Source organism: Ursus arctos, unplaced genomic scaffold (assembly GCF_023065955.2).
Source record: "Ursus arctos isolate Adak ecotype North America unplaced genomic scaffold, UrsArc2.0 scaffold_2, whole genome shotgun sequence".
Classification (NCBI taxonomy): Eukaryota; Metazoa; Chordata; class Mammalia; order Carnivora; family Ursidae; genus Ursus; species Ursus arctos.
This window is the reverse complement of record NW_026622874.1, coordinates 61,444,494-61,512,854: the sequence shown is the minus strand read 5'-3', so window position 1 is coordinate 61,512,854 and position 68,361 is coordinate 61,444,494. Positions and strand designations below refer to the sequence as shown.

General features: G+C 55.7%; 3 protein-coding genes and 2 long non-coding RNA genes across 6 annotated transcripts in view; 4 read left to right on the top strand and 1 right to left on the bottom strand.

Moving 5' to 3' along the window:
- Window positions 1-23,209, top strand: part of FCRL6 (Fc receptor like 6) — a 25,277-nt gene extending 2,068 nt beyond the window's left edge. The window contains exons 3-11 of the mRNA XM_057315102.1: window positions 11,118-11,157; window positions 16,222-16,242; window positions 16,915-17,181; window positions 17,685-17,969; window positions 18,114-18,395; window positions 18,760-18,885; window positions 21,975-22,040; window positions 22,698-22,769; window positions 23,106-23,209. Coding sequence (XP_057171085.1) covers window positions 11,118-11,157; window positions 16,222-16,242; window positions 16,915-17,181; window positions 17,685-17,969; window positions 18,114-18,395; window positions 18,760-18,885; window positions 21,975-22,040; window positions 22,698-22,769; window positions 23,106-23,209 — 1,263 coding nt within the window. The remainder of the gene's footprint in view (window positions 1-11,117; window positions 11,158-16,221; window positions 16,243-16,914; window positions 17,182-17,684; window positions 17,970-18,113; window positions 18,396-18,759; window positions 18,886-21,974; window positions 22,041-22,697; window positions 22,770-23,105) is intronic.
- A 1,487-nt stretch (window positions 23,210-24,696) lies between these two features.
- Window positions 24,697-26,047, top strand: LOC130544299 (uncharacterized). The gene is made up of 2 exons (XR_008960475.1): window positions 24,697-24,730; window positions 24,806-26,047. It is a non-coding gene; the product is annotated as an uncharacterized LOC130544299 (long non-coding RNA).
- A 5,936-nt stretch (window positions 26,048-31,983) lies between these two features.
- On the top strand, window positions 31,984-42,450 carry SLAMF8 (SLAM family member 8). The gene is made up of 5 exons (XM_048225282.2): window positions 31,984-32,061; window positions 34,712-35,038; window positions 38,129-38,434; window positions 38,515-38,619; window positions 39,469-42,450. Exons 1-5 carry the CDS (start codon window positions 32,022-32,024, stop codon window positions 39,531-39,533), a joined length of 843 nt encoding a protein of 280 aa, XP_048081239.1. The 5' UTR covers window positions 31,984-32,021; the 3' UTR covers window positions 39,534-42,450.
- A 12,804-nt stretch (window positions 42,451-55,254) lies between these two features.
- On the bottom strand, window positions 55,255-62,297 carry VSIG8 (V-set and immunoglobulin domain containing 8). The gene is made up of 7 exons (XM_026487294.4): window positions 62,113-62,297; window positions 58,579-58,754; window positions 57,951-58,152; window positions 57,641-57,862; window positions 56,904-57,029; window positions 56,439-56,637; window positions 55,255-55,563 (listed from the first exon to the last, which is right to left on the bottom strand). The coding sequence occupies exons 1-7, from the start codon at window positions 62,159-62,161 to the stop codon at window positions 55,290-55,292; spliced, it is 1,248 nt and encodes a 415-aa protein (XP_026343079.3). The 5' UTR covers window positions 62,162-62,297; the 3' UTR covers window positions 55,255-55,289.
- On the top strand, window positions 57,223-67,129 carry LOC130544321 (uncharacterized). 2 transcript variants are annotated; one of them, XR_008960522.1, is made up of 4 exons: window positions 57,223-58,262; window positions 60,433-60,615; window positions 65,449-65,562; window positions 66,244-67,129. It is a non-coding gene; the product is annotated as an uncharacterized LOC130544321 (long non-coding RNA). The 2 variants fall into 2 exon arrangements; XR_008960521.1 differs by lacking the exon at window positions 66,244-67,129 and having other exon boundaries at window positions 65,449-65,998.
- Window positions 67,130-68,361: the final 1,232 nt, after the last annotated feature.

Below are 68,361 nucleotides of genomic sequence, written 5' to 3'. Positions count from 1 at the left end.
AAATCTAAAGCAAATGTGACATTTGGGAATTAAATAGAGCTGGGGGGTGGGTACAGGTGTTTGTGTTACCCACTTTGATTTCCAGAATGTTTCATACCATTACACACACACGGGCAGAGCCCAGAGGCGGTCGAAAGAGCCGTGGGGGCCCAGAGGAGGGAGGAGCTGTGGTTGCTAGCAGAACCAGCACAGAGGGAGAAGGCGGTGGCCTCCCATAAGGCCGGAGAGGGAGACAGGGCCCAGCCTGCCCTGCATGATACAAAGGGACATGTTTTATTCTCTGGTGATGGAGAGACAGTGGGAGTTTAAAGCAGAGGAGTATTTGCATTGGGTCTGTTTAAATTCTGAGTAGGTCACTTCTTTCTTCCGTGTGGGAAATGCATAGGAGACAAGACCAGGGGCTGGGAAAAGAAGAGAGGAGGCTCTCCCAGCAGCATAGCCAAAAGCTGTGGGGGCTCCCCGGAGGTGGTGATGGCAAAGACGGGGAGAGCGAGGGGGATCTGAGGCACACTTTGGATTTGGAGAGGAGCCAATAGAACTGGGGGAGAGATCCTGGTGAGGGTGACTCTGGGGTTTCTGATGGAGTCACTGTTGGCAGAAGCAGAGGGCAGTGCGGGTGCTGGAATGAGCCTTCTGGGTATGCGTTCTTCCCCAGTGAAGAGGAGACAGTGCAGGGTTTGATTTGGGGTGTTCGAGAGTGACCCAAGGGGAAGAAGAGAGCCTACCTGTAGATTCCAGTCTGAAGTCCACAGGAGAGGTCGGTCAGGTCAGGAGATAGGAATTTGGGGCCACCACACGTGGTTTAAAGCCCCAGGACTAGGGCACAGTGGGCAGTGGACAGAAGGGAAGGGGAGGGTGGGGAGGACGCCCAGGACTGAACTCGGAGGACCCGTCCCCCACCATGTGGTGTCCAGAAGAGGAGGATCCGGCCAACTGACCGAGAAGGAGCTGCCTGGGAGGCGGGAGAAAGTCAGGAGGGGGCAGGATGGACGCCAGGGAAGAAAAGGGACGCTGTTGGGGAGGGAGGCGGGGTTTGGCCATTGAAAATGCTGCCCTGCAGCCTGCTCATCAGAGGGCGGGTTGGAGCGGACACCGCGGAGTCATTGTGATGCTGACCGAGCGGTTCAGGGGTGTGGCGGTCACAGCCAGACCTTCCACGACAAGAGGGGTTGTGATCGCAGCAGAGGAGATGTGGATGCAGGTGACCCTGCAGAAACCAGGCAGCAGAGGGAGGAGAAAGGTGGGGTGGGAACTGGAAGGAGCGAGCGAGGCCAAGCGAGAGGTCTGTCTTGTTGGGGATGACGTCTGTGCCTCCATGTGCAGACGAGGACAGGACCCAGAGGGGGATTGGTGGGGGGACAAGAGGGGAAGGAAGGCAGGGAAGAGCGCTTTGGGAGGAGGGAGCAGAGCAAAACCTAAGCCCCAGGACAGATGCAGCTGAGCCAGGGTTCCTGTCTGACTGCAAATGCCACGCTCTTGCCCAAATGTCTCATTGCCTCTTCTTAGTTTGTTCCTGCTCCCAGGCATCCAGCTCCTGGGCCCAGCATGTGAAATCCTTTACAGCCACCTCCTCTAAACACACGTCTCACAGGCTTTCCGCTTCCATCTGGGCTCCATGTCTACCCAGGGAACTGGAGGAGAAAATGAGCAAACTGCAGAAAATGAAATCTGACCTATTTTATGCATTCTGTATAAATGCATGAAATAGATTATGTTTGACAGTGGTAAACAGAGAACCCAAAAAAATCCAATTTATCACTTTAATTATATATGCTTTTCTTCCTCGATCTCCAGGGAAGAATGCGCCTCCATCCACTTCCAGCCCCTTCTGCAGAGCTGTTTCCGACTTTCTGAGCCTACTTTTGGTGACCCCGGGCTTCTGGCCAAGGCTGCCCTATCTGGAGCTGAGCAATGTGTAGCGTGCTGCCCAGGATGATGCACGCGGGGAGGAATACGATGGGCGTGCAGACGTGAAAAGCAAGGACATGGTGATGGGGGTTGGCTCGTGATTCTAAGGAGCAGCACAGAGGAAGTAGCAGGCCCGCCAGGAAGGAAGAAAGGTACTGAGTTATGTGGATGCTAGGCTGACTCAGAGTCAACCGAGCACCTTTAGGTCAGGAAATATCACCTACAATCCGCCGATCTAGGAAGAGGAGAACGAGAGGGTGGGAGGGACTGAAGGAGGCCACATGAGACCCCAGTTTAGCACCCCTCCCACCGCTCCCATGCAGGAGCAGGGCCAACACTTTCCGTCAGTCTCCAGCCCACACCCACGCTCTGTGCCAGGCACCAAAGTTACAGCAAAGAACAAGACAAACGTGGCCCGTGCCCTCAGCAAGCCGGCAGTCCCGGGGGGATGCACACGGGAGGAGATTGGTGCCGAGGGATGGATGGACAGATGGCCGTGCTACCTGCGGCCATGGGAAGCGTGTGCACCTGACCCAGCCTGGGTGGGGCACAGTGGTCAGGTATGTTTTATAAACTGAAATCTGGGGCACGACCAGGCTTTCGCCAGACTGGCAGTGGGGGCGGGCAGTGGGGCAATGACACACCACAGAAATACAAAGCCTGTGTGTGTGCACACACACATACACGATAGCTGTCATTCAAAAGGGTCATATTCAGGGCAACATTTTTGCTGAGCTCATTTGCGCTTTGGGGCAAATGAGAGGCATGAGACCAGGTTTCAGACTTGCACAGCAGGGTGGCGAGTCGGCTGTGGACCAACACGGGCAACATCAGAAAGGGACCAGGATGGGAGGCAGAGGCTGGGTCCAGTCTTGACACACTGAGTTTAAGGAGCCTCCGAGACCCCATGCATATGATCCCCTTACCCAGTGTTCTGTTTACATAGAACTTTCTCTATGTGCCCCAAAGCCAAACGGATTGGGAAGCACGCTGGGTATTCCTGAATCCTTGGATTCTAGGTGAGACTCCCCAGCATAAAGGCGCTTGGTTGACTCTGAGTTAGTCTAGCATCCAAATAACCCAGCACCTTATTCCTTCCTTCATGGCAGGGGGAGGTGATCAGTTTCTTGGGGGGCCACTTCATCCGTGCTGTTCCTTTGCATCACAAGCCCACCCCCCTCCCTGTCCTTACTTTTCCCGTCATGCACACACATTACGTTCTACCCCCCAGGTAAACTGTTTCACACCCCAAACACGGGGTTGCAGCCTGCCTTGGAAAGACACACCTGGGGCTGTTGCCTTAGAGGCCATCATTCACATCTCATCACAGATGAGAACAGTTAGCGAGAGTGCAGAGCACAAAGAGAAAGGGGCCTGGGGCCAGGGTCCGTAGAACTCATTCAGAGCTGCCAGAGCAGGGAGGCTGAGAGAGCGGGAAAGAGTGGCCAGAGAGTGGGGACGAAAACCAGGAGAGGCGGAGAGGTGTCCCCGTGCCCTGGTGCCCAGTGTTTGAGGAAGGATGGGGTAGTCCGCGGTAACAACGGAGTAACAAACAGGAGAACAAACACCTGTGCGCCGGAGATGCTGAGACAGGAAAATCAGTATGGCCCTGGAAGGACGCGGCTCCTACGAAGACCGAGAGGTGGGGCTCCCATTCAGGTTGGTGGGGGGAGGGGGCGCGGGTGTAGACACTGCTGTGTGTGCAACGCTGTAATCCTCTCCATGACACTAGAAGTCAGAGGTCGTCATTCCCTGGTTACAGGCTGCACACCTGAGTTCAGTGAGATTAGGCCACGGCCCCGGGGCCTCCGCTTAGTAAAGCAGCAGATTAGAACCCAGAATTTTCCGACTCCACAGCTCCTAACAGTTATGCTTTGTGTATCTTGAAGCTCATAGAGTGCGAGGCCTGGAGACACAAGCAGGAATTAGACGTGGCCCTCGCCTTTGAGGAGGTCACAGACTGGAAATCGAGGAAGACAGTAAAACAATCGCCATGCAGTGTGGCAAAATAGAGTAATGGAGGCATTTTTAAAATACTTGAAGAAGCACAAAGATTGTACTGAGTATGAGCCTGTCTCCCCTGGAGGCAGTGGTGGGCATTGAGCAAGGGCTAATCAGCTCCCCAGTGGGGCGGCTGTCCGTATGGCCACAAGGGGTCGCTGCAGACCTAACACACACACACACTCTCTCTCTCTCTCTCCCCCCCTACCTCCCTCTCTCCCTCTCTCCCCCTCTCTCCCCCCTCTCTCCCCCCTCTCCCCCCCTGGCCCTTCTGGCTCCTTCCAACTGCTTCTAGAAGAAAAGTGGAGAAGGCGGAGAGAGAGTGTAGTGATCAGAGGCCTCCCAGGGAGCCCTCCCTCCCACTGCAGGCCAGCCCGGACCTCCATCCTCAGTGTGCCTCCACCTTCACGACTCCCCTCTTTTCAGCGTCCATCCTAAGGGTGAGGCTAATAGAAGCCGAGGTGGGGGGCAGGCTGCAGGGGCTCCAGGCTTCCTGGCGGGCTCCCTCTCTGCAGCTGACCCCATCAAACACTTCCTATCTTGCCGGGCACGGCCGACATCCAGTGAGACAGCCACTGGCCACATGTAAGTGCTTACATTTAAATTACGGAAAATTAGGAACAACTAAATTCCAGTTCCTCACTCTCACTGGCCGTTTCGAGCGCTGGGTGGCTACGTGGGACTAGCAGCTGCCGACCGGACAGCCCAGAAAACATCTCCACTGCCCGGCAAGCTCTGGTAGCACCACTCACACTTCTATCTCACTGGACCTTCACAGCAACCGGATGATGGACAGGGAATCGTTTATCCGCCTTAGACCCTGAAGTCTCCGCAGGTTCTGGTCCGGAGCCAGGACTGAAGCCCAGACAGGCAGCTCTGGGGTCCACCAGGCTGTCCCCACGCCCAGAGCTGCCCCTCGTCCCAGCTGCTGTGCTCTCCCCTCTACCTCGTGCGAGTGGGACTGATTCCCAGTCCCCCACAGCTGTCCCTCACAGCTGCCCCTGACAGCTGGGGACTCCTGGGATTTATGTACCCCCCCTTTTTTTTAAATTGAAGTGTAGTTGTCATGCGGTATTATATTCATTTCAGCTGTACAACATAGGGAGTCCTCAGTTATATACGTTATGAAGGATAGATCACCAGGATAAATTAGCTACTGTCCGTGGTCACCGTACCAAGTAGTTACATATTATTAACTACATTCCCAATGCTGTACATTGTAACCCCCGTCGTATTTACTTCATAACTTCAAGTTCATACCTTTTAATGTCCTCCCTCTAGTTTGCCCATCCCCCCACCCTCCTCCCCTGGCAGCCACCCGATTGTTCTCTGTATTTATGAGTTTTTTCTGTTTTAAGTCGTTGTTGTTCGTTTGTTTTGGTTTTTAGATTTCAAATGTAAGTGAAATCATACTGTATCTGTCTTTCTCTCTCTGACTTATTTCACTTAGCAGGATACCCTCTGGGTCCATCCATGTTGTCAAAAATGGCAAGATTTCATTCTTTTTATGGCTGAGTAATAGTCCATTGTGTATATATCACATCTTCTTTATCCATTTATCTATCAATGGACACTTAGGCTGCTTCCATAGTTTGGCTTTTGTAAATAATGCTGCAATGGACATAGGGGTACATATATTTTCTCAAATTGATGTGTTCGTATTCTTCAGATAAATACCCAGAAGTGGACTTGCTCGATTGTATGGTATTTCTCTTTTCAATTTTTTGAGGAACCTCCATACTGTTTTCCATATCCACCCTTTTGCCTTCCCACCAACAGTGCATGAAGGTTTCCTTTTCTCCACATTCTTGCCAACATGCGTCTTTTTTTTTCATCTTTTTTTTTTTAAGATTTTATTTATTTATTTGCGAGAGGGACTAAGAGTAAGTGGAGCAGAGCAGGCAAGAGGGAGAAGCAGACTCCCTGCTGAGCAAGGAGCTAGATGTGGGGCTTGATCCCAGGACCCTGGGATCATGACCTGAGCTGAAGGCAGACGCTTAACCAACTGAGCCCCCCAGGCGCCCTGCCAACATGTGTCTTTTTGATAAGGCCCTTCCAACCAGGTGTGAGCTGATGTCTCACTGTGGTTCTGATTTGCATTTGCCTGATGCTGAGTGATGTTGAGATCTTTTCCTGTGTCTGTTGGCCATCTGCATGTCTTCTTTGAAGAAACATGTTCAGATCCTCAGCCCAATTTTTAGATTGTTCGTACCTTTTATATATTGAGTTGTATGTGGTTTTTTTTTTTAAGATTTTATTTATATATTTGAGAGAAAGAGAGGGCACAAGTAGGAAGAGTAGTAGACAGAAGGAGAGGGAGAAGAGGAGAAGCAGGCTCCCCGCTGAGCAGGGAGCCTGATGCGGGGCTCAATCCCAGGACCCTGGGATCGTGACCTGAGCTGAAGGCAGATGCTGCACCAACTGGGCCCCCGAGGCACCCTGAGTTGTATGAGTTATTTACATATGTTGCATATTAACCATTTATCAGTCATCTCATTTGCAAGTGTCATCTCCCAGTAGGTTGCCTTTTCATTTTGTTGAGGGTTTCCTATTTTGTGCAGAAGCTTTTTAGCTGATGTGGTTCCATTTGTTTGTTTTTGGGTTTTTTCCCTGGCCTGAGGAGACACATTCAAAAATATATCAATAGGGGCTTCTGGGTGGCTCAGATCAATTAAGTATCTGACTCTGGATTTTGGCTCAGGTCACGAGCTCAGGGTCCTGGGATTGAGCCCTGCCCTGGGCTCCCAGCTCAGCGAGGGGCCTGCATCTCTCCTTGTTCCTCACCCTCTGCCCCTCTCCTCTCTCTCTCTCTCTCTCTGTTTTGATTACTATAGCTTTGTAGTATCATTTGAAGTCAGTGAGCATAATATCTTCCACTTTGTTCTGCCTCAAGATTGCTTTGGCTACTGGGGGACTTTTGTGATTCTATACAATTTTTAGGATAATTTTTTCTAGTTCTGTGAAAAATGCCATTGGTATTTTGCTAGAGATTGCATTGAATCTGTAGATTGCTTTGGGGAGTATAGACGTTTTAACAATATTAATCCCTCTAATCCACGAGCACGATACACCTTTCCATTTATTTCTGTCTTTTTCAATTTCTTTCATCAATGTCTTATAATCTGCAGTGCAAAGGTCTCCTTGGTTAATTGTATTCCTATGTATTTTATTCTTATTGAAGCAATCGTAAATGGGATTATTTTCTTAATTTCTCTTTCTGATAGTTCATTATTAGTCTTTGGAATGCAACAGATGTGTGTATATTAGTTTTGTATTCTGCAACCTTACGGAGTTCACTTTTAGTTCTAACAGTTTTTTGGTGGCGTCGTTAGGGTTTTCTACATATAGTATCATGTCTGCAAATAGTGACAGTTTCACTTCTTTTCTAATTTGGATGCCTTTCATTTCTTCATCTTGGTCTGATAGCTGTTACTAGGACTTCCAATAATATGTTGAGTAAAAACGGTGAACATGGGGGTGTCTGGGTGGCACAGTCAGTTCGGCATCTGACTCTTGGTTTTGGCTCAGGTCACGATCTCAGGGTCATGAGACCCAGCCCTATATCAAGCTCCACACTCAGTGCAGAGTCTACTGAAGACTTTCTCTCCCTCTCTCTGTCTCCCCCTTCCCCACTCTTTCAAATAAATAAATCAATCTTAGGAAAAAATGGTGAGAATGGGCATCCTTGTCTTGTTTCCGATCTTAGAAGAAAGGCTTTCAGCTTTTTACTATTGAGTATGATGTTAGCTGTGGGTTAGTTAGAAGAGGCTTTTATTATTTTGAGGTGTTTTCCCTCTATGCCTCCCTTGTTGAGATTTTTTTTATCATAAAAGGATGTTGAATTTTATCAAATGCTTTTTCTGCATCTATTGAGATGGTAATGATTTTTATCTTTCATTTCGTTACTGTGGCGTATCGTGTTGGTTGATTTGTGTGTCTTGAACCGCCCTTACAGCCCTGGAATAAGTCCCACTTGATCATGGTGTGTGATCCTTTTAATATGTTGTCGAATTTGATTGGCTAATATTTTGTTGAGAATTTTTGTATCAGTATTCATCAGAGATGTTGGCCTATAGTGTGTGTGTGTGTGTGTGTGTGTGTGTGTGGTGCCTTTCTCTGATTTTGCTTTCAAGGTAGTGCTGGCCTCATAAAATGAGTTTGGAAGTCTTCCTTCCTCTTCAACTTTTTAGAATAGTTTGAGAAAAATAGGTATTAATTCTCCTGTTAATGTTCAGTAGAATTCATCCGTGAAGCCATCTTGTCCTGAACTTTTATTTGTTGGAAGTTTTTTGATTACTGATTCAATCTCCTTGCTAGTAATCAGTCTGTTCACATTTTCTATTTCTTCTTGATTCAGTCTTGGAAGAATTATAGTTTTCCAGGAATTTATGCATTTCTTCTAGATTGTCCCATTTGTTGGCATGTAATTGTTTGTAGTAGTTTCTTACAATCCTTTGTACTTCTGTGGCGTCAGGTGTAACTTCTCTTTAATTTCTGGTTTTATTTATTTGGCCCCTCTCTCTTTCTTGATGAATCTGGGCAAATATTTAACTACTTCGTTTTCTTTTCAAAGAATCAGCTCTTAGTTTCATTGATCTTTTCTATTTTTCTGTCTCTAATTCATTTATTTCCACTCTGATCTTTATTATTTCCATCCTTCTACTAACTTTGAGCTTTGTTTATTCTTTTTCTAGGTCCTTTGAGTTAAGTTTAGATTGTTTATTTGAGATTTTCCTTATTTCTTGAAGTAGGCCTATATGGCTATGAACTTCCCTCTTAGGACTGCTTTTGCTGCATCCCATATGTTTTGGGATGCTGTGCTTTCATTTTCATTTGTCTCAAGGTAGATTTTTGATTTCCTCTTTGATTTCTTCATTGACCCATTGATTGTTTAGTAACATGTTATTTAGCCTCCACGTTTATGTTTTTTCCAGTTTTCTTCTTGGAATTGATTTCTAGTATCAAAAAAGATTATTGATATGATTTCGATCTTCTTAAATTTGTTGAGACTTATTTTGTGGCCTACCATGTGATCCATCCTGGGAAATGTTTCATGTCCACTTGAAAAGAATGTGTATTCTGCTATTTGGGGATGGAATGCTCTCTATGTATCTATTAAGTCTACAAACCCCATCTAGATGAGTATTCTCCCCCTACCATTATCCTCCCCACCTCCTTCTAGCCCTGAATTTTCCTTAGAGTTTTAGTATTATGGGTTTGATTCCTATCCCAACCCATCTCCATCTCGGTTCAAGATCAGCCTGGGTGCTGGAAGATTCCTAACCTATCAGCAGCCCCTAAGGTCACCTTCCTCCCCAAGGGAATGGTATGCAGCCAGCTCAGCTCAGAGAGCCAATTCCACTAACGCCTTTAAAAATGCAGCAACATCTCACTGTTCAGGGGTAGAGTGAGAAGTCAAGAAGAGTTCACACGCCCAAGCAGCCAAAACCTGGTGAAAGCAGCTAGGGTAGAAGCTTCAACTGTTCTGCACGCAAAGCACAATAAGTGCTTGCAAGCTAGACCATTTGCGGTTGACCCGTCTCTACCTTAGCTGCAGCCTTGCAGAGCTGCTGCCCCACACTCTGGACCTGCAGCTGAGCAAACGCACACACTACTCAAGTCAAGAGATCTGTTGGAAAGAAAACAATAGGGGAAAATGTACAAATGTTAACATCTTAATGTGAGTAGATAAGATATCCACCATGTTCACCTCTCTCCCAATCAACAGAGTCACATCAGACGTGCCTGCCAGTGTCAGATTGTTTTCCCACTTCCAGTGAATCAGGGAATCTAGGGCACAAAAAGTTAGAAAGTTCACACTCTCCATTCCTGTCTTTGGCAATAAGCACACTGACTTCTTCCCAGGCTGTATGGAACTTCTCACCTAAAGACTTTCAGGAAAAACCTTACTGTCAGAAAGTGCTTCCTGGTATTTTACCCTCCATGCTTCAGTTTAAACTCCCATGTTCTGTCCTCAAAGGAGGTGAGGGTGTGTGGCCTCCTTTTCTGTTGAGGGCTTATTAAGTCGTTTCCAGATTCTATCTGTTAAAAGTGATGCTGCTATGAACATTCTTGTATATGTCTTTTGGTGCCAATATAAATGTATTTCTGTTCGGCATGTACCCAGGAGTGAAAATGCTAGGTCAGCAGGTATTTTTATGATTCATTTAGATGTTGTCATGCAGTTTTCCAAAGTGGTTGTACCAATTTACACTCTCACTGGAGGTGTACAAGCGTTCTAGCTGCTTCACATCCTCACCAACACTTGCCTGTCTCTCTTGACAGTTTTAGCCTTTCTCATGGGGGATGTAGTGGTGTTTCATTTAGTTTAAATTTGCACTTCCATAGTGATTTATGAAGTCAAGCTTCTTGTTCATTTGGCACTTGGAGATCTGCTTTTGTAAATTACCTATTCAATTATTTTACCCATTTTTCCAATGGGTTGTCTGTCTTTTTCTTATTGACTTCTAGAAAGTCTTATATTCTGGATATGGGTCCTTTCTCAGCCATGTGTATGGAAAATATCTTGTCACCCTGTGGCTTGCCTGTTTACTCTCTTACTGGTACGTTTAAAGGAATAGTTTTCAAAATAATAACCTGACAGTCTTAAAACCTCAGATTCAGAAACTCCAGCCCATTCTACTCCCACCTCACCAATCCCTGAGTTCCTCCTGAACTGATGGTCCTATGTACCATTTTCAGGATTGCACTTTTCCACCTCATTGCCTTGTACAGACACATTTCTCCTTGGATGGGGGGAAACCTGGAGAAATAGAGGTCACTCAGGGTGGGGGATGGATCATCTTAGGGTTTGCAGAACTGTGCTGCCTTCCAAGCTAAATGATGTTGAAATCACAAATTCTGGCAGCTTCTGCATCTTTCCATAGCCTTGTCCCATCTTAGTCTATTAGCATGAGCTTTTCAAAGCCACGGAGAGTGTTCAAAAGTGCTTACCAGTAAATGTCCTGACTCCTTGCATCACGGTGAAGAAAGTTCACTTATATTATACCCCTTCAATCAAAGAGGAAATACTAATTTGAACTTTTAAAGTTCCTTCCCCACTTCCTCTATTTAGTGCATGAAGCAGTAACACCACCTACATCATAGGGGTCACTCACCCACCCCTAGGCCTGCGGCTTAGATGCTCTCCCCTCCACCCTGACTTTGCATCTGGTTTCAGCTGGATCTATGTCCCTCCTCTGTGCCAGGGAGGCCTCATGCTGCTCTGCAGGATTGTGCTGTTCTTCGGTAAGTCACCGAGCGTGAGCTTTTCTTCTTGGGCACAAAGACTGTAAGTCAGTTATGGGACTTCTAATTTTACCTTTCTGGGTTCAAGTGAGTTTTATGGCTGGAGTTTGAAATGAGTGTGTGCACATCGGTGTGCTTGACAGAGATGTGGGGGGGGGGGCTCCCTGATGTTTCCCATCTCATTTTCCTTGGTCCTTGGAAGGGCAGGCCTTCAATGCATCAGAGCTAAATTAGGGAGGCAGAAAATCACATTCTGAGGCCCAAAGACATGTTTACCCCATCAAATAAGATTAAATTACGCATCAGGCTGTCTCAAAAGGAAAACGAAGTTATAGAAGGAAAGAAGGCTTTGGGTGGGGAGTGGGCTGGAGCGATTAGGGAAATGGGAAAAGGCAGTTCTGCACATCTTGCTCAGCAATAGGAAATGGGCTTTTACAAAATGATATGCTGTTAAGAAGCCTCAGTGTTTTCTTAGAAGCAGTCAACGATGACCAGGCTTCTCATCTGGTCAAGAGGCTTTGCTCTGACCCTTTACAAACTGGCCATCCCCCTTCTGCTTACATCCTCTCTCCCTTGGGGATGAGGAGGAGGGTCTGTTTTGGGTCTGACTGGTCCTTGGGGATGGTTTGAAGGATCAAATCCATTCTCCCAGATCTGTATCTCTCTCCTTGACGCACCTCCCCAGGGGCCAGTCACCCATGCCAGTGACGGAAAGTCTGCTCCTCCGACAGTAGAGTATTATGGGGTGGGGAGAGGGTCACTAGGCCCCCCAGACTCGACTCAGTCTCAGCCACTATTACCTGCTACACTTAGAAGGAAGAAGTCTGGGCATATATTCTATTTCGCTTTATAATTTCTGTGTTGATTTATTTTTTGTTTTAAACTTGGTCCCAGTAGTTTGCTTATTTGTTTGTTTTCATTGAACCAGGAAAGCAAAACCACTCCTAAATCTGATCTCTTCCTGGACAGAGTTTGTGGGCATTTGACCCTGTGAGGAAAACCCTTGTCCCACTTGGTGTTCTTCCTTCCCCCACATCGTCGTTGCCCTGTGCGTTTATGAATGACCATTTGGACAAGTGAAAAAGTCTAATGGTCATACCGGGAGCAGGGGCAGGAAGGCCTAGTGCCTGGATATACTCCGAGGAAAGGCTTTCAAGGGCAAATCACTACCTTATGAAAGGACCAGACCTTGATGGACTTGAATGGGCAGAGTCCAAGCACTTTCCAACTTGGGTCCCATGATCTGGATGGGAGAGAGCAAATGAAGAAGAGAGAGAGTTAAAAACTGGCTGACTAGGGGACAGGGTGGTAGAGGTCCCAGGCATGATGCAGTCACACTCGATGCTTGGGGACCCCAGAAAACCAGCCTAAGCTGCTGGGACCCCAGGGCTGGTTATGGAGGAACAGAGTTACTGTAAGCTCAGACCTGCTATTTCCTCTTACATGTGGGCAGAGACAAAGAAGGAAGCCCTGAAGGCCTGCTTTGTAGCACGTAATGTATCTCATCTAACCTTTAGAATCATGGGAGGGTATTTTTTTAATCCTATTAAATAATTGAGGATACTGAGGTTCAAAAAGTTATGAAACTTGCAAAGAATTACCCTGCTAACAAGAGCAAAACAGAGATGCAAACCCAAGTCCACTTGGAGCTTTCTCCATCCCACCATGATACCTCCAGCAGGGCTGTGGTTGGGTTCTAATCAAGTAAGACTGGAAAATAAAATTCATTTCAAGTGTCTGGTGGGGCATGTTCACACAACAAATGGTGTCTATTACTACTATTGACCATCAGGGATTCGAGAGGCCCGGGGCCCTGACGCTGAACGTGCTGGTACACGGCCGGTGTATTTGAAGTTTAGGAGATGAACCTTAATTTTCTTCTGAGCCGAGCATTAGCCAAGTTCAGTGCCAGGACTGGAACCCACCCTCTGTAGACACACACAACGCCCATGACGAGTGTCTCGGGGCTCCCACAGCACCGCCACTCCCAGCACGCGGGAGCCGCAGCTTGGCAAAGCAGCACGTCCGATGAGCTAGAGCTGTCGTGAGCTGGTCCCTTCTGCTTTGCTGAGACCTGCTTCCCTGGTCTCTCTCATTCCCATGAATTAGTCCCACTTCTGCCTGAAGTCTCTCCCCCTCTTGTAAGCTTTGCCCATCGAATACTTGAAGACTACTGTGTCCCTACTCGGCTGTGTCTTTCTCAGATAAGTATCTCCCGACCCCTCGAGTGGGGAACGGTTTCTCGGCCCTGGTCTGCTTGGTCTCGATACACGTGGTCACTGGGCCAGGAGCTGGTCCTTCGCCTCCCCCCCACCATGGCCTGACCAGCGCCAAGGTCAGCCGGGCTGTGGCCTCCCTTGTCTGGGACTCTGGTGTGCGCCTTATGCGATGGCTGTGTCACCACCTCATCTACCCCTACCAAACTGGGGTCCGTGGTCCCCTTTGTAGGAAGTGCTGTAACCCAGCCGCCGCCCCTTGTGCACCCCGCGGCCAGCTGTCTTCATCACAGACACCGGGTCTGCAGGCACAGCTCCCAGGTCTCACGGCGCAGGACAGCAGCTCATCGGGGCCTGGGGACACGAGCTCCTCTGAAGGGTCTCTCTGCTCTCTGGATGCCTCCTCTCTTGTACGCTTCTGTGCCCTCAGCCCTGTTTACTCATCACTTTGAAGCTGCAGAGGTGTTTTTCCGGTAAAGAGGGGAAAGGAAGAGGGGCATCACTACATTGCAAGGTTTTAGTCACTCTGAGGTCAGGCCTTCTTTCTTTTTTCAGTGAATTCGGTAACCACGTTTCCAGGGAGTGGGTCACTATATGCAACCACTCTGTAAGGAAGCAATGACTGTCACACTTCCTATCACAGAGACGGAATCAGGAATTGAAGGCTATTGGGATTCTAACGGTGCGTCCAAGTTCACACAGAAAGAAATGGATTCATGAGTCGAGTTCAGGTCATGTGATTCCAAATCCTGCCCGCTTCCCACTACAGCAAGCTCAGAGGAAAAGAGGTGTTTAGATGGGACCAGGGGGAGACGGAGGGATGGCAAGAAACACATAATTCTGCACACACTGAGAGCCTGTGGATGAGCTAGCCGTGAGCTGAGCAGAGAAATGAAGCTGAAAGGCTCCGTCTGGGTCCCAGGCCGTGTGGACAACGAGGGTGACAACATGTGAATCAACACGCCAAACAGCCACATCTCAAGCCTCCGGTGAGAAGGTCTTCACCCACCCCTCCCAAGGCCATTGCCACATTTCTCGGTGTCTCCACAGCACCTAGGACCGGTCAGTGTGAAGGACACAGTGCGAAGGGCCTGAGGACAGCTCGCCTGACTGTGCTTGGCGCTATGCCACTCGTTGCTTCACCCCTTGTCCCAAAGTCTAGAACACTCTCCGCCACTTCGTGTCCAGCTGTGCCCCTCCATCCCTTGGGCTACTCATGCCTGTGTAACCTCAGTCATGAGTTCAGGTCCCACACTGGGCATGGAGCCTACTTAAAATTTTTATTTTTAATTAAATAAAAATAAAAATTCTGCTCTGAGCCAGTCAATGGAGCATGTGGACTGTTGATCTCAGGGTCATGACATCAAACCCCATGTTAGGGGTAGAGTTTACTTAAAAAAAAAAAAAAGCAATGAAGCAAAAGCATGCTTAGGTCAATTACATAAAAATATTTTGGGACACCTGGCCGGCTCAGTCAGTAGAGCATGTGACTCTTGATCTCGGGATTGTGAGTTCAAGCCCCACATTGGGTATAGAGATTACTTAAAAATAAAATCTTTAAAAATACTAATAAAATAATAGATAGATAGATAGATAGATAGATAGATAGATAGATAGACAGACAGAAGCATTAGGGACACCTGTAAAGGTCCTGCAAACACAGTGTGTGACGCATTGGCCCGTTTGTCATTCTCTCCCCGATCCCAGCTGCCAGACCAGGTCCCTCAGCCTTCAGTGGTTCCTCACCTCCTTCATCTGTCACTTCCATGCCGGACTCTCCAGAGCTCTGTAGACAGATCGGGCCACCGGACTGCATGGTCTGTCTTCACGCTCTGAGCTCTGTCTGCAGGTGCAGATGGGCGCTCGGACCCACCAGTGCAAGGGTCCACTCTCCGTCTCCTCCTTCCCGTGCCCTACCCCATGTGGCTGGGCACAAAGGAAAGCCTGTGAGTGTTTATTCAACAGAGGCTTGTTGAACACAGACTATTCCTTTTTTTTTTTTTTTTTAGATTTGATTTATTTATTTGACAGAGAGAGAGAGACAGCCAGCGAGAGAGGGAACACAGGCAGGGGGAGTGGGAGAGGAAGAAGCAGGCTCACAGCGGAGGAGCCTGATGTGGGGCTCGATCCCAGGACTCTGGGATCACGCCCTGAGCTGAAGGCAGGTGCTTAACAACTGAGCCACCCAAGCGCCCCAAAACACAGACTATTCCTGGCACAGATCCTAGGTGTGGTGACGTGACCATGGCCAAGACCCACAGAGTCCCTGCTCTCGTGGAGCTTATATTCTAGACAGAGGGAGACAGGTGATAACAAGTAGGCAATTTAAAGAATAAGATAACTTCAAATAGAGACAAGTGCTCTGATGATAATACAGTGGAGTGTTGTAATAGTGATTGAGGAGAATTATTTCAACTGGGGGTCCCAGGAAGACCTAAGGGTGTGACATTTGAACTGAGATAGGGCAAAGGATTCTAAGCAGTAGGTCCAACATAAAAGCTAAGTGGCTGGGGGGCTAGGGAGCTGATGGGCTGGGGGGACTGAGTGCCTGGGGGGCTGGGTGTTTGGGTGGCTGGATGGTTGAGTGGCTGAGTAACTTGGTGGCTGGGTGGCTGACTGGCTTGGGGGGCTAGGGGGCTGGCAGACTGGGGGGTTGAGTGGCTGAGTGGCTAGGGGTCTGGGGGACTGGGAGGCTGGCAGGCTGCGGGGCTGGCTGAGTAGGTGCCGAGGGGGTTGGGTGGGTGGTTTTTTGAATGGGTATGAACACCCATTCTTGAGGTGACAGGCCTCTTTGTGAAAAAGTTCTTTCTGCTACTTACCCTAATTCTATCACTCTGTTCTCTTACAGTTCCCTGTGTGGGGCAAACTGGTGAGTCTTACCTATGTGAATTCCAACTCCAGATATGTCTCTGGGCCAAAGCTTAACTGATGGGCCGTTGGATCCCCTGGAAACATCTTCAGAGCAGCAGACTAGGCCCATTCCTCAGGGGTCCTGGCTGATGCCCGGGCAGAAATGAGACCTGGGACCCCACTGGTCTCAGGTTGAGGATAATTCTAGGTGATTCAAGTCCCAGCAAATGGCTCGGGGCCTCATCTTATTCCCTTATAAATGGCACTGACCTCTGTCTCCTCCTGTAGCCCTTCATGGGTGGGGGGAGAATTGGGTCAAGAGGAAGGAAGTAGAACAAAGATGGAAGGAATTCAACTCGACCTAAGCTTGGCGATGTTGGAAGGGCAGTGCGAAAGGAGCCGAGGAGGAGGTACGAGGGACAAAGACCAGAGAGAAGGTGCAAGGAGAGCAGGGGAGGGGAGGGGAGAGGAATAGAGAAAAAGGCAGGGAAGAGGAAGGAGGGAGGAAGGAGGGGAAAGGAAAGCAGAAGCCCGGCCAGGTCTGGCATGAAGGCCTGGGGGGTGGGGCAGCCACACAGGTGTTGTCCAGGAACCTCTATCCCCAGGGGAGGCCTGAGGCTGGGGGACCAAGGGAGAAAATGGGTTGAGGGGACATGCGGCTCCAGGGTGACCCCAGTCCTGTGTCTCACAGGCTGGCTGTACCTCCGAACCTGGCCAGACCCTGTGTTTGAGGGCGACACCCTGATGTTGCTATGCCAAGGACGGAAGAACACAGCCCTGTCCCAGGTCCAGTTCTACAAAGACAGAAAATTACTCCGTGACCCGAAGGCCACATGGTTTCTGCGCATGGGGACAGCGACACCGGAAAGCAGCGGCCAGTACAGCTGCACTGGGAAGGTGAACTTCATCGCATACCTGGGCACACAAAGGTCAGAGATGACCACAGTTCAAGTCCAAGGTGAGTCCCCAGATTTGGGGAATGGGGGAGGTGGGGCTAGGGTGCCGCTCAGGGATCTGATCTCTAGAGGTCAGCAGCTCTCTGGGCAGCAGCCCTCCCTCTGGCTGCCCCTGATGCCGGGCCAACCGCAGAGCTCTGAGATGTCCACCGTGCTGTCCTGATGTCCTGCCCCTGTGGGGCACACCTGGAGACCGGGAAAGGAGGGGTATGCCCTGGGCCGCCGAAGCACCCTGAGCCAGCCCTGCCACGCGGTCCCAGAGACCCGGGGCCAGACCCTTCCCCTCTGGGGACCAAATGACCTACAAGGCCCTCTGGCTCTGGCTCGGGATTCCAGAAGGGCTGGGGCTGTAGTCATGAGATGAGAGGTGGGTCCTGGGGGGACAATGACAGTGTCTCCCATGGGGCACGGGGCTGTGGCCCGGGATGTGCCCTAGCTTAGACCCCCGCCTCTGGGGACTCACAGTTCAGGAGTCTCCCCTGAGCCTGGGCCTGCTTCTTCCCAGAGCTGTTCCCGCCTCCAGTGTTGAGCGCTGTCCCTTCTCCCGAGCTCCGTGAGGGGAGCCCACTCACCCTGAGATGCCAGACGGAGCTGCACCCCCAGAGGTCGGCCTCGAGGCTCCTCTTCTCCTTCCACAAAGATGGCCACACCTTGCAGAACTGGGGCCCCCACTCAGAGCTCTGCCTCCCAGAAGCCCAGGAGGGTGCCTCTGGGCTTTACTGGTGCCAGGCCACCCGTGAGGGCAGCAGGGTCCAGAAACAGAGCCCCCAGCTGGAGGTGAGGGTGCAAGGTAAGTGGGAAGGGACGGGAGACACTCCCAGGGATCTGGGCTTCAGGAAATGGGACCCCTGGACCTGGGGGAGGGGTCCCCGGGGAAGGAGGGGCCAGGAGCCTGGGTGTGTAGCTGAGCCTCCGACCCCATGTGCCGCCCCAGCTCCTGTGTCCCAGCCCTTGCTCACCCTGAGGCCCAGGTCCACTGGCCTTGCCGTAGGGGACACGGTGGAGCTCCTCTGTGAGACCCAGAGTGGCTCCCCTCCAATCCTGTACTCGTTCTACCTGGACGGGAATATCCTGGGGAACCACCACACTCCCCATGGAAGAGCAGCCTCCTTCCCCTTCACTGTGATGTCAGAGCAGGATGCTGGGAACTACTCCTGCCAGGCCGAGAACAGTGTCTCCAAAGAGACAAGTGAGCCCACGACACTCTCCCTGGATGGTACGTCTTGTCCCCCACCCGGGCTCTGAGCCCCAGCAAGCTGGCAAGGGTCAGGTCTCACCCCTCTGTGTACCCCCCACCCACAGCCTGCACTGCATGAGTGAGCACGGACCCTGCGTGGGGTATCTGTCCCCTGAACCTGGAGGGAAAGCACGCGAGCCAGTGCCGGGGGAGCGTCGTATATGGTCATCAATGGTGTTGCCCGTCCGTGCTGGCAACCCCTGGACCGTCCCTCATTCCACCTACCAGCCTCCTTTAGGCCACACGTTCCCCCTGATGCCAGCCATTCTGCCCCGTGCCCACCTGGGGAACATTTCTGAATTTCATCCTCAACACTCATGGTCACCCCAACTTTATCCCCCAGGTCCTCGGGGCTTGTCCACCCTCACCAGCAGCCACTGGCTGGTTCCTTGTCTGTCTGCGAGCCTGCTGGGTGTGCTGGTCATCGCCACCGCACTTGTGGCTTACTTCAGACCCTGGAGAAAACCTGGTCAGTAGCCTTTTTGACTTTCTTAGTGGCCGAGTCCCTATGCCAGGCACTGCCTAGCCTTTGGGAGCCAGTGTCTGAGGGGACCAGCTGCTTCCTCTTGGGGCGTCGGGTGGGAGGAGGGACTTCTCTTTACATGTCACACAAAGGAGGCCATGGAGGGACACTTACAGCTTCCAAAACACACAGACACACTGTCTCACACCCCCACCACACTCAGAGATGTGTACAAACACACGACCGCACGCTTGGGCCTGAACGGAGGCGCAGACAGAGGGACAATTACAGCCAAACGCAATGCACGTCAGAGTCCTTCATGCTTGAAAGACCATCTGTGGCTGAAGAACATGCCAGGAAAACCCCAGGCCGCCAGCACTCGGTCAGACCAGAGCTCTGCTGAGCAGAGGGGAGAGGAGGAAGGGGAACCCCCGTGCGGGTCTGCGTGCTCAAGAGCGCCCCCACCTTGTCCCGGGCTGGGCCCAAGGGGTGCTCGGTGGCGGAGGTTCACTCATCAGAAAGGAAACGTGGCAGAGAGAACGGATCAAGGGCCTGCACCCAACACTGCTGTCTCCTAATTCTGCGACCTTGGCCGTTCCCTGTAGGAGTCACCACGTGTCTCCCTCTTGGGGTTAGTGTGAGGGTTTCAGCTAAGGGGGTGACAGCCACCTGATCCCTGCCGTGTGCGGTGGCGTCTAGTGGGGCTCGGTACATGCTTCCTCTAGTCTACGTGATTCCAGATCCTCCTCTCCTGCCCAGTCATGAGGAGGAAGCAGGAATGGGGGCTCTCACCCTGGGGGGCTCCACACTTACTCCTATTCTAACCTGTCTTCACCTCAGGCCACATTTAAGGGAAGGGCTAAAATGCCAAAGCTTTTTGGTGCCAGCTTATTCCTAGGCCTTCAAACCCACCAACAGAGACTCAAATCAACGGCCCCTCCTCCCCGCGAGGGGTATCGTTCTTCTTTTCCACTTGCCAAGGGAAGAAGTGGGTGCTCTCGGAGGCCACCAGAGCTGGGTTCCTTACTCAAGTTGGCAGCTCCTTCTGTTAAGGAGTTTGTGATGAGTTTTTCTGGAGCTGGGCCAGACTACTCCGTGGGAAAGACCACCCAGTCGTGCAGTCCAAGTGTCCCTCCCCGAGCGCCAGCCAGGATAACTGAAAGGACCTCTCCCCAGCCCTGGACTCCCTCCCCTGCCTTGTCAGCACCCCAGTTAGGGCTCGGGCCTGCCTCCAGCTTCCTCTCCGCTTTCAGTAGTCTGTGTCCCACAAACCTTCGCTCTCGCCTGGAGTCGGGGCTCCATGGAGGAGCTCTTGCTTTGGGGTACCCCTGTATGTAGGAGGAAGATGGAGGCTGGCCCAGAGCTCGATGGGGAGGCAGCTGGAGTAGCAGGCCAGGAGCTGAAGGTGTGTGGCTTCTAGCGCCCCTGCACCTGCAATAAAGCCTCCTTCTAGAGGCCCAGCCACTTACCTGGCCTCAGGAACACATGTCCCTGTTCCAGGCCCCTCCAGGTCAGAGCATTAGAGACAAAGCAACGCAGCCCAGCTGTCTCCCTCAGCCCCAGACAAGACGGTGGGGGGCGGTCACTGCTGCAGGCTCCTCAAGAGGGGGAAACCTCTCACAGGGAATGACAGAACCCCCTCTTCATGCGCAGCCTCTGCCGCGGCAGGGCCCCACCCCCCCACCCAGCCCCCACCAGCCTGGGAGCAGCTGGGCTCATCGTATGAAGGAACCTGTCTCTCAGGAAACTAGGGCTCCTGGGGGCCGTCCTGGTCCTCTTACCGCAGAAACTCAGAGGCACAAAACCTTGAGACTCTCACACAGAAAACCACCTTCAGGCCCACTGCCAAAGCTTCACAAGGAAAACAGTAGGTCAACAGCTTTGTTCCTCACACCCGGCTCTGGAAGGCTCTTAACCATCACCAGATAGCGTGTCCACTCCCCCGACAGACAAAGCACATGCCACCACCAAAGATACTCGACACCTGTGTCTCTGAAGGCACCTTGCACAGCATTTTGGCCAATGCTGGTGTCACTAGTACTGTAGACAGTCATGCAAGGGGCCACTTCAAAGTAGCCCTGGCCTAGGCGTGCCCGCTGCTCTCACTATTTGCTGAACAGTGGTCGTTTACTAGCCGTTGTCACACCCCGTGTAAAGCCGAGGTCTGTGGAATTCCCGGAGCTCTGCAGTGAGTGGAGACCCAGAAGCACAGCCCTGGCGAATGAGCAATGAGCACGACCGGATGTCTCATAACCGGGAGCTTCTCACAGTCTCCGTAAATGCACTCCTGGTTTTAGAGGAAGCACATTTCCCCCCATCCTGCCAGCGATCCTGGCGCCTTCTGGCCGTCAGAGCTAAAGAACGTTTCTTGGGCACCAGGCATGAACCGAGCGTTCTAAAGTCCACGTGACCCCATCCCTGTCCCAGGAGCTAATTTTTAAAGTTCTGTACGCACCTGCTTTCCCAGAGGCCACATGCTAGTGGAGAAAAAGCACATGAACTTGCGTTAAGATTCTGTCCCTACCACTTACCTTGTGTGACCTTGGAGAATTGCCCTCTCCCAGCCTCAGTCACCTCACCTCCAGATGATACTATGACGTCATCGTATCAACCTTTGCAAGACGGTTGCAAAGAATATCAGACACCGAAGAGTTAGGGAGAGAGGCTTTGTTGCCCTCCAGCGCCGTGCGGGCCGCTGGGTCGGGCCCTGTGCTGCGCAGTAGACATGGTACCTGAATTCCCTGGCCCGGCGTCTGGCACATGGTGTGTGGCCGAAGTTAATAGCTTTTCCTTCTGAGAAGCAGCCTGACTGGTGAGTCTGGGCCCTCTCCATGCAGGGGTGTGACCCCTCCTTTCTGACCCTGCTTCCTCCCAGTTTGTGATTCCCATGGGGCCATTCTACCCTCGAGGGTAGTTTTCAAAGGAAACATCCTATAAAAATTAACCGTGTCCAGACCTGTGAATTAACCCTCATAAACAAACCAGCCTCAGACCTCCAGCAGCCTCCACTGACTTCCTCTCTCTCAGACTCTCTACCCCCCACCGTCCAGCCTGCTCTCTGAGGGAACTCAGAATCATGCCTTTGTGTCTCCTAGGGCCCCTTCCTAGCCGGAATCTGCCCCCAGCCCCAGGTGGAGAGCAGCACCTGCTGTATGCCAACGGTAAGGACCATGCCTGCTCTGTCCCTGAAGACGGAGAAGGGACTCTGAGGGGGCTCGAGGAGAAGGAAGCCCTGCGAGCCCCACGTCTCAGGGAACAGTCATCGGGGAAGGAAGGGGATGGCTTCTGGGGAGAGCGTGAGGGGCCAGAGCTATGAAGCTGGGGGAGGGACAGGGAAGTAGGAGGGAAGCCTGGCCTCCAGATGGAGGGCAGGGAGGGTTTAAACCAATAGTTGGCAAACTCGGGCCCATGGGCCAAATCTAGTCCACCAAGTACTTTTGTAAAGAAATCGAGTCCACCAAGTACTTTTGTAAAGAACATTATGTATGTACTGTGTGTGGCTGTTTTCGCACTAGAGAGCCGAGTAGTGGCAACAGAGAATGAATGGCCAGCAACGCCTAAAACATTGACTCTTTGTTACAGAAGTTTGCCAACCTCTAGTTGAAACAATGTCAGGGTTGGCGAAGCTGCTAGAACCTGCCGTGGGGGCAGTCAGCTTCCGCTAAGATGGATATCCCATATTAATGGCCACCTCCCACTTCCGGTTACCACCATGACAGAGCCCCTGATTGGCTTCTCTCCAGAGGTGTCTTCAGGACACTGATGTCTTGAGGTGGGAGAGCAGGTGGGTCCTATTCAAGCCTCATTCCTTCTTTCAGTCACTCGGCAGAATGAGAATGAGGAAGTTGATATTTACTCTTCAGTGACTATTGTCCCAAAGGAGAGTGAAGGTGAGTGATCTCAAACCAAACTTGACATGTTTGCTAACGTGAAGGGGAAGTTTGGGGCCTGGGTTGAGGTAGTTGACGACTGTCAACATTACCATTTTACCACCACAACAATTACCATTATCATCTCTACCACCAACACCACCAACAACAACCCACCACCAACAACACCACTAACAACCCACCAACAACAACCCACCACCAACACTGCTATGTCCACCATAAGGACTCTCTTCAACATCATCTCCACACACCACCACTGCTGGCACCCTTTTTCTGAGCACTGTGAAGGAACAAAGGAAAGAGAGAAAGTAATGATGCAGTTTGTCTTTGCACCAGAGTATAAGTCTCGGCAGGACCTTCCCAGCTCTGAGAGGAACCAAGAAGACCACATGCTCCAACCACAGAAACCAGACTCAGACGGCAGGGACGGGGAAGGCTAGTCCTCTCTACCACAGAGAGAAAGGCAGCATGGCGTCATGGGAAGAGTATGAGCTTCTGAGTCAGACCTGAATTCGAAACCTGACTCTATGTACTCACTGTGCAACTGGGCAAGTTATTTGATCTCTCTGAGCCGAATCTATAAAGTGGAGATAACGCCTGCTTTGCAAGACTATTATAAATTATTAGGAATAGAACTAGAACGTAGGTTCTAGACACCTCAAAGATTGTCTGGTGGGTAATAGGTATTCAAACACAGGAAGCCTTTTGTTTTTGTTTTGCTGAGATTTCTATTCCTGGTCTGTAAAATGGGTTTGAATCAGCCTGGGGTTTCTGCTCTCTGCCATGACGGGGAAGCGGACAAACAGGGAGTCTCCTGGACTCAGGGGCAGGTGCCCCAGGACCCAAGCATGGGCGGGCAGGTAGGAAAGCACCTGTGGGCCCAGTTTCTTCCAGAGCAGAGTTACAATGAGAACTTAAACACCAGAGAGAAAAAAAGAAGCCACCTCTGAATATGAGGATCTCATGGACAAAATAAGGAAATGTGGCTGTTTTAAGCCTAGTGGGGCCGCCAGGTGTAGGCTTTTCCTGAGGGGAGGGGCGAGGGGGCCTGAAATCCAAAGAGAGGAGAGGCCATTGTGTTCCAAGATGCGGAGGAAGGGGGTGCTGGATCTGTTATCCTTGGGAGAATGCTTCACATTTGCAAAGATTTGGTATTTGCCTACAGGCAAATGGGAGGCAGGGCTCTCAGAGCCTGGGGGGGGCCGCTCTGGGGTTAGGAATTCCGTGATATTATCTAGGCCAGGCCTTTCCCCCAGACTCTTGGTCTCCCCGAGCCTCTGAGAGGTCCTCAGCCCTGTGGTCACTCCGGGGCCCCAGCCACAGCTTGGAAGCTGGGGATTCTCTACTGGAGCCGCCCAGGCTGGCTTTCTCCTTCAGGGCGAGGCCAAGCACACGCACAGGGACTGAGGGCCACCGGGGAAGCGGACAAACAGGGAAGAAGCCCTTCCCCTTCTTACGGGTATGACCGTCGGGAGTATTAGCCGCTCTGAGCCTCCGTTTTCTCATCCCAATCTGAGAAGGAATTAGTCTTCCTTACTTGGCAGGATTGGTGTGAGATTAATATAATAAATACAGTCCTTGCACCTGAAGGACTGCCTGGTGCATGGTAGCTGTCTGCTGCCTTCGACACGTTCGTTTCTCCTGCTTCTCACTATCATCCCTGTGAGGCGGTCACTGTGACCCCCGCCTCCCTTCTCCTGGGCTGGGGAGGCTGAGGCCCAGGGCTAAGGGGCTGGCCTGCAGTCACACTGCTGGGCTGCAGTGCAGTGCGCAGACCCAGGACTCCTGGTTCCTGGCCCCACCTGTGCTCCAATGGCAGGAAAGGGTCCTGAGAAGGGAAAGGGGGAGCAGAGCTCCCTGGGGTGGGGGAACAGCAGGTGCACAGGTGAGCCAGGCACCCAAACCCGAGTGTTTCTCTTTCCCCCACAGCTGGGCCTGCTGAGTCAGCCTCGGGGACCTGGGTGAGTTGGACCTCCTCTCTTCCCTCCCTCTCTGTGTTACATCTTCCTCCTCATCCTGACCTGACTCTCCCACAGGACGCTTCTGTCATCTACACCGAGGTGAAACACTCGCGGTGCGGTGAGGTTCCAGACAGGGGACCGAAGACAAGAAGCAGGACCCACAAAGCTCCCCTTGGTAACTTTGAGGAGGTCCTCTACTACTGATGGCATCCCCCCAACACCACCCACCCGTGGCCTCCAGTGCTCCCCAGGAGGCCAGCGGAGACCCCAGCCCCTTGTGTAGGTCCCCAATCCCTGAGCCCAGCAGCGAGGGAGCCGGGCGTCCTGGCCAGGGTCCCGAGGAGACTCAAGGAACACCTAAATGACCTCTGGGCCGCCCTCTGAGCGGAAGAACAGGAACACGTGGGCAGGGGCATCCCGCTCACACGTGAGTTCCAAGCAGTGGACTGGACACGGAAGCCACACATGTCTTCCTGCACATGAATGGAAGGGTTTGAGTGCCTTCTCTCCACACGTTTGTAAGGGCTTTCAACGGTGGCCCTCAGTCCCCATGCGTGTGCTTGGCCTCGCCCTGAAGGAGAAAGCCAGCCTGGGCGGCTCCAGTAGAGAATCCCCAGCTTCCAAGCTGTGGCTGGGGCCCCGGAGTGACCACAGGGCTGAGGACCTCTCAGAGGCTCGGGGAGACCAAGAGTCTGGGGGAAAGGCCTGGCCTAGATAATATCACGGAATTCCTAACCCCAGAGCGGCCCCCCAGGCTCTGAGAGCCCTGCCTCCCATGCAACCCATTTCTGCTCAGACCCCTTCCAGGTGACCAGGTTACCAAAGTTGCTGGAACGGAGGCTTGCCCAAAACCCCCGTTTGTGGACTAGATCAGAAGACGCGGTTACCCCGCACGTGTTTACCAAGATACAGGATTGTAGAATCTATTTGTTCACAGAAGTGTATCAATTTGTGTCATATTATTCACCACTGCCGATCACTCAGTGCCTGATGGTTGGTTTGCTTGCTGAGTCCATACTCCTTGACGCTGAAAGTTTAGTTCTAGTAACAAGGAGGCCCTCCTCCCAGCCCTGGCTCCCTGCAGGCCCCTGCCCCCTAATCAGAGTGAGGTCCCAGTCACGCTGCTGGACGTCACCGACCCCACCCACCAGTCCTGGGAAGAAGCCCACGTCCCCCCCACCCAGAGCTCCTGCTCAGGTGCCCCTGAGCTGCCCACAGCCAGCGTTCATCCTTGAGCTTAATAGAAAGGCAGCCGCTCAGACTCAGCCCCAGACCTGATCTGTAAGCTGTGGTGTGCACATTAAAGTTTAGAAAGCCTGGTCTGCCTCCAAAAGACACGTCATGGGAGTACCTCCATCCACTCGCCTTTGGGAACATCACTGGGTAGGACAGAGGGCCCAGAGAACTGCTGAGACAACCCTCGCTAGCATTTCCTGGCTTCCCCAGGCCTTCTCTTCCTTCCCATCCCCCACCTGACCTTCCTCTTCCCCAGCCTCTTCGGCTTCCTCCCCATCTCTCCCATCACTGGTCCAGTCCGTGTCCAGAAGACATCAGGGCCCCCTCCCCTTCGCTTCTTCATCTGCCAGCCTGGGAAGCACATGCCAGGCCATCTAGAAGCCCGGGGTCCTCGCTGGTCCATCAGGAAGCACTTGCAGAAGCCAAGCCTTGCCACGCCCTCTATAAACAGGCTGGCCCCTTGTAAAGAGTCAAGTCAAAGACAGGACAGCTCGTGAAGGAGACACTGATGATGGGGAGCAGGAAGGAGCCGGCCCTGCCACTCATCCCCATGGACCGGCTCCTCCCTGAGCACTCACACCACCCGCCCCCTGACCCACACCGGTGACACTGGGGCCTGTCTGTGGATGGTGTTCACCAGTGCAGGGTGGGGTGTGTGGAACAGTGGAAAGCAAGAACTTGGAAACTTTTATAGCAATCTGACAGTGATTTTGTTTGTTTAATACAATCATAAAAAATAGGGCTTATATTTTGTATGTCTCTTTTTATTTCTTCTTTTAGTAAATTGCTTTTATTATATTCTTCAAAAGTATACGGTCCACAATGGATTCAAAATAAAGAGAAACAGTTCCTCTGACACAGATGAGAAGTCCTATCCCACACACGCACACAGACCCACACTCACACTCACACTCTTGCACACGCACGCGTGCATGAACGCACACACGCACGCATACCTGTGGCTGGCCTCTCCTGCACTTTGCTCCTTCCCCGGAATCCCTCCCCACCCCCACTTCTATTTGCACTGCCAAAAATATCCTTCCCCTTTAGTTTAGAAAGGAATGAGTTGGGATTTTTAAAAATGAACAATTACTAAGAAAATTGAAGAAAAAGTAAATCTTCGAAAAGCACGCAGAGGAAGGAGAGGCTTCGAAGGAGACCCCAGACTCTCCCTGGCTGGCCTGACTGCACCACAGGTGGCCCCAGGCCCCTTGCCAGTGCTCAGAGCAGGAACCCGCCGCTGATCCTGGAGGACGCTGGTGGAGAGGAGAGTGGACTCTCCCGGGGCTCCAGGGACAGACCCTGCCGACCCCAAGGAAGGCTGCAGCCCAGCCGCAAGGCTCTGCACTGCTGGCTTGCTCTCCAAGTCAGAGCTAAACGCAGACGTTCCAGCAGCGGTGAGCCATCTGCCTGCTCTAGGGATGTAGGGACGGGGCTCTGTGGGGTCACATCACTTCTCAGGTAAGCAGGGAGGAAAGGGCTCTGTGCAGGGTGAGCAGCAGCGTGCTGCTGCCCCTCCGGGGGAGGGAGGCAGTGCAACCGGGGCCTCGCAGCTGCCCTCTGCTGGCCCCCTTGGGTCTGACCGGCTATAGGACAGCTGCATCCTGAGGTGCCATGGGACGCCTGCCCTTGCCTTGTATGTGGCTCAACACTTTAGAGACAAGAAATAAAAATGCAGCGTGACCCTTCCCTGAACCGGGCAGCTTGCAGGTACTGAGATTTCTCTCAATTCCAGGTTTATTTTAGATTTGGCTAGGAAATAAGGTCATTGACAATTTTACCTAAAGCAGCCTCCACTGAATACCTCTGCGCCCTTCGCCTTTGTACGGACGGCGATGGCAGGAACGACAGCCGGGGTGCACAGGACAGGGGAGACCCAGGCTTTTGCATCCAATACCGGGATGTTGTGTGCCCCGAACACAGGTCCATCTCGGTCTGCACTGCTGAAAGGAGCCGCAGCCGGCCAGGCCCAGGGCGGTCAGCGCACCTGCTTCTCCAGCACGCATCGCGCTGCACTCTCCCTGAGGGGTCCGTCCATCACGCTCTTTGAAGATCAGCCTACGTCATCAGCCTCCTTGTCTGGGGGTTGTTTCTGCAGGGGGTACAGATGGGCACCGGCATCGGCGCGAGCCCTGCGCCCGCAGGCTATCCGTGCTGAGCTCCCTACACCTGCTCACCGTGGTAAGGCGTGCGGGATGGGGGCCCAGCCAGTGTTTGCTGAGCGAGTGAGTGAGATGCCAGCTCCTCCCTCACTACGTCCACGGAGCACGGTCGTGGCTTTGTCTCTTTTTTACGCAGCCTGCCTTCAGCTCCCTGGGAAAGTACGTCTTTGCCTCAAAAACAGAGCCTACGAAGCCTCGGACCGTCCCACCCAGTTTCTACAGGGCTGTTTCTTCTCTCCCACGTCCCCCCTCCTGCTGTGTGCACCTTGTTTCTGTGCACCAAACATCAAAGATTCCACTCCCGCTCCGCATCCCCAGCAAGGCCAGGACAAGGGCGTGGCACGGCAGGTGCTGTAGGCACAGATATTAAAGAGGCACTCGTGCTCACGGCCGTGGGCGCAGGCGTGACAGGGTCCTCTCACGGGAGGTCAGGTGCACGGTTTCCACACGTGCAGGCACTGTCTCTGCTCCCCGAGCTGGCTGAAGGGAGGATTGCGCCCCAGCCAGGGCAGCCTCTGGGGCCAGCCGGTGCCTGGTGGCATGGTGTCAGCTGACCGATCATGCAGGTAGATGGTCTCCTCGACAGGAAACGAGGAGGCGAAGGTAGACATAAAGATGGGGCCACCTGGCCTCTCAGCTCCTCCCCCGCACCACCCTTCAGAGGTGACCCCTTCCCTCCCAGAAAGCCCGCTGAATGCCCCTCCTCCCTGTCTGGAGCTCTGCCTGCTTTCCTTCTCTCCCCCAAACACCTTCCCACTTTCTGTCTCTCCTCCATCTCTTCTCGCTTCTGGTGTGGCCCTTTTCTGTCCCCAGGCCAGTCCAAGAATCAAGAACAAGTGTGGGTAGGCCGGACACCCAGATTCCACTGGCCCCGAATGGAGCTCAGACAGCCAGCGCGGGGGGGGGGGGGGGGGGGACGCCTGCTCCCCGCCCCTGCCCGCAGAGGAGGTGGGCCAGGGGAGAGGTGCTGATGGGGCTACAGCCCCCGAGCCACAGCGACTCCCTGGCTCCGCTCAGGCCTTCCCAGAAAGGCCCAGCTGCCAGCTGCTCTCTTAATTAAGGAATGTGGGCGTGGTGCCTTTGAACTCCCAGCCCAGTGACTCCAGCACACTGTCCCCTGCGGGCTAATTACCCTGTTCTGAGCCAGTGCCTCTGCAGACTTAACCCGTCCAGTGCTGCCCCCGTTCGTCTCTCTCCAGTTGCCACGCAGCCTGGAGTTCTTCCCTTTGGGGAGGTGGGGTGTCTGCTGACCCTCACCAGCCTCCTCCTCCCCTTTCCTCAGCCTCCCTGAAATTCCCCTCCAGCAAAAGGACATGAGGTGGGGGTGGGGAGGCAGGGAAGATGGCAACTCGGTTCCTGCTTGGATGGGCCCTACATCGGTCCAACCTGCTAAGACGGAGCGTGACTGCCCACCGTCTGCTCTGCGGGAATTCCGCATCTGTATTGCCCGCATCCCCACAAGGGCCCAGCTCCTGCCTCCCGCACCCTTCAGCTTGCAGGCCTGACACCTTGGCCTCGCACCGTCCACCTCTACGCGGACTTGGAGGGCTCCCCCGCTTGGGAAGCCTGTCCTTGCCTCTCAGCAGGGTGCAGACGTGTAGGGGCCTGACCATGCCCTCACTGAGCTTCCGGTCTGGGACAGACGGAGCGGGCCTCTCACCCCCAAACCCCCTAGGGCTGCACTGACCTGCTCTCCTCTCTGGCCACTTAGTAGCAATGGTTAAGATTTTTTTGAATGCTGACTGTGTGCCAGACCCCATCCTAAATAAACCCGTACATGCGTTGCTCTTGCCTCACTGGCTGTAATTATGAGGTTACTTATCCCGTCTCCTCACCCAAACTGCAGACTCCTTGAGGGCAGGGCCATGCCTTTCATCTCCGTGTTCCCGGCCCCTGGCACGTAAGTAGATGCTCAATAAACACCTGATACAAGAGGGACGGAATCCACAGGGAGTCATTAATGAGGCCCCTCCCTTGACCTCTCTGCTGCAAAGCCAGGGGGCTCCCAAGTTCTGTCCCCTGACTCTGCTCTGTCCCTTCCTCTCTACTCCAGATATTTCCTTACCATTCCGGTCAGGACCATCCCAAGGGCTACTACCCAGGCTTTCCTGCCTCCTCTTTCTCTGACAACCTGCCCTGCATGCTGTGCTTCCACCAGCCAGCTACCCTTGGCTCAGAACGGGCCACAACCCCTCCCTCCGAGCAGACCTTCTCAGAGCCTTCCCTCGGCCCACCAGCGGCAGAATCACCTGGAGCAGAGTGCTGGTTAAATTAGATTCCCGGGTCCCATCCCAGCCCCACTGAACCAGAGTCTCGAAGGATTTGAGTCCAGCAAGGCTGAGAGCTGCTGCCCCCAAAACCAAAGCCTGATCCCTAAGCCAGTATTCAAGGTCTCTGTGATCTGACCCTCAACCTCCCTTTCCATTCCTACCCACTGCAAGCCTAACAGGCTCCTCCCTGTGCTCCTTCATCATCCCGGGAACCCACCTAGGACTCCCTCCACCCGTCTGGCTGTACCCACTTGGCTCTACTCCTGCTCAGAACCTGCCCCAGCCTCTGGCTCTCCCCTTTTCTCTGCCTACCGAACCATGCCTACCGTCAAGGGGCAGCTCAAAGCCTCTGCAGCGAGAAGCCCCTGCTGCCTGTTGCTCAAAGCCGTGCCGGTCTGCAATGGACCTCGTTCCGGGCATATCCTGTTTCTACGCTTCAGCTGTGAGCTCTTGGAGGGCAGGAGCCCTCTTACTCTCCTGACACTGTGCCCGCCTCGCTCTTGGCCGGGTCCCAAACCGAGGTCAGGAGTTCGGCAGGACCAGACAGCAGGAGCCCAGCGTGGCTCTCGGGGGTTCCCCTCCTCTTCCCTCAGAGCCTCCCCTGACTCAAGAACCCGTGTAACTGGAAGTGAGAAGAGGGGCAGCGCCGGCAAAGTGGCCCAGGCTGCCCAGGGCGAGGCTCCAGTCCCAGCTCTCACTCGTGACGTCTGCAAGGTGCTAAGCTCGTTCTGGGTTCACATCAATAAGACCCTCGAGGAAAAGAGCTGGGAGCACGTCTAGAATTCATTTACTCATTTACAAATGTTTGGAAACACCCACAGTGTGCCGAGCACTAAGGGAAGCACAGACACGAGTAGGTGAAGACCGTGCCGGCTAACAGTCGGTGGGGACGAGAAAACCATCCGAGAGAGTGTGCTGGGGGTGGAGGGCCGCCGGCACTGGGCTCAGGATGGCTTGAGTGGGAGCCAGCCGGCTGCAGCACACCCAGTCGGAGGGCCGAATGGAGCTGTGTGCCAGGGGGAGGAGCGAGCACTGCGCGTGGGGTGAAGTGGGTGCCCTCCGGAGGGGCCGTCCTGGTGTGGCATGGCCAGAGAGCGACTGGACCAGAGAGGCCAGCTCGGACCCGCAGACCGGAGTCGAACTTAGGAGCGCCTTGTACACCAAGCCGAGCGTTCTGTCTTTTTATCAAGGGCAGTGGGAGGTGGGGAAGAATTTTAGAGAAGTAACAAAGGGAATTGCAATCTGGAGGGTTCTCTGTAGCTACAGCAGGAAGGGCAGCCGGCCGTGGGGCAGTGGGATGCAGGGAAGGCTGGCAGGTCCAAGTGGAGGATGTGGGCTCGGGTTGGGGCACCTGCCGCTGGCGATGGCATTGGCCAACCACGGGCTCATGAAAGAGGCTGACTTACAAGAATCCACTCCTGAAAAAGCCCAGCCAGGCCGGTGGCCAACTTCCACTTTGGTCTGGATATTTTCACTTTCGGGGCATCTTGTTCTGAGTCAAGATTCCTCCTTCTGAACATGGGACTTTCCAGAAGGACCACAGCCTCCTTCCGTGTGTCCACTTGACTCCGGATGCTCTGGATTTGGGCTGTTGAAGGAGTCTGTTGGCCTCTCTGGGGAAGGATGGCCATGTGGTCCCTGCGGAGCCTGCTCCTCTGGGAAGGTAAGGGGGCAGGTGTGTGGCTCGTCCTCGGAGAGCTGGAGGCCCCTCCCCAGGGCCCCTGTCCGCCGTCAGGACAGGGGCCCCCATCCCAAGTGAGAACCCAGGGGCTGAGGAGGGACAGGGAAGACTGAAGCAAGTTCTCGAGCAACTCTGAAAACTGGACAGAGCCAAACTCTGTAGGGTCCTCGGGTGGCAGGTGGGGGCCGCCGTAGCAGCGTCCACGTCCCCGAGACATGAGCTGTTCCGTGGCCCCGGGCAGTTAAAAACTGGTGGTGGTACCGGTGGTTTGGAAAGACAGGGTTGTGAGAAGGGTGAGGGAATTCTAGTACAGTCTGGGGAGAAGGAGGGCAGGGCGGAGAGGGCTCATAGAAAGAAGGAGGCCTTTCCATCAGCCTGGGGGAAGCCGAGGCTGCTCCCTGCAGCTCTGTGTAAGGGAGGGGGATAACGCGGAGGGAAGAGAGGGGACAGTAATCCAAACAGAGCACATGGACTTGGCATGTGGAAGGGTGGGCTGCGGGAAGGGAGACACTCGGCAGTCCCCCATCCTGTCTGCTGCCTGACTTCCCTCCGTGGTTAGAAAGCAGCCCACGTGACAGCTCAGCGTTGAAAGGCCGGGGGGCAGGAGTCGGGGCCTGGCAAAGACGAAGGCACCGAGGTTCCCACCGGGGACTCAGAGGGACTTTGAGATGACTTTATCCAGTGTCCCCCGCCGGGGCTCCAGGGCTCCTGGCCTCGAGGGCTCCGAAGGCCCCGAAGGTGCTAATTGTCTAAACATGTGGAGGAAATACCTCACAAAGAGAAAGGAATCTGTGTGGTTCACAAATCTCTCAAAGCCTTGGACGTGGGAGGCAAAAAGTAATTTTTCCGAAGGCCCCTTGATGGCAAACCAGATGAGTACCACCGACGGGGTGCACCCTCTTTTTCTGGGGGTGAGACCATGCAAGGGACCAGGGCGATGGGCTGACGTCACTGGTTTGCAGCCGAGTTCGGGCCACATAGACCCGAGGGGCCTTGACCAGCGTCCAGCACTATCCCCTCTGTGGGCTAGCCTCCCCCCGCAGCAACGTCTGCAGAGAGGCCCGATGACTGGGGCTGCGGAGGGCAGGGAGACGGTCAGGGGCAGGCCGAGCGACTCCCCCCAGAAGAGGGCTCCCCAAACTCACTCCCGGCGCTCGGGGATGTTCCACGCGAGCTGTGCGCTGCTCTGCGCCCCTGTGCCCCACTGCACCAGGCACTGGGGGCGTCCTCGGGGACTCGTCTTTCCTCCAGTACGCTGCGCTGTCTCCTCCTTGCTTCTAAATAGTGTGGGCGTGGGGTAAAAGACAAGAGGAACTTGTGGTCTCGCATGGCAGCCCCTGACTCATCCACAGGCAATCACGGCAGAGGAACAAAACACCCCAGGCTGCTGGGCCACACGGAGAAACAGTGTGGCTACCCCCCCCCCCCGACAGATGGGGAGGTCAGGGGACGCAGCGGGTCTTCACGGATAAGCAGCAGCAATTAGGGGTGCCTGGGTAGCGCAGTCGTTAGGTGTTTGCCTTCAGCTCAGGGCGTGATCCCAGCGTTCCGGGATTGAGTCCCACATCGGGCTCCTCCGCTGGGAGCCTGCTTCTTCCTCTCCCACTCCCCCTGCTTGTGCTCCCTCTCTCGCTGGCTCTCTCTCTCTCTGTCAAATAAATAAATAAATAAATCTTAAAAAAAAAAAAAAAGCAGCAGCAATTAGCCATCAAAGGAGTCAGGACTCCCTCCCGCAAAGGCACCGCCCACACCCCTCAAACTCAGCATCCCCCCACCTCCCAGCCTGCTTCTCCTCCGGCTCTGTGGGTCCCTGGTACCCTTGACACTCTTCTCCTTCGCTCCCCAGACCGCACCTAGGACCAGACCCCACTGACTACACACCGAGTCTCTCGCAGCTCCTCCCATTTCTCCCCATCCCAGCCGCCCCATCACTCTGCAGGGGGAGGAACAGCAGCCTTGGTCCATCCAGTGCACTCCCCACACCCCTGCTGGCGAGGTCTTTCTAACCAGCATCTCATCCTCTTACTCTCTAACGTAATCCCTGTGCGAGGCCCCCCAGAGCTCTAAGGATAAAGCTGCTTCCAGGCGGCAGGAGCTGGCTCCCACCAACCCCGCAGTATAGTTCCTTACTCCCCTGCAGAGAGCTACTTTCAGTTCCCAGAACCACATGCTCCCGCCTGCCTCCAGGCCTCTTTACACCGTGTTCCCTCTGCCTGTGACACTTCCCATCCCTGCTCCACACAGTCCTCCCCCACCCGACCTGGCTGATCCCCACTCCTCCTTCTGGTCTCAGCTTAACCATTTCTTCTCGAGCCTCCCAAGGCCATCACCCTACCTGTGTTCTCCCAGGGCATCCCTTCTTCCCCATCCTGGTACATAACTTAATATGCTTTAATCACTTGCTTAGAGTCAGACTTCCTCTGTGAGCTCCTGGAGCACAGAGACAGGGTTCTCTCCCTTACGCTTCTACTCCCAGCCCCCCTGCACAGTGCACCTTGCTCAGCGCGGGTAGAGGGAGTGTGGGGAGAGGGGCCCCAGTGTGCTTCGCAGCAGCTTAGCCGGGTGCGGGAGGGGTGGCGGGAGAGGGGTGAGGAGCTTCGGGGCAGGCAGTGATGGGGCTCTGTTCTTCCAGCACTGCTTTCCGCCGCAGCCTCCAGCACCCAAGTGCACGGCCAGGTTGGGGGCTCCGTGCTGCTGGTGGCAGAGCGCCCTGCTGGCTTCCAAGTCCGAGAGGCCATCTGGAGATCTCTTTGGCCTTCAGAGGAGCTCCTGGCCACGTTTTTCCGGGGCTCCCCAGAGACTCTGTACCGCTCCCGCTTCCTGGGCCGAGCCCAGCTTCACAGTAACCTCAGCCTGGAGCTCCAGCCACTGGAGTCCGGAGACAGCGGCAACTTCTCTGTGCTGCTGGTGGACACAGGCGGTCGGACCCGGACCCAGATCCTGCAGCTCAAGGTGTATGGTGAGTGCTCCCGACACCGGTTCTCCAGCTGCCCGCAGAGCACTGGAAAGCTGTCCTGCTTCCCGGGACCTGGGGAGAACAGGGTTCCAGAGACCTCTGGCCTCCGACCTTGCAGCTGATTCGGGACCCAGCTGCCCCCTGCAGCACATCTGAGAAAGTTCCTCAATGCTCCTAGGTGCTCCCAGGAGCACTCCCGTGTGAGGCAGCCTGGCTTTGCCACCCCGCAGTCCTCACCTGAACTCCAGCGAGGTCTTTTCTGGGCTCAGTAGCCTTGGACACAAGACGAAGCCTCCCTAGCATTCGTCTTTCTCATTTATAAAATGAGCGTCATGAGTAATATTACACTTAGCTGCCCACAAAGGCAAGCTGCACTGGGTTTGGGAAAGCATCTGAGACAGAGGTGAGGCCTACGCTCCAAAATTCTAAGATTATAAGATGGGCCATTATTTGACAAAACATTAACAAGGAAAAGAAATATTGCCAATCAAACTATGACACAGTTTTTTTACTAAAAAAGTATAATTGAAGCATGAAATGTGTATCTCATATTGCTTTAAAGAGTTCTTTTAGACATATTTAGAGATTTTCAACTATATGACATTCATAGGTTCTTTCAATTATTCATTGTTGCAAAACAAACCACCCCAAAACCTACTGCCTGAAAACAACTATTTTAATTCTCACCACCTGTGGGCGGCGGGGCTCAACTGGGCGGGCCTTCTGTTCCCTGTGCTTTGCCAGGAGCATTCATGCAGCCCCATTCGGCACCACAGCTGGGGCGGCTGGCTTCACTGGGCATGGGACGGGCCCTTCTTTCCAGCAACTTCACTTCCATCTCCTCCACAAGCACCGCCTCCACCATCACCTCTACCACCACCACTTCCACCATCACCCCCACCTTCTCCACCATCACCTCCACCACCACCACTTCCACCATCACCCCCACCTTCTCCACCATCACCTCCACCACCACCACTTCCACCATCACCTCAACCTTCCCCACCATCACCTCCACCTCCACCTTCACCTCCACCACTTCCACCATCACCTCCACCTTCACCTCCACCTTTTCCATCATCACCTCCACCTTCTCCACCATCACCTCCACCACCGCCATTTCCACCATCACCCCCACCTTCTCCACCATCACCTCCACCACCACCACTTCCACCATCACCTCCACCTTCTCCACCATCACCTCCACCTTCTCCACCATCACCTCCTCGATTATCACTGCCTCTACAATCACCTCTACCACAATCATCACCTCTATCTCTACCTCTACTGCCTCCCCTTTCACCATATTTCTGCTGATCAAGAAAAAAATGACCTCTTAGCTCTCGTTTACCTGCCTAATGGCTTGGAAAAGGCATGTGAGGTACCCCAAACTACTATTTCAGTAAAACCTTCGAAATTGGTGGGGCAGTGGGGAGAAAATGGTCCGATGTTAAGAATGAAAGGTAGGAGTGACAGCTGGGAAGAGGAAGACAGTGAGGGAGGGAAAGGCTGTAAACTGGGAAGGAGAGAGGACCCCACCACCACCCCTGACCCAGAGACAGCTAGCCAGTTTTCCGTGAGCCGCTCAGCGTGCCAGTGCACCATTAGATGTGTATCCTGGATGCACGCAGCCCTGAGCCCAGTTGCACAGCTTGGCAGGCAGAGTGCTGGCTGGATTTCAGCAGCCCCACCCTCACCGGTTATCCCCTTAGCCCAGGGCTCTTGTGCAGTGAATAACCTACACAACCATACAGGCAGCCCTGGAGCCTCTTCCTATTCTGAGTCTCAGCTGCTGCACATGTGAAATGAGGACATTGAATGTGATAATACACGCAGCACCCACACCACTAAGCTCTAAAATGCCTTGTTCTCAGCATCTGAATTACAGATTTTAAGGAAATTGCTGTTTTATTGCTTCCAAATACATAGCGTGATTAGAACTAATTGCACGACGCCGCCAAGCAGCCGTCCTTGGGAGCTCTGCTTTGACAATAGATAAGAATGATTTGAATTAGCAGATCAGTTACTAGAAATGTCAATGGGTGTTTCTACTGTGCCTGATAGTGTTTGGAAGCAGCTTGTCCTCTTAAGGAGTGTAAATATCCCCCCCACGTACACACATGGTAATCTTTGTTTATACTATTAGTGTCCCCAGCATATCTTTCCTTCTCCATACCACAAATCCCAGCAGATTGAGCTGGCATTAATGAGGTTTTACTCTGCTTGACTCTGGAATGCTGTCAGAGACAGAGCCCTCCCGTTGTCACCAGAATGCTCTCCCGCTGGCCCCCATTGCCACAGAGACTCGGATTTACTCATCAACCTATATGGGAAAGGGGAGGCACCGCCTGGGATGCCGGGATGCCAATTTGTTCACTGGTGCAGGTGGCCGAGCACCCAGAGACACAGGTGATGAAGATAACAAAACAGAGCCCCCGCCCCCTGGTCTCCACAGCAGTTTGCACCCTTGTAATTATTTCCTTAATTATTCAGGCACTTGTCAGTACCTGTCTTCTTCACCAAACTATAAGCTCTGATAGTCCAGGAATGTGCTTGTTTTCTGGCCTGACTTAATAGATGCCTGTCACCTGTCTGACTGATCTGTCATGAGGAAAGTGCTATGACAAAGGACAGACAGAGTTTTGGAGTCGTCAGAGCCTGCAGTATGAGGGAAGCCTTCGTAGTCAGGACAGTAAGCAATGCGCTCGAGCTGGGTCTTGAAGGGCTGGTAAGAGTGCCCTAGGAGGAAGAGAGGAGAAAGGCCTGTGTGCACAGCTGAGCCATATGAAAGCAAGCAGGATATGGAAAAGCACGGCATGCTTGGGAGAACCGGAAATTAATTAGGGTAGGTGAGTAAGACCGGCAGGAGGCTACAACTACAAAGGTTGACATCAACTATGTCATGAAGGATTTTGAGTACCAGACTAAGGAATTCAGCTTCCGTCCTGTGGGCAATGGGAAAGCAGACTAGGTTCTGGAGCAAGAGTGGGCTAGTCAAAGGTGACCTCTAACCCTGCCTAGATCCCAGGGCTGGCACTCTATGCCCTGCCCAGCATCACTATAACCCATGCCTGCTCTACTGTTCTTGCCTAGATGCGGTGCCCAGGCCCGTGGTACAAGTATTCATCGCTGTATCAGGAGACACTCAGCCGCCCAAGACCTGCCAGGTGTTCCTGTCCTGTTGGGCCCCCAACATCAGTGACATAACCTACAGCTGGCGACGGGAGGGGACCATTGACTTTGGTATTGAACCAAGCGGCCTCTTCACAGATGGACAGGTGCTGAGAGTTTCTTTGGGACCAGGAGACAGGAGTGTGGCCTATTCCTGCATTGTCTCTAACCCTGTCAGCTGGGACTTGGCCACCGTCACCCCTTGGGAGAGCTGCCATCGTGAGGCAGGTATGCCAAGGGCCAGGGGTCAGTGGTTGAGGGATTGTGAAGGATCAAGTCCCCTCTGACCCCGCCCCCTCCATGTCCAGCCCCAGGAAAGTCCTCCTACAAAGACGTGCTGCTGGTGGTGGTGCCCATCACCCTGCTTCTGACCCTGGCTGGTCTCCTCTCTGCCTGGCACTCCTACTACTCAGGTAGGAGTTCTGCAGGTGCCAGAAGTGTGTGGAGGAGGGGGATCTACTGGGGTGGAGAGCAGGGTTGGACCTCCTCCGTTCTAGGCTTCGGGTGGTCTGCCCTCCTTACCTCTGCCACCTCGTCTCCTGACTCATACTCTGGTCTCCAATCAGACTGAACTACGTGAAGCTTCACTTGCAGTTCTTCAAATGAACTCTTGTCTTATATACCTCTTCAGGCCTTTGCACGCGCCATTCTCCCTGTCTGGAGCACACTTTCCATGGTTTCCCACCCAATCCCCGTTCTCCATGTGACTGTCTCCTCCTCGTCTCCAAGGTGCATCTGCTCCAGGAAGCCTTCCTGACCTCCTCCCCTGGCCTGGGTGGGGTTGGTGTTCTTCGTTTAATCTCCATTGCTTACCCTAGTTACAGTGCTCACTGCACTTACTCTCCTGCTGAATTCTCAGCCCCTTAAAGGCAAAGGCTGTCTTACCACCGGACATCTAGCAATGGTTCCTGGAGTAGCACTAGCATAGATAAAGGTTTGCTGAGTAGAAGTCGAGATGAATCCCAACCCCTTCTTGCCCCCCATTCCTAGGAAATGCTCTCTAAGGGAAGCACCTTTCTGGCTAGGGCCTGATAAGGCTGAGAAGAGAGCAGGGGAAACTCAGAGGTGTGGCTGGATTCTGAGCCAGCCCTCCAGCTCTGCCCCTGCCTTGACCCCAGGATGCCCTGCCCCTGACAGAAACGCCTCATACACCTGGGCTTTGTGGGGATGTCCAGCCCAGGCTTCTGGGATGGCTTCAGGACAAGCCAAGGATGCTAAGATTCCAAACATCAGAGGGGTAACCTTTCTGATCTCTTTGCCAGGGAAAAAGCAGAAGGACGTCTGTATTGACAGAGTGGCTCCAGAGACAGAGAACCCCCTTGTGTAGGCTCCGCCATGAAGGAGGATATAAACTGCTGCCTGGACCATCAGGAAGCCCACTGCCCAAACACATCATGCTCTAGAACATAGCTGGGTCTGGAAACCACCATGGTCCTCGTACCTCCCATGAGACTCCTGTCCCACCTCTGGGAGCAGCCTAGACAGCTATTGCACTGGGAGCCGCCAGACAGAAAACACTAGCACAACCTTCCACATCCCCCTCTCCCCCTGCTCCCACCCTGCTCCTGACTCTGCTTGGGGCAAGATAACAGACCATCCCCTCAAAGACGCTGTAAGTTCTCCAGGATCCACAGGGACATTGATGGTCCAGGTCATTCGCCACCCCCCACCACCCCCACCACCACTCATGAAATATTGTTGTAGACAGAATTGTCTCCTCCAAGTCCATTTGTTGAAGTCCTAACCCCCAATATCTCAGAATATGACTGTATTTGGAAGTGGACTTCAAAGAGAAAATTAAAACGACATGAGGTCATTGGGATGGGCCTTAATCCCATATGACTAGTGTCCTTATAAAAGAGGGAGAGACACCAGCGATGCACACAGAGAAAAGGCCATGGAAGGACACAGAGAGAAGGAAGACATCTACAAGCCAAGGAGAGAGGCCTCAGAAGAAACTAAACCTGCTGACACCTTGGTCTTGTGCTTTTAGCGTCCAAGACTTTGAGAAAATAAATGTCTGTTGTTCAAGCCACTCATTCTGTGATATCTTTGTTATGGCAGCCCGAGCAGACCAACGCAAGCATTAACTAACTGGCACCAAAGGATTTCCTCCAGTCTGGGTCCCAGACTCTAAAAAGTATTAGACATTTGAACTAACAGAGGAACTCTGAATCAGCCACTTCCAGCTCCGGCCCCAGCCCAGCCCCTGTAGTTTGAGACCCTGATGTTTCCTGATGTCCGAGCCATTATTATAAGAAAAGATCTAGAAATAGATGAAGGTGAGAGATGGGGGACAGGGGATTCTCTTTCCAGCATGAAGGACTATCAGGTCATCTGGGTTCATGGCCCCTCAAAGGTAATTTGCAGGTAGAGACTATCAAGGGAGGGTTGACATATCCTGGTTGGGATGGGTGCCATTTTGCAGGTAAGACCGTATGAATGACATTTTCACCATCTCTGCTAACCACCACGCCTCCTGCAGGATCTGGGGCTAGGGTTTGAGATTCCCTCTGCAGTCTCTAGCACAGTGACCAGGGAAAGAGATATTAAATTTGCCCCAGCCAACAGGAAACTCTCATACAGCTTCAAGAAAAGCAGCTCAACCTGAGTGTCTCTGCCTAAGACCAAGAGGGCGAGGAGCCAGAAGAGCTGAACAGAAAGGCAAGTATGGAGGGAACAGGGGCTGAGGCATCCTGGAATCTGCTGCACTCGTTTTCAGATGCAAGCACAGAAGATCCCCTCATGTTCAAGGGGAAGAGACAAAGACTCCACCACTCAGTGTGAAGATGGCAAAGGTCGCTGTCACCGAAGAGCATGTGGGATGGAAGCTGTGATTGTGTCCTTCTTTGGAAAACAGTATCTGCCGCTAAGTGGTTCTGTCTGGAAAAACTCTGGGACATCGCCATTGGAAACTTCTACTTGGGGCTTCGTGGATGGTGAGTTCCATGGTTACTCCCTCCCAAGTATAACTGGATTCTCTTCTGGGACCTCTGTCAAGGCTTGATAATAGAGAGGAAGGAGGCATTGAAGAAACAGGGGCAGACTTTGAAGTATGTTCCCAGGACAGCTTCCATCACCCCACCCACAAGGTCAGTCCTTGTGCAAGGATCTCCCCACTTTCCCCCAGGTTCTACACAGTCACTTCATCTTCGACAAATGGTCAGCACAATGGGCCTCTAGATTCACATCCCCACTCATCCACTCAACTCATTCTGGAATTTCCCTGCTTTCTGGCTCTGCTCAGAGGTCCCCAGCTGGTCACCGGGGTTCGTCTTGTCCTCTTGGCTTTCCTGCACCCACTTCCTCCCCTCACCTGCCCCCGAGTCCACCTGAACGGTGCACATGGCCTTCCACCCTGGCAGCTTGTGCTGCCTCCACCTGCCACCTGGGGGCACTCCCCGTGGCCACTGACTCCTCATGCAAAGCTGGCCTCAGTCCCTAAGAATGATGGGAAAGAGAAAGCCCATCTAGCAATGAGCCATGGTGGTTATGTGGGGGAAACACACACACACACGCCCGGTAGCCCCCACCTTTCTTCCCCTCGTCTCCTGAGTCCCCACCTCAGATCAGAGCAATTCTGGGTGGGGTGGGGCACACAGTTCTCCCTTCGTGAGTTCACTCGCAGTGACCTTACTCAGTGGTTTGATGGTGTGCTGCATTAGGGCCTTTTTAAATAGATCCGTGCTGCTCAGATAAACGGATGTTCCCATCCCTCGTGATTCACTTCTCAACTAGTGGACTAATGAACCCTCCCTCCACCAAAAAACTCAAAGTACTTCTGAGAGAAGAATGTTTGTGCCAACAAGCATTGGCATTGGTGGTGCAAAGGTCACACAGAACACATATCGATTGAAGGTTCAGCTTGAGGCCCTAGGGAATCAGAGTGAATAATGCAATGTCCTTCCTTCATGGAGTTTCTATTCTGGAAAGACAGTAGGCAAGGAAGCATGTGTCAGATGTCGATGGGTTCTAGTAAGAAGATAAAGCTGAGTGAAAGGCTAGAGAACAATGTGTCGGGGAGAGGGAGCCCACCTCAGACAGGTGAGTGGAGTGAACATGCCATGGGTGAACAGAGTAACCCGGACACCAGAAGGTGCAAAGGCCCCGAAGTGGGAGCATGGTTAGTGTTTTCAGGAAATAGAGTGAAGGCCAGGGTGGCTGGGGTCAAAACAGAGAGGGGGCGGTAGGGGAGAGTGCCATGGGGAGGATCTTAGTGGTGGCCTGAGGCCACAGCACGTGGGACCTTGTGGTCTTCAGAACACACATCCCTGGGGTTAGGGTAGCAAGGAGCACCCCTGTCTGTTTGGAGGTCAGATTCCTCCCATGACGACATTTTTTTTTTTTTTTTTCCTCCCATGACGACCTTTACACCATTATTTCCGGTGGGCTCATGGTCAGACCAGAACGTGTCCCTCTGTTTTACCATTTCTTTGTTTTCATGAAATTTTCCTTGAGCATGAGCCTTCATACCTGTCCTCCTGTGCAAAGCACAAAACCAAGAGCTACTAGGGCGTCAGGGTCGTGTGACATGATGTCAGAGGGAATGGAGAGGGGGCAGAGCAAAAGACAAGGGTGAGCCAGACATGTTTATTTTCTTCAGTAGAGATGGGAACACCCAGTGCCTCATTTAAAAAAAAAAATTGTGGGGCACCTGGGTGCCTCAGTTAGTTAAGTATCTGCCTTCGGCTCAGGTCATGATCTCAGGGTCCTGGGATCGAGCCCGGCATCGGGCTCCCTGCTCAGTGGGCAGTCTGCTTCTCCCTCTCCCTCTGCCACTCCCCTTGCTTGTGCTCATTCGTGCGTGTACTCTCTCTCTCTCTCTCTCAAATAAATAAATAATCTTCTGTAAAAATTTTTTGCAATCGACATCTCTGGGAAATCTTCCTTCCATTTTTGCTAAGAAGTAGCCCCTGGCTGGTTACTGGTCTTTGGAGCAAGCAGCATCTCCTTCTGGATTTGACTCGTGGCTCCCCACATCTTTTCTGCACAAGGCGTGAAGGACGACCTCCAGCACGGCACCGGGCCGCCATCCCCACGTCCAGGAGGCTTGGGTGGGCACCTCCCCTCGGGCTGTGCCCTGGTCAGCACGGGTCCCGTCCGCCAGTGACTGGGGAGCAGGCTGAGCATACAGGTAAGTAGTGGAGACACTCCCACTGCACCGCGAGCCAGTTCTGGGAGCCACGTGTCCAGGGAACCACAGGAAAACTCAAGTGTGCGGAACCGAATGACCCACATGGCCAAAAGTCTAGACACCTTATCAGATGAAAAATGATTAAAGAAACCGGTCTAACTGAGCCTAGCCCAAAAGGCTCAGAAGGGCCTCCGTTGTTTGGAGAGCTCTCGCACAGCCAGGTTGTGTCACTGAGGCCACAGGAACATGGCCTGAGAGGAGCCAGTGACTCATATAAGCAACAGGATCTGAAAGCTAGAAGGACATCTGGTGGTTTCTCAGTTCAAGTTGTTCATTTCTCAGGTGGAAAGCCGAGGCCCAAAGAGACTGTTACTCCCGAGAATTTCATAACTGGTCCGTGGCAGAGGCAGAATTAGCTGGAGGTTTACCTCCTCTGCCCAGCCCCGTCCCCTGCACCGCTCCGCCAGGGAGAACTTTCTGACAAACGGAAGCCCGGCATGAGGTGAGCTGTTTCGATGGACGCGCTAAGCAGAAACCACGTCGGACGGCATTACAGACGGGAGGCTTTCCTACTAGGTGGGAAGTTGCATGAGATCAGGAATGAGAAGTATGAGGTCCATGTACCCAGACTTTTGCCCTCAGGGACCGGGTCGGGCGTGCAGAAATGATGATGACACACTCTTCCCGCTGAGTCCACAGGCAGCACGACGCTCAGTGACTCGGGCCAATTAATTGGGTTTGGGAGCCAAGACGAAACCTATTAGCCCTTCCTGCCCTAGACAACCCATAAGATCCTTCCCACATCACAAACGAATTATGAAGCGAGGACGGAAAGAATGAATGGACCGTGGAATAAAGGAGGCCAATGGAAGGAGTCAGCTCGTGTGTCAGAAACACGCCAGCTTCCTGCAAACGAGACTTCTTCCAGCCTCCTTTCCTCTGCCCTTTCCTTGGTGGAGGGCAAGGTGGTAGGTTGCTCAGGGTCGTCGTCAGTTCGGGCCGCTGTGAAAGAGCCAGTCTGCGCAGCTTATAAACCACAGAAGTTTACTTCTCACGGTCCTAGAGGCTGGGAAGTCCAGGTTCAAGGCTCCAGCAGATTTGGTGTCTGGTGAGAGCCGCCTCCCTGGTTCACGGATGGGTGGCCAGCTTCCCGCTCTGGGGTCTCCTTTCTAAGGGCCCTCCCCCCCCCACGAGGCTCCACCCTCACGACCTCGTGTCCTCCCAAAGCCCCCCCCCCCAAACACCATCACTTTGGGAATTCGGTTTCAGCCTATGAATTTGGGGGCGGGGGGCGGGGGGGGGACACAAGCATTCAGTCTCTAGCACTCTGAGAACCAAAGAAAACACGGGTGAACCGGGCCTCAGAAAGGACACAACCAGGTGGCCTTGGGGACGCAGGCCTTGGAACAACCTCCTGGGGCCACCATGGAATAAATCTGTTCTGTTTCTGCCCCCCGGGGGGCTCCCTGCCGATTAAAATTCCCAACAAAGATATTGAGCTTGGTCAGCGCAGCTGGGGTCGAGTCTCCCTCGAGGGGATGGAGAAGAGTTGCAAGACATCTGGCCAGAAGGGGTATTGGTTTAACAAAATAAAGGATACAAACAAGTTTGACCTGGAAGTGGTAGGGAAGGAAATGCGTTTATTCGTGCATTCAGCAAGCACCGACTGCTTGCCTGCTCAGCCTACCCGCTCAGCCTACCGCACCAGCTCCCCCGCCCCAAGCAGACAAGCCTGATCAGCGGCATCCCCGCCCCTGCCCGTAAAGAGCTCACAGCCTAGTGGGGAAGCAACGTGTCCACAATCGTAATACAGCCCCCAGCGTGTGCTCAACGCATCTCCTGGCCTTTGAGGGCTCTGTCCCCAAGGAGGGCCAGTCACGTCCCCAAAGGAAGCAGTGAAAGGGACAGAGGCTCTGGCTGGGAGCAAAGCTCCAGTGAGCCAGGATTGAGGAAGGCGTGGCCTGTGGATTCCCGGGGCAGGTGTCTCAGAGCAGCACCAGGGTTTGGGGTCACTGTGTTCCCGGGTTGGCAGGTTGTTCTTAGGCTCCCCTCCAGGTAGATCAGACAAGGGACAGCAGTCAGGAGGAGACGCCGAGGGCTCCCCCATGACTCACGCAAGAGGGAGTTGTACACCGAAGGCCAGGGTTAGCAGAGTCTCAGCCGACTCCGTGCAGCGGTCACGGAGAGTCTATTCTCCTGGGAGTTGTGTCTGACAAGGACAGATGGAGCAGGATGTCTGTCGGTCCATTCGCTGTCCAGTTATTCCCAGAGGCCAGGAGCACCGAGAGTATCGCCCTTCCACCAAGGCAAGAGGGCCACTGCCCCGGGTCTGTACGGAGGACCTGCTGGGACTGCCCTCCACAGGCAAGGAGCCAAGGGCTCATGCTCCTGGAGCTCACTCAGGCCCTTCTAGAACACGGCCCAGGAAGCCAGAATCCTGGGTTCACCCTCCCAAAGATGGGCCGAAGTGCCTGTATGTGCCCCCCTATGTCGGAGGGTAGCTAAGAGGGGGCCTTGGCGGTCAGTGTGGAGCTCAGACATGGAGCTCGTGTTGTCTCTCAAATAAATAAATAAAATCTTAAAAGAACTTAGAAGATTTTATATATTTATTTGATACACAGAGAAAGAGCAGAGCGTGAGAGATAAAACAGGAGTGGGGGGGGAGGGGCCGAGGGAGGGACAAGCAGATTCCCCGGGAGCAGGGAGGCTGGACCAGGACCTTGGGGTCATGACCTGAGCCAAAGGCAGACAGAGGCTCAACAGCTCAACCTCAACCAACTGAGCCCCCAGGTGCCCCGATACATAAAATCTAAAAAAAAATACACAAAACATTTAATTAAGACTGTGTTAAGCTCTACGGAGGAGAAGAAGGGAAAACTGCCAGCAAGACCACGGAGGGGGCAAAGTGGAGCTGGCTCGGGGCCACACAGGGGTGTCTCTGAGGGACCGGAGTCCGCAGAGCAGAGCCCAAGGCCCGCCACGCGGAGGAACGGGCACCTGGAAGGCCCTCCGGAAAGCTCCTGGCTTAGAGGAGGGTCTGCAGGAAGGCCCCTGTGGCCAGAGGGTGACTAGCAGGAGTACACAGGGAGGAGGCAAGGGCAGAGGTCAGCCCATGCAGGGTCTGGTAGGACACGGTCAGATTCAAAAATTTAATTCTAACGTAAAAGGAGGCCACTGAAGAGTACAAGAAGGGAAATGACAGGACCACACTTGCATGCTTAAAAGCTCACTTGGGGGGATGGGGGGGGCCTCGCGGAGAAGGGATGGAGCAGGAGAGCGGAAGCTGAGCCAGGCAGTGACCCCAGAGACATGGAGATGGAGCAGAGACCGGGTAGCTTGGGTGTGGGGAGGCGTGAGAGAAGACACTCTCCCCCACTGCTGCAGCATCCTTGGTCCTGCCTGGACCACCGGGGCGGGGCGGGGGGGAGAGCCCCCGATGCTGCTCTGGGGAGCCTGTCCAAGCCAAGGGACGGCGTCACGCTCAGACACCACAACCGTCCAGCACGGGTTAAGTCGCACCAGCCAGGTCAGGGCCATGGGGTGCTGAGGACATTAGGAGGAGTTGCATCGGGGTCAGATTGGCCGGTGACGGGAGGGTGTGGTGATGGTAGAGAGGGTACAGCTTCCCGAGGTGGAGGCCAGCACCTGCCTGCATGGGGCTCTCGGCCACGAGCTGGAGCAGGGGTGAAGTAGGGAGTATCTGGCTACATAGCCACTCTGGGCTGGAAATGTCCCGTATTCTCCTGAGGGGTCCATGAGTTGCCTAGGGGAGGGGAGGGCCGGGCAGAGGGTCAGGAGCGCATGAGTCCGGACCTTGGGGTGGGGGTGTTCTCAGGTGGGCAGAGGAGGGTACTGGCAGTCTGCTGCAGCCAATCCCTTGGAGCTGTGGCCATCTGGCCACCACTGACCCTGGTGGGCACCCTAACCCCTCACACACGGCCTCCCGTCCAACCACCAAGAAGAAGAACATTCCCGTCCTGCCTGCGTCAGGAGGCAGGAGAAGGTGGAGAGGAAGCTGGAGTCCTGGAGGGATGAAGCCTCACTGGACACTTTTCAGGAGAAGAAATGGGGTTCCTCAGCCTGCAGGATGGAGACGGGAACATCCCCCTCACACACACCCCTACTGCTCTCTGGCCAGCATCCCAGGCGACACATGCACCTTGCCTCCCCTCTCCCTTGCGAGGCCTTATGATGGACATGGCTTGGCAACCAGCAGCCCCACTCACACCTTCCATCCCAGATGGGCCCAGCTCTTCGCTGTCCCCTGAATTTGACATGGTCACACTCTCTGCCTTTTTCTCCAGGCTCTTCCCGTACCTCCCAGGGAGAATATAGCCCTTTATCCATCTTGTTCTCTGACCCAAGCTCTGAAGCCAGCCCCAGGCACCCCCCACTCCCAGGACCTTTCCCTCAAGTAACTTCAGAGCTCCCGCTGTCCCAGCCTTGCAGAAAGCTTAACCAACTGTCACGAACATTATTCTTTAATTTTTCCGAATGGGGCTAATGGTGTCCCTAGGGAGCCCGGGAGCTCCTGGAAGGGTCAGATTGAATACCCCCCCCCCCGCCACCGCCGACACACGGGTAGTGCTTGGCCAAAATACCCTGGTGAACAAAGTAGTTAATGCAGAGGCCGGGATGGGGGGGCCATGCGGGTGGACTGTGAGGGGCTGTTCTCTAGACATCCCCTCCACAGAGGAAGCCCGGAGCTCAGGGTGGGAGGCTTTATATCTTGATGGCCCCCTTCACGCGGCATCATCCCGTGGCTGGGCTCAGACTACCTTCTGGGCCTCTGAGGGAGCTCACAGCCACTCAGGAGCAGAAAGGCTGCTCCCATCACTTCCCAGCCCCTCGGGGCCCTGGGCAAGGCTTTACCACCCCCACCTCCCACCCCATGGCAGCTGGCCTGTCTCCCCCCAGCCTCTTGAATTCTCTGTAACAAAATGTATGGCATGTCTCCTACGTGCCTGGCATTTTTTGTGTCTTAGGTACAGGAGTGAGTAAAACATAGATCCTCACCCCCGTGGAGCTGATGGGTGGGGGTGTCAGCTCATAAAACCATGCACGTTAGCAGGGGGTGCAGCCTCGGAGCTAAAGAAAAATAGAGGGGGGGGCCATCAGGAGTGTGAGCAGAAGGCCCCCCAACCTTAACTAAGGCTCTGTGAGAGAGTTGAACAGAGTTGAGAGAGGTGAGCATTAGCCATTGGGAAATCTGGAGGAAAGCCATCCCAGGCAGGGATCCGTGGGCTGAGCCCCGGCAGTGTTCCCGAAGCAAGAGCCGGTGTGGCTCGGGGGAGGAGAGCCAAGTGGAGAAGGGCAGTAGGGCAGGTCCCTGAGGCACCGTGCAAGGTGGGGAGGACCAGCGTAAGGACCTCGGCCTTGGCTCTGAGTAACATGGGAAGCCGTTTCAGCGTTTTGAGCAGAAAAATGGTCCAAGTATGACTTGGCTTCTCTGCTGAGAATGAAGTGTAGGTGGGTGAGGGAGGAAGCAGGGGGCCTGGCCCGACAGGATGGTCGCTGTAACCCAGGCTGGGAGCCCGAAGGGGGAGAGGAGGGTCGGACTCTGGAAGTTCTCTGAAGGTAGAGCCAGCCAGCTGGACTTCTGACGGGTCAGATGTTGGGGGGATTGGGGCAGGAGGGGCAGAGCTGCCCTCAAGTGCAGGGGGGAAGATGGTGTGGGAGCAGATGGAGGAAGGTCAGGGCAGGGCTGGGGCGTGCTGAGTTCGAGATGCCTGCTAAACCTCGGAGCAGCCGGTGAGGGCGGGGTGTCAGAGGCTGGCTGGCCTCGGTGCGTAAATCAGGGTGCTATGGGTGTCGGGACTTCCAAGGGGTAGGGAGAGAGCTGGGTAGGAAATTATTCCCATCCCCGCTGCTCACTTCCTCCTATGGTGTGCTGTACTCCTGCAAAGGCTGGTGGGTATTGAAAGGAAGGAATCCAGCTCCCCCCCAGGAGCAATGTTACAATAGCAAGTTTTCGATGGCTGTGATCGCCAACATGCACTTCCTCCAGTCCTTCAGAAGCTCTGAGCCAGAAGCCGCCTGCTGTACAGGGAAGAGCTTCCACAGAGCTTGCTGGCCAAAGTCTCAGGCACAGTGACCTGTCCGGGAGAGCTGGGCCCAGTGCCCTAGCCCGGGAAGCCCGGGGCCCCAGCGGGCTCTTCCTGGGTCCTACCTGACTTGTCGTTAGCTGGTGGGTCATTTTCACTTTGAGGAAGATTTGAGGGGATTGGTGTGACTTTTTCCATCACGTGCTTCTGAGGCAATCACAGCTGCTGGCTGAGGGCACCCCAAGCTGGGGGAGAAGTGTCTGATACAATCTTTACCCATCACACTCATTTTAGGGCACATCAGCTCAGGGAGAGATTCTGAGCTCTCGAAGCAATACTGAGTAGATAGGGAGTGGATTCTGAGAAAGGAGCTGGCCCAGCTCTGCCCTTGGTGGAAGCCTGGTCTGATGGAGATGGGCGGGTAGCAGGACACTCCAGGACAGTTCGAGGATAACAAAGTCAACATCATATCCCCTTTTCTGGGAGCACAACAGAGCCTGGGATAATAGAACCAGGTATGGTCAGTCTGTCTCTGAAGACGGATGCAGGCTGAGAAAAAGGATGAAAGAGAGAGAGAAAAAGGGGGGGAGAGAGAGAAGGAAAGAGAGAGAGAGAAAGAGGGGGGAGAGAGAGAAAGAGAAAGAGAGAAGGGGAGAGAGAGAAGGAGAGAGAGAAGGGGGAAAGAGAGATTGAGGGGAGGTAGGGAGAAAGGGAAAAGGAAGAGGGAAGGGGGGAGGGGTGGGGGAGAGAAGGGAAGCGGTGGGGGAGGGGAGGGGAAAGAGAAGGAAGCAGGAAGTATGGCAGGGGGAGCACTGAGGGGGGAGTGGAGGCCGCGGGATTGGGAGTTTGCAGAGTCAAGGAGCGTGTTGAGGCGGGTCGTGACAGGGAGGGGCGGCCTCCCAGCAGGAGAGGGGGAAGAGCACAAGACCAGGGGATGCCCGTGGGCACTGACAGGTGGAGACCGGCAGGAAGTGGGAGCTGAAGGAGCTCAGTTCTAAGAGTGAACGGATTCTCCCCAAAAATAAAGTTTAAGAAAATCTCTGTGGCCCCTGCAGGGAGGGTCCCTCCTCAGCCTTGGGCGGGGAGCGGAGACCCCTCGGCAGGGACTGCACCCCTGGGAGGCGCGTGGGGGGTCCCTGCTGCATGGGCACCACAGCGGCCTGAGTGAGCGCTGGCAGCTGAGAGCACGTGCAGAGACAAGAGAGAGCCCAGGAGGGCTCGCCCTGGTCCAGGGAGGTGGCACAGAGGACTGGGAGGCCTGTCCCCAGGCCTGGCTCTGGGGCCCTGCCCAAGCTTGTGTTTCTGGCCCTGCCTGTTGTTACTAGCCTCGCTATTACTAATGAGGATTGTCGTCGATATTAATACATGCACGTGGATTCCTGGTTCTCCTCCTCCTTCCCTATTGCTGCTGGCTGGCTCCTCACCTCTTCCCGCAGATGGTAAGTCACCTCCACGTTCAATCCCAAGGCTTCATTCATTCCCTCTCCCTCCCTGCAGCCCTGCCACTGCCCCAGCCCCCACCTCTGTGCCGTTAGATGTCTGTCTGCAAGCCTGCCCTCTTGCCGGAGATGAAATTCCACACCGAGGGCTGGGGGCCTGGGGAGCACCCGTGTGCAGAGCCCCAGCGATGTGCCAGGCTCTGTCATAAGTATTCACACAAAATAGCCCTATTACTATTTCATTTTACAGAGGAAGAAGCTGAGGCTTTGGGGCTTGTTACATAACCATGAACTCAGGTCTGTCTGTCTCCGGAACTGAGGTCTTTTCCTTTGCGTGTGTGAATATGACTAACTCACATAACAAGACACCCACCATGGGTCTGTCTTCACCGGGGACTCAGCCCCTAGAGTCGCCCCATCCCCCTCCACTCCATTTCCTGACTTGGTCAAGGGGTTCAGTGCCCTCCCGGGCATGCAGTGTCCCATCCTGTCCTAAAACACATGCAGGAAGGCCACTGCAGGGCGGCCCCAGGCTGTCTTGTCCACCTCCACCCTGAGGTCCCCCAGCTCTACCCGGAGCGGTGCAATCCCACCTCGCCTGCATGGTCCCACTCCCCTCTAGGCTCTTTCCCTTCGGCACATCCCTCCTGATCTAACTGCAAGGAACTGACTGGAATGGGTTTTGTGTCCACACCGCAGGAGTAAATGAGAGATCACTGCAGAGGGGCTGGGTGCCAAGTGTAACCTGCAAGCAGGGCTTTCCCGGGGCGTTCCAGCGAAGCACATGGGATGGGGCAAAAAGTTCTGACCCGCACCCTGCCTCCACTCAGTGATGGTGTGACTCTCAAAACCCCTTGGTTTCCAGGGAGGCAGGAAAAATCACCAGCCCCTCCCAGAATGGCCACCAGAGTCTGCTGGCTCAGAGCAATCACAATGTAATTGGAAAACATGATGCTGAGAGTTACTCTCAAGGGAGCCCAGAGAAGAAAATTCATTGGGATTCCACGCCCCTCAGGTCTTGAGAATTGGGGGCTTAAAAGAGGATGACTAGAACATCACTTCCTAAAACCTGGGAGAGACTCGGGAGGAACCGAGTCAGGAGGGACTCGATGTCTCTTGAATAGATTTCCCACGGTGTCCTGGGACACAAATTCACGGGAATTCTGTGGACACCAAGCTAGGGTTCTGATGGGGACCAGGGACACATAAATGATCTGATTTTCCAGTGCACAGAGGAGCTAGGATTCCGCTCTGGCAAGGCTGTGGAGAGACGCAAACAGCGGCACTGGGAAGCAGAAGGGAGACGTGAGACTTTGTACTGCTAATATCTCCACGGAAAAGCAGAGAAGAAGCAGGTCTGTAATCGGGATTCCCACTCCTGAGGCAGCGTCCGTGTGCTTGCCTACTGACATGGCCCCCCTAAAATTTACCAGCCCGCTGTTAAATGTGGCCATTACTAAAAATTAATTTCTATAAATTTACAATTAAATTACATTAAAACAAAAGAGATAAGTACTCAAAACTCATCACTTCCTAATTATTTTCCTAAGGGTCCCTATTTTTTTTGAGAGCGAGAGAAAGCATGCACCATGGGGGTTTGGGGGGACAGAGAGGAAGAGGGAATCTTAAGCAGACTTCACGCTCAGCGCAGAGCCAGGTATGGGGCTCGATCCCACAGCCCTGAGACCATGACCTCAGCCGAAATCAAGAGTCGGACGCTTACCTGACCAAGCCACCCAGGCGCCCCTACTAAGGTTCACCATTGGCTCAGTGCTGGAGGTCATTTCCTTCCGTGGAACTAGTCTACAGTGGTGTCGTGCTGCGCGCTGCTACCACCCCGCGCCGGGTCATCATGACCGTAGCTGGAAATCAGCCATGCTGGGAGTGCGCACAACTCGGAAAGGGCAAATGCTACAAATCAGGGCTTCCCTACCCCGTCCCCCTCCCTCAGCCGCACTTAACACATTCACCATCACAACTGTTCTCCCCCAATACTAACAGGGGTTCACGCAGGACAAAGAAGAGACTAGGGTGCCCCTGGAGCAAAATGGCAGGAGCAGAACCGCCTGTCCCGGGGCGCCTGGGTGGCACAGCGGTTAAGCGTCTGCCTTCGGCTCAGGGCGTGATTCTGGCGTTACAGGATTGAGCCCCACGTCAGGCTCCTCTGCTGGGAGCCTGCTTCTTCCTCTCCCACTCCCCCTGCTTGTGTTCCCTCTCACGCTGGCTGTCTCTTTCTCTGTCAAATAAATAAATAAAATCTTTAAAAAAAAAAAAAAACGCCTGTCCCATGCACCATGGTGGTGAGCACCGTGGGACTGACTGAGAGCCCGCCTGGGGTTGAGGGACTTCCCCGGGTACCACTGGGTCACCCTATTGGAAGCTGTTTCCAGGGCCTCTCTAAAATCTCTCTTACTCGAGCTTTTCTTGCCACAGCCTCGCTGTTCTCACCCCTCCAATGAAGGCTGTCTGCATGTGGCTCCCCAGGTCCCGGAACGGGAAGACGATGTCATTCCACACGACCTCTCCCAGCCAGCTGGCTGTCAGTCCACCCCTCACCACCTCCTGGGAGGCTGAGCTGGAGGCTCTTCAGACTGGGAGAGCCCTCCCCCAGTCGTGCTGTGCAGGCCCCTGCCTTCGGGAAAAGCGTGCCAGGCCCAGAGCCCCGCCGAAGGTGTAAGGCTATCTGCAAGCAAGTCATCCTATAGATGCTTATAAACGTGGCCAAACGCAACGAGGGGGTGAATGGTTCCTACAGTTCTCTGCTCCCCTCCGCACTCGATCCCCTTCCCCTCATACCGGCCCATCCCCAAGAACCCACCTTCACCCCCAAGGCTTTCGTCCTGGCCCCCTCAGTCCCACCCCCGTCTCTGCTTTCTCTTCCCAAGCTCGAGCAAGGCAGAGCCAGCCATGCCCGCACCCTCTGGCAATAAGCAAGCCAGCCGGAAGGGCTTCGTACTTGCCTATCACCAAGCAGGGTTTCAGGGCTTTCTCAGTTTCGAAACTTGGACCCCAGGTACTTTGAGGTCCATCCATACCCGACACTTCATGCAGTCCCAGGGTAGGAGCAGGGAGCATTAGGAAGCCTCCCAGGGAAAAGAGGTAAAGAGAAGGAAATGCCTGGGCTCTCAACAGGCGGGTGGCTAGGCAGAGGCAGGTAGAACCGTGTTCTTCAGAAGCCGCTCAGCCCCTAGAGCAGACACACTGCCAGTCCTTGCCTGTTGGAGCCATCCTGGGCGGAGTCCAACCACTTGGCCCCCTTGAGGCAGCTGACTTGGAAATGTGACACTTAAGGCTCCCTAAGAGTAAAACTTGGACCAAGGGATAAAAGCTCTAGGGAAAAAAAACTGGGTTCAATAGAAGAAATCTCTCTCTGACAGTCAGGGGCGGAATGGACTGCTTTGGCAGATAGTAAGATGCCACTGGAGGTACCCAAGAGGTTGGCGCATCCTTTGTCAGGAATGCTGTAGAAGGAATTCAAATATCAGGGAAACAGCCTGATGTCCTAGAGTCAAACATGCCTGGATCAACACCTGCACGATTACCTTTGTGGCCTTGGTCAGGATATCTACCCCTCAAGCCTCGGTTTCTTCATCTGCACAATGGGACAGTGCACGACATCATAGGACTAAAGCTAGGATTAAAGAAGACAAAAATATTGGAAAGCACCTGGCACTTAATGGGTTCCCAATAAACGTCCATCCCCTTTCCATTAAAGGGGGGCCGGGTGGGGGGAGGCTACATTAGGTTTCCTTGAAGGTCTTCTACCCCAGAGTGTGGCTCTGAAGCCCTTCCTGGAGGTTGAGAAGGGAGGCAGACACCCGGGAGAGAGGAGGAAGTAGGAGCAGGCAGATGTGGGAGGAGGAAGAAGAGTGCCGAGCATGGCTGGGAAACTTCGGGGAGGTCACCCCTGCCAGTCCCCCTTCCCCCTCCTCTGCCCTCCGGAATGGGAGGGGAAAGCGGGATGTACGCCATGCACACGGTGAAGGGGTAGGCCTGGCAGCCCCTTCCAGCCCGACCGCGCCCGCCCGAGGTGGGCGAGAGGAACCGGCGGGTTGGCAGCGGCCGGTGGGGAGCAGCCGCCCGCATCCCTGGCCCCGCGCCGCCCCTCCGCGGAACCACAGCCGGCACAGTCGGGAGTCTTACAGGTGCTTTATTGTGCTAACACTGCGGCCTGGGAGCTCAGATCTCTCGCGCCACCAGCCAGTCCCGACCCGCACCCACTCCCCGGCCCCGGGGCCCTCCGTCTGGGCTGGGGACGCCGGGCCTCTGGCCTCGTCCGCGCTCGGCGCTCCCTCCTCCCTCCCGCTCCCGGCCCCCGCTCCCCTCCCGCCGGGGCAGGGGCGCCGCCTCCTGCGCGGGCCCCTGGGAGGCGCCGTGGGCTCCGGTGGCCGGGAGGCCCGGGGCGGGCGCGGCGGGCGCGGGGCCGAACGCGTCCCCAGCGGCGGGCGGGCGGCCCCGCGGCGCGCTCACACCAGGAGGCCGTCGGTGCGCTGCCGCGGCCCCTCGGCGCAGTCGGCGGGCTCGGCGCTCTTGACCTTGACGTAGACCGGGGAGGGGCCCGCTTCGCAGGCGGCGGCGGCGGCGCAGGGCGCCAGGGCCAAGTCCTCTGGGCCGCCGCAGGGCGGGGGCGCGTACTTGCGGCGCAGGGAGCGGCTGACGGTCTGCGTCGGGTACCCCAGCAGGTGGGTGACGCTGTGGCCGCGCCCGCTGGCCTTGCACCCAGGCGCCTCGGCGTCCTCTCTGTGGAAACAACAGGCGGGCGGGTGAGCGGGCTCCTCCGGGCGCGGCGTGGGCACGGCCTGGCGGGAGCCGGGGGCGCCGGCAGCGTCTCGGCCCCGCGCCTCCCTCCGCCTGCGCCTCGCCTCTCCTTCGGCTTCCACCTGCACTCCTCTGCCTCCTCCTGGCCGGCGACCCGCCGCGGCCCCCGGGGCCACCGTCCCCACGCCGCAGACAGGGCCTGTCCGCACGTGTCCGACGGCCCCCGGCGGGCGCCCTCCGTCCCCGTCTGACGTGCGCACTGCCGCCCGCCTTCTCGGGGAGGGAGGCGCGCGGACCCAGGAGGAGCTGCCTTCCCTGTCCTTCTCTCCGTAGCTAACGCCTACCTGGCCCTCTCGCTTTCTGGGCTTCTCACCTCTGCCCCTCAACCTCCTGCTCCATCTCCTCCTCCATCCCCAGGGCACTGCAGCCATTAGCACGACTAGTCTTGGTCTAGCTTTATTTCTAGTTGGTTTCTAACATAAGTTATTAGCACTATTCTTACTATTGACTCTTCTTAAATAAGCACATCAAGAATTGTCACCGGCGCGAAACAGGGGAAACACGCAAAAATACAGACCCTGCCCTCCGGGAGCTTACAGTCTAGACAAGGTGGACAGACAGGTGCACAGACAGGGGGGAAACGGAGGGCAGGCGGGTAGAGGTGAAGACCGGTGCGGGAGGGGGAGAGAGGAGCCACGACGAGTGGCAGGTCGACATGCTGCGGTCCCAGCACTCCTGGCGATGGCAGGCAGGGTGGGGGTGGGGGTCCCGGCCGGCCCGGTGGCAGGCAGGGGTGAGGAGGGGCAGGGCGCCGGTCCCCTGCCGCTCGGCAGCATGCAGCATGCATCAGGTTTTACCTGATCTCACTAGCCAAGTCGCCGCAGGCCCCTCCGCGGACCCCGCCGCCGTTGCCGTAGCCGAAGGCACCGCGGGCGCCCCCGGCCCCGGGGCCCCCGCAGCAGCAGCAGACGAGCCCCCAGATGCCCACCAGCAGACAGCCCAGCATGAGCAGGGAGCCCAGCACTGCGCCTATGATCATGCCCACGCGCCGGGAGTCTGCGGAGAGAAGGCAAGAGTCAGGCGCCGGCTCACCGGCAGGTGTCAGTGCAGGTCCTCTGCGGGAAGGAGAGCAGGGATCCCCGGGGGGCTCAGGGCCCTGGGACACCCAGCGAGGAAGTTACCCCTCAAGTGCGTGTTTCTCTCAGGGGCTTCCCGGCCGCCCCCAGGAAGAGCCTTACACACGGATGGCCATGGGCAGGCAGAGCCCGTTGGCTCCAAACACAGCCCCGCCCTCCGGGTCCCAGGGCCCCCACTGCACCCACCTGAGACCTTCACCTCCACCACACACACACTGTAGCCCACGTGGTTGGCCACCGTGCACTGATAGAGCCCATCATCCTCGCGGGAGACGTCCTTCAGGAGCAGGTCTCCGTTGTTCAGACCTGAAACTGAGGGAGCACCAGAGGCTGGAGCGCGGCCCAGGGGCCTGGGGTCTGAGAGCCACCCCAGCCTAGGCCCCCGCCCGTGGTGCCGGAGGGAGGGAAGGAGTATGCACGCGGCGGGGGGGGGGGGGGGGTCGCGCGCACACACAGACACACACATAAGCCCACCCCACTCTCCAGGGGAGTCGCTTCCCCCTCCCCACCCTCAAGCTGAAACAGGCAAGACAAGCCCCTCTCCCAGCCACAGGACAGAGACACCATTCATTCACTCTGTGACCTTAGGGAAATGTATCCCCTCTCTGGGCCTTGGCGTCCTTTGTACAGTGAGGACGAGGTTAGACCTGACGAATTCTAAAGGCCCGTCCCGCCCTGGTATGGTCTGTGTGGTTGTCAGTGCTGTGCCGCTTCTCCCGTCTCCCCCCATTTCCTTGTCACATGGAAGGTAGGCGTCAGTATTCCTTTTCATGTGAGATGAAACCAAGGCAGATCGACGTGTGGCCGCTTGCCTGAGTCTTGCAGCCCATCAGTGGCGCGGCCAGCACCCGAGCCTCGCTCTTCCCTGGCTGTCCCAGACCCCACTGTCTGCACCCCGGGGCCCGCTGCTCGCCCAGCCCCACCTTGGTTCAGTGAGCTGTGGAAGGACTCCTGGTAGGAGAGCTCGGAGTGGAAGCTGTGCTGTGCGTGGTAGGAGCCGGCGCGGTAGGGGTGGGTGTGCCCGCTGATCTTGGCCCACTTGTAGGAGAGAGGCGGGGTCCCCCCGTTGGCAAAGCACTTCAGCACCACGTCGTTGCCATGGCTCATGTGGCCCTCAGACCAGCACATGGGCACCGCGGGCCGCGCTGCAGAGAATGGGGCAGGTGTGAGCCAGGGCCCGGCCAAGAGGCTCTGGAGTCTGGGGAAGGGGCGCCTGGAGGCATCCAGCTGTACCTTGGACAGTGACGATGACCTTCCGGCTGGCCATGGTGGTCTTCTTGACCCTGCACTCATAAGTGGCTGTGTCTGATACCTGCAGGTTCATGAGGTTGATGGAGGCATCGTACTGACTGGGGTCCGAGGCTGCAAAGCGGACCCTCTGCTGCAGATGGGGGAGGTTGCCATGGTTGATCCTTTTGTCCTGGTAACTGAGGAACTGTGCAGAAGAGGAGAACACGGAGATGGTGACCCAGGCAGAGCCAAGGAGCCCCACAGGGCTCGGCTGCCTCGGGCACCTCACTGAACTTCTCGGAGACTCTGTTGATGGTAATGATGGTCGTGATGATACCCGACCCATTAGCCTCGCAGTGAGTGTATGAGAGCAGATGAAATCAGGTGCTTTGGAAAGTGTACAGTCAGGCTGGGACTGCCCTGAGGCCTCCTGTGCCCTCTGGAGCAGGTGGGAGAAGGCAGACTAACTGATTTGTGATTGCAGAGCCCTCGTCCCTGCTGCCCCAGTTTCCAGAGAGGCCATGGGGGACGTTCAAGGTCTTCATTTGCTCATCTGCCCTCCTTCTCCCCTCAGGGTGTGGGCTGCCCTACAGGTGGGCACCGTGAAGCGTAGGGTAAGCCCAACACTCACCACGTTCTCCCGGTGTGACGGGTCCGAATTGAGCTGCATCCACTCGATGTCCAGCCCATTGGGACCATAGTCCTCAGGGTCCAGGATGTAGGGGCAGCCCAGTCTCACATTATCACCTTCTGCCAGGTACAGGACCTCCTGGCCATCCCCGTTGATCCGCACAGCAGACAGCAGTGCTAGGGGAAGGGCAGGGCAGATGCGGTGGGGGAGAAGACCGGGGGTGGGGGGTCAGCTTCAGCCCCTCTCTCCACCATGCTCAGTGGAGTTCCCTAGGAAGGAGTGGCTGCCCTCAGCGTGTGTGTGTGTGTGTGTGTGTGTGTGTGTGTGTGTGTGCGCGCGTGAGAGAGAGACTGCAGGGCTTGGTCTGTGCATGTCTGTGCATACTTGTGTGCACACATCTATATTCCGTAACTGTGCGGCATTGCGTCTGAGTCCTGTTTGTACGTGTGCGGCTGTTACGTGTGCTTGCTTGTGCGTGCGTGTGCACGTACACGTGTGCAGCGTGTGCTTGTGAGTGTTCGTGGCTGCTTCGGTGTGCTGTGGGGCTATTCATGCATATGACCAGGTAGGGTATCTTACAGACTTACGTGACCCTGTGCGTGTGTGTGTGAGCGTATGAAGCAACTGAGTTGTTAAATGCTCTAATGGACGCTGGCTCGTTAAAAGGCGCCCCTGTCTGGGCCAGTGAGACGCACCTGTCTGGAGACAGGAGGATGGACACTATGGGCTCCAGGGTCCCTTTCCAGCCCAAGGAGCAGAAGGCTGGCCGTGCTTGTGTGTGTCTCTGTGTATGACAGCGCGTGTCTGTGGCTGTATGCCTGGGTGTGACCACGTGTGCCCCGCTGTGTAATTGCTCTGAGTGATCGTTGGGCCTACAGGAGGCAGCCGTGACCGGGAGCCTGGCTGTGTTTGTGAGAGAGTGAGTGGTGGTGTGGGCCTGGGAATATGGCCACGTGCAACTGCAGCGCGGTCGGAGCCTTGCGTGATGACGTGGCATCGTGGACTTGTGTCCTACCCCTAGGCTTGTGTGGCTCAGGGGTGGCCGCCCTCTCATGCTCGCTCCACTTGGGGCCCCTCCCGCTCCTAATAGCCCAAGCTCCACTGAGTCAGCCCGGTGAGGAGCCAGGATCTGGAAGCTCAGGCCTGAGCTCCTTGCCCTCCCTACCCTGAAGCCCCAGGCAAGCCCTAGCCCCAACCGGTCGGACCCAGAGAGGAAGACAAAGGGGGCATGTGCCAAGGCCCCAACCTCGGCAAGCAGGGCAGGCAGGCTCCACCTCCTGGGTTCCCACAGCCCTTCCTGCCCAGGCACCTGGCCCAGCCTGGCTCACCTCCTGCATTCATGACAGCCAGCAAATCCCTTGGAGTCCCAGCCCTGGTCTCAGCCCCTCATTGTGCTCTACCCATCTCTCGAGCTCTCGGGGCCCCGTTCTTGTCAGAGTGTGTCACCCATGCAGTGACGCCTGCTCACGGCCACACATCGACACGCTTTTGCAAACCTTCAAAATGCAGACATATGCCTATGCAGTCCCACCTTCCTACCCACACAGACACTCAGATCCAGACAGACACACATCTGCGCACACCGGTTCGTATTAATCCAGAAGACACGCCCACCGCACACTCACGGAGTCCCGCGTGTGCATTCGTCCAAGACTAGACACACCAGCACAAGCTTGGTTTGGTTCTAGAGAGCCAACAAGGGCCCTTTCCACACCCCCAGCCCCTCAAGGATCACTGAACTCGCCCCTCCGAACCCTGGCAGGGCAGCAGCCCTCACCCCATAGGCTCCAGGGGGACCCAGAGCAGGCAGGCTGGCCACTGGAGCACTAACGGGATCGGTGATGCGTCCTCCAGCCCCAGGCCAGGAGAACACCGGCTGTCCTGAGATAAGGATCCCGATGCTGGCTGCCAGACCCCGGGGCAGCGGGAGGCACGCCAGGGACGAGCCAGAGCTCCACCCTGAGGAAGGGCTGCCGGGAGCCACCCACAGCCTGCGTGTGGCCTGTCCCCATAACCAGGGAACTAGCAGGCAGGAGGGTAAGTATGCAGGGAAGGGGGACTGGGAAAGAGGGACAGGCTGACTGAGAGCACCTCCACCCTGCACGAGGCAGTGTCCTCCATGGTCCCCGGCCAGGGAACCTCACCTAGCCTCTCAACCTCCACCCAGGGCTCCAGCCTTTCCACACCCTTCACACTCCCCTGAGGAAGTTGTTCCTGCTGTCTCACCTTGGTGCCTCTTGCTGTGGCACTAAGGAAGTATTCCAGGGAATGAGGGAGAAGGGAGAGGAGGGAGAGGGGGAAGAAAACCAGGGTGGGAGAGAGAGCGGGTCAGGACGCCCCGGAGAGAGGGAGGGAGGACAGAGCAGTGGCGATGCACGGCCCCCCACGAGAGCACCAGGGCAGCACTCCCTCTGTGGGTGTCTACTCTCAGCTTGTTAATCCTTCGTGAACTCTCAAGCTGCTTCCACAGCTCCTAACCCTCCCTCTGGAGGTGAGGGAGGAGAGAAAAGGCAGCCCTGAAGAGAGGGTATTGGAGCATAGATGCACAGAGCGCGGGGTCTGCCCTCCCTCACCCACACTGCACACCACCCGCATGGACGTGTCCCAGGTCCCTGGAGCACAGCTGAGGCTTCCTGAGTGGGCTCTGCTGACCTGCTCTCACCAGCCGGAGGGCTCTGCACGCACCCTGCTGGTAATGCAGTCTCTCTCTCTCTCTCTCTCTCTCTCTCTCTCACGCACACACGCACACGCACATACGTGCATGAACAAAGGCTGAAAATGCTCCCCCCTTCTCAAGTTCCTCCCACAAAACCCCTCATACCGAATCCAGACCCCGTGAGGGTCTCAGAGCCATTCCCCGCGAGGCCCACACAGAATGGCCCTTGCTGGGACTTGCCCCAGCCTGGCGGGCAGCCACAGCACCCACTCCTGAGCCCTGCTCCCAGCGTGCGCCCCGGTGGGGTGAGGGGGCTCTGGCAGGCACCGTCCCCACCCTCCTCAGCCTCACCCTGGGGGTGTGGTGCTACCCGGGCACTCTCAGAGCTCAGGGGCCTGGAGCAGAGGCCCATGCCTCCCGCAGACCACGCTGAGGCTCTGCCTTCCCTGCCTAGCCCGTCCCTGCCCTGCCTCCAGCGTGGGGGCGGGGGGTGAGTCCCCCGCTGGGAATAGCACACACTGAGGAGGACAGGTCTGTCCCGGCTCCTCCTCCCGCCGCCTCCAGCTTCACTGCTCTCCTGCCACCCCTGCCCCAGCCCCAGCCCCCCAGCTCTCCGGGCAGGCCACGGCTCGTGCATGCATGTTCGAGCCCCACACGGCTCACAGACACAGCACAGCTCCTTCAGGGACTCCTGCCCCATAGACACGTGCCCCAAACCTTTGGGCACAGGGCTCTCCTGGGCCGCTTGGCAATATCCAAAGCCGGGAGGCAACAGGCATCTCCGACCACCGCTGAGGCTCCTCTGAGGCCCCCTGCCGCCCCTTTCCCTGCCCATCCGGAGTCGTGTGGGCATCCCTGCTCGATGCTCAGCCCCATACCTGGGCTCAGGCACATGAGTAGAAGGTGGAATGCTCCTCGAGCTCCCATGTCTCTAGGCTTGGTGTCTCCTCCGCCTGGGCTGGGTATCCCGGGCCGGTGGTGGTGGTGGTGGTGGGCGTGTGGGGACAGGTGGAGGGAGGGGGTGCTGAGGGCCCAGACACTGCCCGGGGTGGCAGGAAGGTGCAATGAGTGCCCGGCCACAGCCGGAGTTATTTCTATAGGAGGGAGGGGGCCTGGTCCCCGCCTTGGGGAGGAGCCCCAGGAACCCTAATTATCGGGGTGACAGAGTGGCCTACCCAGGCATTACCCAGCCCTCACCCAAGCTCTTCCCGATCCCGAGAGTGGCGCAGGGCGGCCAGCGGGACTTGTAATTAGGCACCTGTTAAACTTCCACTTCCTCCTGGCCCCATCCTCGGGGTAACAACAGTCGCCCCATTTCACAGCGTCCACAGGGCTCCCCTCACCACTCATTTGTTGCCTCCTTCCCTGGGGGAAATGGGGAAGCGGAAGGAGAGTCAGGCTTGTGGAGGAAGGGCGGCCAGGCCGTGAAGGGTTAATACTGAGCCCAGGGGTCTGACCCATTCGGAGTCCCCACCCCCTCCAGCATCCAGACCCACCTGACCATCTCGACCCTCAACCCTCGGGGAACCCCCAAGTTGATCTGTGGGAAGGTGCCACAGGGAAGGGGACACGCGCTGGAGGGAAGGCCCAGGCCGATGAAAGGGACCCGGGAATGTCCAGCCCACCTTCCCCCTGAGCCTCTGGCCCTTCGAAGGGAGTCAAGCCTCCTGAGCTGCAAGAGAGGGGTGTCTGGGGATAGGGGTCTTCCCTTGGCTGCCTCTCTGGAGCTGTGTCCCCCACCCATACCTGAGGTGAGGCCAGCCCTGAGTGCAGGGGATCCCTGGGAGCGGGGCTGGTGGGGGGGATCGAGCCCCCATGTCCCCGCAGAACCAACACCATTCCAGCAGGGCTTGGGAGGAGAGGAACCAGGGTGTGTGGAGGGGGTGAGGGGAGGGCACAGGGCAGTGGGGCAGCGAGGGGACACTGGAAAGAACCGCGCCAGGAGGGCCAGGGAAGGGGGCGAGCCCATGGGCACCTGCCCACCCAACATGAGCCATGTCTCTGCAGTGTGTACATCTTTTAGGGGTCATTTGGTGTCTGTCCTTGCTTCTGTGCCCAGGAAGGCAGACCAGGACCCTTGTGACCTGGACGGCTCACTAGGGTGACAAGGCCAGCACAGTTCTGGGCAAGTTGGAGCTGCGTGGGGAGGTCCTGGCCACCGAAGGGAGAAGGCAGCACGCCAGCCCTGGCTAGTGCTCCGGGGGATCCCAGGACTGCCCCGCACACCATGGTGCAGGTCAGGTTCTGAGTGGCCAACTGCAGCAGCTCAGCTCCCTCAAAGGAATCCAGGGTCCTCCCCTTCCCTGGCAGAGGGGGGCACAGGGAGGGCAGTGGGGGTAAGTCTCAGGGAGAGCTCCGGGCTCAGGGCAGCCCAACAAGGAAGCACAAGGAATCCACGCATCTCTGCGCGCTCCAGACCTCTCCACCGGCACTCTCAGCAATGACAGGGCGCTCTGGGACCCACCGATGTGCCAATGAATATCCTTATTTCCTTGTTTATTTTGAGGTTTATGGGATTGTACGGCACGCTCGGGAGAACAGGGATCATTATTCCCCACTTTACAGACAGGGGATGCAGCCCGGGTGCGGCTGTGGGCCTGACAGAGAGAGGGACACCCAGGCATCCAGACTCTCAATCCAGAGTCAGGGCCCGGTGGCCCTGTGGATTTGTAGACCCACCCACGGGGGAAAAGTGTGCAAGGTCAGGGATGGGCAGGAGGAGAACGGTGAGAAGGGGACTGGATACACTCAAGTGAAGGGTTGGTGGATTGGGTCCTGGATGGTTCATGCCAGAGTTGGGGTGAAGCTTGGGTCAGGTAGTTGGGGTTACCAAGGAGTTCGAGGTCAGACTTGAGGGCAGGATGGGAATGAAGGCTGGATTAAGCTAGGTTAACAGCGGGAGCTGAGGCCGGGGTTAGGATAAGACATGAACGGGGTTTGTTTACGTGCATTCACAGCCTGGCTTGGGAAGCTGAAAGCCAGGCTGAGACTGACTTAGGGCTGGGACTCCTGCTAGGTTAAGTTTGGGATTCGAGTTAGGGCAGACTGTGGTTACATTTAGGACATGAGTCGCAGTTATATGGGCAGGGTGATTTGTGGGGATCAAAAATGAGGTTTTATTTATGAGACAGAAAGACTTCAGTCTCCATCTGCTAAATGCCAGATTGGCTAGAATATTCATCCCTTTGCTCTGGGAGAACACCAGTGTCCTATCAACATACATCAGTGTGTGAACAGAGGTCCCAAGGCTGGGGAAGGAGTTCTGAGTATGAGGCAACCTAACCCCCTAACAAGTGTGACCTCAGGAGTCTTGCTCCACAACCGAAGCCTGCCACCAGCCCAGCTCCCTGAGGGACAGGTGGGGGGTGCAGGAGCTGTCTGCACTGAGTGGGGCTCGGACGCCACATTGAACCAGGAGCCAGGGTCCACCAGAGGCCGTTTTACTGGCTCGGAGGAGCGTCCTAGTTTTGGAGTCTAGGGGATGCGTGTTGGGAGAAACTGAGGGCTTAGATGCTCCTAGAAGAACGGCCACTTTTGAGGGCTCCACACTGGGGCCCCTCAAAGCCTCAAAAGGCAAAGCACATTGTTGTTGTCCTTTGACCCACTGAGGGCTAATTGCCACCTCTTATGGTTTGGGGCCCATAAATGAAGCTGCCAGCCTTCCTGTCTTGTGCCCTGAGCCCTGCAGGGTTTTGGGGAGGTGGCGGAGGGCGGGCCCTGGGGTATCAGCTTGGTTTCCGCAGCATAAGCCTGGCCCCCAGCCGGCCCCTGTGTCGTTCTGGGCTTATCCTCAGCAGAGGCAGAGAGGCCACTCCTGGGAGCCCCCCACCCCAACTCCTCCTTCTGCCTTTCCCCCACCCAGTCTCCACCCACAAACATCCCATCTCCCCACCCACTTTCTTTGCAGGTCTCAGAAAGGTCTGGACAGATCCAGGGGACTGTGGCGGTCTGTCCATGCCCCGGGGGAGAGAGGAGGTAATTGGGAGAGCAGGTGCTCAGTGAAGAGGGAGAGGAACACATGTGACATCCAGATGTCTCATCAGAGGCTCTGAGAGGCGGGGGAGGCAGAAGCCCAGGCAGTCGCCTGTGATCCAGCACACGCATTTCCAGAAGGGCCTCTTGCTTTTCCCTAAGAAATCCATAGCTCACCAGGGGACACTGGGCCTTCCTCCGTGCAGGCCCCCAGTGTGGGTTATCTTGGCTTCTATCCTAAGACAGAAGCAGAATCTCGAGACAGAGGCATGGAAAGGAGTGAACGGAGACACCAAGAAGAAGGGAAGACGCAGGCCCAGGACCCAGAGGAGCCCAGAGGCTGCTTCTGAGCCGAGGTGCGGCCCAGCCCCACGATGCCTTGGGGAAGAACAGGCAGAGGCCTTGGCCCGCCTCACCTTCCTCCAAAGTCCTGCACAACAGTTCCACACAGCCCTGCAGGCCCTGCCCTCCAGCCCTGCTCCCTGGGACCCCAGGCTCAAGCTTAAGCTCCCGTCTCCCCTCCTGGGCCCTGGGTCTGCAACCTGCGCCCCGCTAAACTCCACACACATGCACTCACACACTCACACACAGAGTTAGCAGACTCCTTAGCCCGTCTCTCAGGGCCCTGTGTAGACCCAGGCAGCAGACCCCAGGAGTGGCCCCTGGAGGAGAGGGTCTGGGAGCAGACGTCTGAACGGCCATGGGAGGGCCACCAGCACACCAAGTCAGGTGCCCGAGGCGCACGGTCGCAGAGAAGCGGGAGGCCCCCCAGGCTGATGCTTTCCAGCAGTTCTCAGCAAGGGCTGGTGGTGGGAGGGCAGTGAGGTGAGGCCACGGGGGGACGAGAAGAGTGGGGGTACGGGGAGCACAGCGGGCGTGGCGGGACACTGCCGGGTTTGGGCGAGGAAGGGTTGGTCGGGGACTGACAGAAGGCCGAGGTCCCTGTGTGGGCTGTTTCAGAAACTGGGTTGGGGCTGAGGGCCTGAGGGGCTGAGGCCGGGTCAGGGCTTGTAGGTGAGAGTTTCTGACACCCACAGCACCCCCAGCTCCAGTCAGGCCTCCAAAGTCTCCTCGATTCCTGCTGCCCCCCCCCAGAAGAAGGGAGGCTCCTGGGAGGGGGCCAGGATGTGCCCCCGTCCCTCCCACCAAGTGCTGCCCCGGGTTGACGAGAGCAAGCAGCACGAAGGGCTCCCCATCCCGGAGGGGGCCTGCCGGCTCCCGGTCAGCCCCACCGAGGGCTGGGGGGCTGAAGGTTACCAGCCGCGGTCACGGGAACAGCTTAGAAAGAGGATGTGGATTCCTGGTGACAAACCCGAAGGATGAAGAGACTCAAGATACGAGCTGTGGTCACCTCAGGGAGCTCAACCACACCGTGCGGGACCCTCACCCAATCCACAAACGGGCTGGGCCCTGGGGAGGAGGCCGTTAGCACAACCTGGTCGGTCCTTCTGGAGCCCCTGGTCTGGGCAGGGAGAGCAGCGAGGGGCGGGGTGCCCCCTCGATCACAGGGTCGTGAGCCAAGGCGATGGGCGGCCAGCCCCCTGACCTGGTGGGAGTGGCGTTCCCGCAGCTCTGGAGGACCACGCATGGTGCACCCGGGAGCACGGAGAGTGGCCAGAGGAGCATGTCGGTCCTCGGGAAGTAAAGCGGGGAGGTGCCGGACGCGCCAGAGAAGAGGGTGAAGCCGGGGCCGTCGGCTGAGGGTGACTTTTGCTCTGAGAGGAAGATCCCTGAGACCTGGGCCTCTGGGGACCTGCGCCCCACTCCAGCGGGGCATTCCCCAGGATTGGAGCCGGGCCTCCGGGGTGGACTAGACAAGCCAGACTGGCCGTCCTAGACGCCTGCGCCTCTGTGTGTGGAGAGACCTCGGGATGGCTTCCTCCACATGTCCAGTGTCACTTGACCTTTGAATTTATAGAAATAAAATTTGCTTTTGCTTGTGCCCTGTGGATTCCCCCCAACATATCCTGCAGGGGGCACGGTGGTCCTTGGCGTCCAGGGCGGCCCCCAGCAGTGTCCAGGGAAGGTGTGTGGAGGCTGGCAGGGGCAAGAGCCCAGCCGGGGATGTGTCTGCCTCAGCCCTCCCCACCAAGCCCGCCTGGCAGCCCTCACTCTGCTCTCCCTGTGTGTGTTTGTTTCCCGTTGCCGGGACACTGGGAGGGGTGGGGCTCAGGGGCAGCGCTGCTGGGCCAGGGCTGGCCAGGGGACAGTGGAAGTGTTAACTGTCAGAGGGGCTAAATGCCCAGCCCAAGAGATAAATGCCCTGCTTCCCCCCTCCCCTGCTCCCTCCTTCCAACAACCGCCCCCACCCCACAAAATGCTCAGAAGAGTCCTGTGTTTCCAGAATTTCAAACACGTGCCCTCACGGACCCAGGCTGCACAGGAACCGGGGTACGAGGTACCTGAAGGGGTGGGTGTATACAAAGGGCCTGGACCTGTTAGCACGGTCCCGGCGGGCAGGTGGGTGCACAGGGAGACAGTGCGGGCATCAGAGCTGGCCTGCCATAGTGTGGGTTGTCCTATGAGGTCATGAGCACCCTGTCTCTCAGGGTATGCAAGCTCAAAGTGCCCAAGTGTTTGATTAGGGTTACAAAGGAGATTCAAGCACCAGAGGGTCTCTGTGGTCCCTTCCAGACTTGAGAGTCTCTGATTTGGTGCTCACCCCACTAGCCCGGGGATGGTCTCGCCCCAGGGGCCATACAGAAAGCTCATGAGCTCTGGGCACTTTCTCTTGCTCTCCACTCTCACCCACCCCCTTGACTCCTCTTTCCAGGAGTCTCCTGAGAAAGCCACGCACAATCTCGGCCCTCTTCCTGTCCCAGCCTCGAAGCCATCAGTGGGCACCGAGCCGATGGCCACGGCTCTCCCAAGAGGACATGCAGGATGCAAGGCCAGCTGCAGAGCTTGAACTAGGGAAGCGAAGGGAGAGGGAAGGTCTGACTATTTAAAGGCTGGCAGATCAAGAGCAACTTAGCCTTCTCTGGGATGCTGGATCTCTGTGGTGTTGGAAAGGAGCTTCTTCCCAGTAACCCTGGGTGCTTTGCTGGGCTACCTCCCAGAGCGGGGGGCAGGGCAGGTCACCTTGGCAGCAGCCTGGGATGCGGAGGAGCCCTCTGGTCTGGAGTGAGGCATCGTCCTGCACAGCCGTCTCCCAG

Coding starts and splice junctions, on each gene's coding strand:
- VSIG8 (XM_026487294.4), bottom strand. CDS start 62,161: ATGGGAGCTCGAGGAGCATTCCACCTTCTACTCATGTGCCTGAGCCCA. Junction 57,863..57,950: donor GGTCATCGTCACTGTCCAAG/GTACAGCTGGAT, acceptor CATTCTCTGCAG/CGCGGCCCGCGGTGCCCATG. Junction 56,638..56,903: donor GGTGGAGGTGAAGGTCTCAG/GTGGGTGCAGTG, acceptor TTCTCTCCGCAG/ACTCCCGGCGCGTGGGCATG.
- SLAMF8 (XM_048225282.2), top strand. CDS start 32,022: ATGGCCATGTGGTCCCTGCGGAGCCTGCTCCTCTGGGAAG. Junction 32,062..34,711: donor GAGCCTGCTCCTCTGGGAAG/GTAAGGGGGCAG, acceptor CTGTTCTTCCAG/CACTGCTTTCCGCCGCAGCC. Junction 38,435..38,514: donor GAGCTGCCATCGTGAGGCAG/GTATGCCAAGGG, acceptor CTCCATGTCCAG/CCCCAGGAAAGTCCTCCTAC.